General features: G+C 47.0%; 1 protein-coding gene across 3 annotated transcripts; it reads left to right on the top strand.

Annotated features, from left to right (window-relative positions):
- Positions 1-21,460: 21,460 nt before the first annotated feature.
- Positions 21,461-67,877, top strand: PPP2R2D (protein phosphatase 2 regulatory subunit Bdelta). 3 transcript variants are annotated; one of them, XM_036735734.1, is made up of 10 exons: positions 21,461-21,493; positions 21,677-21,787; positions 43,474-43,571; positions 49,393-49,558; positions 49,935-50,047; positions 55,807-55,984; positions 62,800-62,964; positions 65,057-65,226; positions 65,305-65,396; positions 66,048-67,877. In XM_036735734.1, exons 1-10 carry the CDS (start codon positions 21,487-21,489, stop codon positions 66,325-66,327), a joined length of 1,380 nt encoding a protein of 459 aa, XP_036591629.1. In that variant the 5' UTR covers positions 21,461-21,486; the 3' UTR covers positions 66,328-67,877. The 3 variants fall into 3 exon arrangements, with proteins under 3 accessions (XP_036591629.1, XP_036591630.1, XP_036591628.1); XM_036735735.1 differs by lacking the exon at positions 21,461-21,493 and adding an exon at positions 44,938-45,010 and having other exon boundaries at positions 21,769-21,787; positions 66,048-66,910; XM_036735733.1 differs by lacking the exons at positions 21,461-21,493; positions 21,677-21,787 and adding exons at positions 22,037-22,253; positions 44,938-45,010 and having other exon boundaries at positions 66,048-66,910.
- The last annotated feature ends 3,158 nt before the right edge of the window (positions 67,878-71,035 follow it).

Here is a 71,035-nt window from a genome sequence, read left to right as displayed (position 1 = left end):
CCTTCCCTGTCTTCCCTTCCCCTCTCCTCTCCTCCCTCCCTCTCTGTCTCTCTCTCTGTGTCTCTGTCTCTATCTCTGTCTCTGTCTCTCTCTCTCTCTGTCTCTCTCTCTCTCTGTCTCTCTCTGTCTCTGTCTCTCTCTCTCTCTCACACACACACACACACACACACACACACACACACACACACACACAGTTATTTCAGAGGCAGTATCAAATGATTCAGTCTTCTGAACTCAAGCTTTCTCTGATATATCTTCTGACAAACTTTGCGAGGCCATGGTGGTCAGTCCCAGGAGCATCAATTCATCAGTCCATCTCCCTCTCTGTCACCCTCGATTTTTCTACTTGCTATCCATCTGTGCCTAGTTAACTCTCTACATATCCACGTTTATCACCACCTATCCATCCACCTAAGTCAACTCTTTATCAATGGATCTCCTGTTCTTTCTCTACCCACCACTCTATCCACCCACGCTTAGTTAGCACTGGAATTACGTGTCTCTGTGTTAGAAACATACTTACATTGTCTAGGAATAAACAAGACTCTTTGGGAAGCCGGGAACATTTTAATTATAATTTACACTTATTCCCCCTGAATAAATGGGTACCTCCCCTGAACAGAGTACAGGAGAAAGTACCAAGGACTCAGATGGTTGCCAGCCCTTTAATAGACCCTCACCTCAAATCTCCCACCAGGCTCTTCATTGGTCAGATACAACCCCCTGACTACCTAAATCATGTCCTCCTCAAATGGTTTATTTAAGCATGCGTACAAGCCTCTGACCTTTCACCCGACAGACCTGAGGCCTGGTTTCTGCAAAAGTTAGGGTGGGGGAGCAAGAAAGGTACACCTTCAATTCTGTGGAAACAGAACTCCTCCTCCCATTTCTTACATCTGCCTCTACTTCTCTGGGTCCATTCATCTCTATCTGCATATCAATCCATACCTGCCTGAGAGACAGCATGGAGTCATGAACAGAGAGCTGGCATCAGAATTAGAAAGATGCAGGCTGACTGTGTGACATTGGACAAGTCATCTATCTTCTCAGTTCCCTAAGTACCTCTCTTCAACTATAAATTGCAGAGCAGATGCTGATCTGCTTTGGGAACGGGTGTTTTCTTTCCAAGAGTTCCCTATGCTAATGAAATGCTAGATCCAGTCCCAAAATATCTATCTCTTCCTCTGAAGCATCCCCACCAGTTCCATTGGCCCATTCCCCATCTTTCTGGTCTGGGGTTGGGATGGGGAAAACAGCAAGGAAGTGACCTGGAAGCTGCAGCAGGAAGATGATACAATCAAGGGCAGAAAGAGGGAGAGGCCAAGGTGCTATTGCTAGTGTGAGGCTTCTCCTTGCCAAGGTCTGCTGTGGAGCCACATGCTTTCCTCTGTGACAGCCAGATGAGGTTGGAGTCCCCTGCCACCCACCAGAGACCTGTGAGCCTCATGTCCAGAGCTCCCCCAGAATTTCTGCCTCTTCCTCTGATGATCAGCGGCCCAACCCAGTTGGCAGCAGGAGTGGAGCCTTCTATAGTAGCTGCAGGGTTTGTATACTTCATTGCTTCCTCCAAGGGTGCAACTGAGAGAGCCAAACAAAGTCACAGTTTTAGATTCAAGGAGGAACTTGTGACCTTCTAGTCAAACCCACATTCACTGGGGCTACTTGTGCAAGCCCTTCTGGACAGAAACCAGCTCAAACTGTGAACTCGCTAGGATTCCCATATCTTGTGAGGGCCTTCTGGGACAATCCCACCTCTAGGCTGGTTGGTACAAGGATATGCTTTACTTGCTAATTATTGTCACCTTTCATTTGTTTATCAAATCTATGCTAAGAATAAAACAACTCTATGCAGTATCGAGGCCCTGGGGTAGAGCTAAGGAGAGCAAGTGACTCAAACTTAGCAGGAACCCCACCTCCGTAAGAAGACAAGCCTCAGGACACCACTTGGACCACACAACTTGAGGAATAGGCAGGACCAGAGACTCACCATTTACCCTGCTGGCCATAGGTGGGCTCCTAGCACTCCACCCCCTTTTCTGCACCTTCCTCGATGATTAGTAATTAAATCAATACCCACGTTGCTATCACTATGATACGGTCCACTCCACTCCACAGGCTACCCAGAGCAAAGCTTAGTTCCCTGACTGCCCCTCCCTGTTCCTTCATATCTATCCGTGTCAAGCCCCTCCCTCCTGGGTTCCACTCTACCCTATCCTTTCATTGTGCCAGTTGGAACCCCTTCTATTTGTTAACAAGCTGCCTTTCCATCTGTACCCTCCTTCTGGAAATCACTTTGCACATATTTTGCATTTAATTATATGTATGTGTGTGCAGTTTCCACTCAATAGAATATAATCATGTCCTTAAGGGCAGAGGCTATAATGATTCTGTATTTGTATTCTCAGAGCCTTGTGTAGTGCCTGACACATAGTAGGCACTATACTTAATATAATACATGCTAGTTGAGTTGAATTGACCTAGGGCTCATTAGGACATGAGAAGTATAACCTTTATTAAAGCTTTTACAATAAAACAATGAGAAGAGAAACAGACCATACTTCTCATAGCTATGGGTGGGAGATGGATTCTCAACCAAATAAGATATAGAAGCCATCACAAAAGATAAAATAAGGAACTTTTATAACTTGAAACTGAAAAGTTTGTGCCTAGACAATATGAATGCATAGAGGATGAGAAAGGAAGTGGTCAAATGGGAGGGGGGAATCTTTGTACCAAATTTCTCTAATAACGGTTTGGTATCCAAATAAATAGTTCTCAAAAGAGAGGCTGCAAAGTATTCACAATCACATTAAAAAATGTTCCAGATCACTAATAGTAAGAGAAAGGCAAATTAAAACAACCCTGAGATTTGCAAATTGGCAGAAAGGACCAAAAATGGCAACAGTTGATGGTGGAGGGATTGGGGAAAGAGAGGCACACTAAAAATACATTGTTGGTGGTGTTAGAAACATACTCACATTGTCTGGGAATAAACAAGACTCGTTGGGAAGTCAGGAGCGTTTTAATCATAATTTATATTTATTCCCCCTGAATAAATGGGACCTCCCCTGAACAGAGTACAGGAGAAAGTACAAAGGACTCAGATGGACACCAGTCCTTTAATAGACCCTCACCTTGAATCTCCCGCCAGCCTCTTCATTGGCCAGATACAACCCCCTAACTGCGGACATCATGCCCTCCTCGAATGGCTCGTTTAAGCATGCATACGAGCCTCTGACCTTTCACCTGACCGACCTGAGGCCTGGTTTCTGCTAAAGCTAGGGTGTGGGAGGGGGAAAGGTACACCTTCAATTCTGTGGAAAGAAAACTCTTCCTCCCATTTCTTACAGTGGGGCAGCGAAATGGTAAAACCATTCTGCAAAGTAATTTTGAATTATGCAAAATAAGTAACAAAATTGTCCATACCCTAAAACAAAAACTCTATTACTGGGCTTATACCCCAAAGGAGCCATTGATTAGAAAAATGTCCTTATATACTCCAAAATGCATACAGCATTGTTTTTGTGATAACTAAGAAATTGAACCAAAGTAAGTAACACTAATTGGGAAATGGTATATGAATGTAATGGCATACCACTGCACTGTAAGAAATGATGTATGTGAGGAATACAGAGAAGCCTAGAAACTGATGCAAAGGGAAGCAAGCAGAACCAAGAAAACAAGCTACACAGTGACCGTAACGATGTAGATGGAAAGAACACCCAGACACCCCCAAATCAAAAGTGAATGTAACCAAACTATAAGGATCAAGAATAAGAGGAATGAGGAGATACCAGCCCTTTGTGGAGGTGGCAAGTCCACAGGTGTCACACATTGCACATGTTTTCAGACTTTTTCAATGTATCTGTCAGTTGTTCGGATTTTTTTCCTCTCTAAAAAAATACTATTTGTCATATGTGATGGTTCTTTGGGAGGGGGAGGGGGACGATACATGGGATACTAAGGTGATATAAGAAAATATCAATAAAAACTTATTTTTTTGAAAAAATGGAAAATAGAGTTTACTTGTGGATGGGGGCTCAGAGCTGATCCAATTGGGTAAATCTATAGATTTGCACACACTCTTATATGATGACTTGGTTCTTCCTCGTATTAGAAGCAGACATGAGGTATAGAATGTGGATAACTCTCAGAGCACCAGGGACAGCAGAGTACTTCCATGTCTGCCCAGGAGGACATGCATAAACTGCCAGGGTTAGCACAGGACTCCCCAGGATCCAATGCTTCACACTCAACAGGCTTAGATGAGTAGCTATCAAATACACCTGGCAGTTGGACATTTCCCAGGAGCTCCCCTTCTGCCTCTTTCATCTCCAAGTGCCTTCTGCCAATCTCTCCTCCTTCACCTGGGTCTCTCATAATGCCAAGGCAAACTTCTCTATGTGCACAGATGATCCCATTCCATCCTATTTTCTACAACAAATTGCTCCCACTCTAATAAGTACTCTCTCACAAATTAATGTCAGCATCTCTGTCTGTCTGTCTGTAAATCATTTTGCTGAGAAGTACAATGTTTTTTGACAGGTATAACAAAACCAAACAGAATGGAGTTCTTGCTCCATTTCTGAATTCCAGCAGTTAGGAAAATGAAGCATTGTCAAAAGACTTGGGAAAGCCACTATAGCTGCCATTGGCTGACCCAGACAGCACTGTGTGTGTGTGTGTGTGTGTGTCCATGATATCACAGGCCATTGATGAAGGGGTCATGGGACCAAGAGGCACTGAGGACACTGTGGTAGCCTTCCTTTGTGATACAGGCCAAGGGCATGCTGAGATGAGATTTCTGACTATTTTCAAAATTGACTCAACATTCCTATAAATGTTATAAACAAGACCATGGGATGCTTATTTTCCAGTCTGCACTTTCTAAGAAATCATCCTCACTGGACATTGTGTGTGATGCCTGGCAGCTAAAACCCAGATGAGACTGAAGGCAAACAAGCTGCCAGAGTCCCTCCAGTGAAGAGAACCTTCCCCAGAAACTGCCTTGTCTAAGTTTCATTACCCACCACAAGGGCTTTGTCTTTTTTTCAGCCTTCAGATAGGAAAGGCTGCTCTCCAGGTTGATAAGGCATACAAAGTACCTAAGGTTAGATTTCAATATAGACTCTCTATTACCACTCAGAGATGGTCACACCCTTGATCTTGCATCACCCACAAGAGTTCTCCTTCTCTGTCCATGTACTCTAAACTCTTTGTCTGATCATACTCTTTGATCATTCCATTGGTCTGTTTGCCTTACAACACCTAACTCTGTTCTTTGGCCTCAGCATGACTCCCAAACTCCCTAGCCCTCAGGGCTAGGCTCTATCTTCTCTCTTCCATATCTCAAACTCAGATCCCTCCCACCATCCACAAGTGAGTTCCTATTCACTGGCTTCTGAATGGAGCTAACTGAATAGCTTTCAGACATCTGCCACCTGATCTCACTTGGTGATCTTATCAGCTCCCATGGATTGCATTATCATCTATGGAGAGGATTCCTAGATCACTGTAGACAATTATAACCTGTCTCCTGAACTCCAGACTGCCATAACCAAATTCTTTTGGAACTTCTCAAACTGGGAGGCCCATAAGCAATACATCCAAATCAGAACTCACTTTCTTTCACCTAGGGCTTAACCCTTCCCTTCTTCCCAGTTTCCTAATGACTGAGGATGCCGTCATCTTCCCAGACATCCATATCCAGAACCTCAGCCACCCATCTTGCAATCAATCTACAGATCCAACTTGTTGCCCCAGGTGGTTGTTTCCACCTCTACAATACCTTTCATCTCTGTCCCTTCCTGTGCACTCATAGCAACCACATCATGGTACAGGCCCTTGTCACCTCACGCCTGGAGGACTGTAGTAGACTCAAGTCTCTTCCCACTCCATCCGTTCTCTCCTCAGCTGTCCAAAGAATCTCCCCGAAGCCCAGGTCAGACCATATCACTGACATACTTAAGCCCAGTGGCAGCTTCTTCCCTCTAGAATCAACTGCAGAAACCTTTGTTTGACACCCAGTCCTCTTCTGCCCCATTCTGTCAACAGTCCACATGACCAATGACCCATCCTGGCCTCCTTGCTGCTCCTTAGACACAAAGTTGGGCCCCCAGACTCCATGCCTTAACCCGGCACCTGGAGTGATCTCTTTTCCCAGCATCTTGGCTAGCTTGGCTTCCTTGAAGACTCTGCTGAGATCCTACATTTATAGAATCAGTCTTTCCTGGTTCACTCCCCATGCCTACTACTCACACCTTCCCTTTGAGGTTGTCTTGTATGTCTTTCTTAGTGGCCTGTTTTATCCCCCATTCATTCCTTGAAGGCAGGGACCATATTTTGGCTTTTCTTTGTGTCCTCAGAGCTTAGCACGGTGTCTGGAACATAGTAAGTGCTTAATAAATGCTTGCTCAGTGACTGACACTCAAGTTACCACAAGTCCAAATGCCAGGAATTAGGGTAATTGCCTTGTAAAATCCAGGAAGTTATCACAACCTTGGATTTAGAATAAGGAAACTCACAAAAGATATTTTAAAGTACTTGACATCATAAAAGGGGAAGCAAAAATACAAAACCTTTTTTTATCTTTCCAGTCTACAGAGACACAGTAGGACACAAAGGATGGAGCTTCTGCACTTTGAAGACCTAAGGTGTCTTTTGTGGACCACGTTCCTCACAGTCTGCCTTTGTTAGTCTCAATTCTCTCAATCTTCCATATTTGTCTGGAAACGCTTCTACTTGTGCTTTCTCCCATCCCCTCCAGGCTGCTCCAGAAATGGTCCCTTTGGTGTTCCCTTCTTCTCTCCCATTTCCATCCCTCCTTCTTCACTGGCGCCTTCCTTGCTTCCCATAAACATACCCAGGTCTCCCATCCTTAATAACAAAACAAAAAACTGAACCCCACCCTTCCTTCATGATATCTTCCTTTCTTTTTAAAAATTATTTATTCGTTTGGTTTCAGTTTTCAACATTCACTTCTATAAGATTTTGAGTTCTAAATTTTCTCCCCCTTCCTCTGCTCCCTCCTCCCCAAGAATGCATGCAATCTGACATTGGTTCTACATGTACAATCATATTAAGCATATTTTCACATTAGTCATGTTGTAAAGAAAAATTAGAACAAAAGGGGAAAACCTCAAGAAAGAAGAAACAAAAGAGAGAGAGCTAATAGTATGCTTCAGTCTACCTTCAGACTCCATGGTTCTTTCCCTGGATGTGGGTGGCATCTTCTATCATGAGTCTTTTGGAGTTGACTTAGATCATTGCATTGCTGAGAAGAGTTAAGTCGATCAAAGTTGACCATTGCACAATATTGCTGTTACTGTGTCCAATGTTCTCCTGGTTCTGCTCCCTTCACTCAGTATCAGTTTGTGTAAGTCTTTCCAGGTTTTTCTGAAGTCCCTCTGCTCATCATTTCTTATAGCACAGTAGTATTCCATTACCTTCATATACCACAACTTGCTCAGCCATTCCCCAATTGATGGGCATCTCCTCCATTTCCAATTCTTGACCACCACAAAAAGAGCTGCTATAAATATTTGTGTACATGTAGATCTTTTTTCCCATTTTAGCAGTGACATTGCTGGATCAAGTGTAAGCACAGATTTATAGCCCTTTGGGCATAGTTCCAAATTGCTCTCCAGAATGGTTGGATCAGTTCAGAATTCCACCAACAATGCATTAGTGTCCCACATCTTCACCAACATTTATCATTTTCCTGTTTTGTCATGTCATCTTCCTTTCTCCCTTTCATAGTAAAATGCCTAGAACTGATTGTCCACACTTGTTGCCTCCACCACCTCCTCTTCTCTTTTTGACCCTTTGGAATTGGCTTCAGGACCTACTCTACTGAACCTGCTCTCTCTACAGTCACCGATGATCAGGCTGCTAGAGCCAATGACCTTCTCACCCCACCCTTACCCCTCCTGATTTTTCTTGACCCCTCTAAAGCTTCAGACACTGCCAGACACCCCTCCTCCCATCAATGGTGCTCTTCTCTCTTCCTACCTGCCTGAGTTCTCTGCCTCATTTTACTGAAGCATCATTGTCTCCTTCCCCTGAGTGTGGCAATCCCTCCAGGCTTTGTCCTGGGCTCTCTTCACACTTCCATGCTTGGTTATCTCAATCAATTCCTCTCTCCAAAGGCATTTATTGTCTATCATGTATCAAGCAATGTGCTAGGATACAAAGACAAATATCAAACAGCCCCTTCCCTCATTTTATAAGAGGAGACAATATGCATGTATAAAGGTAACTATGAAAAATAAATACATAGTAGTTCTATGTAAGAGGTGGAAGTAGAGAAGGTGGGAGGGAGGGAGGGAGAGATGGAAGGTGGGAGAGAGTGAAGAAGAGAGAGGGAACGAGGGAAGAGACTAGCAGTTGAGGGAACTGCAGTCTTCTGGTAGAAGGTGTTGTTTGAGCTGCATCTGAAAGGAAGTTAGAGATTTTGTGACATGGAGGTGAGGAGGGAGGGCATTCCAAGTGCAAGGAAGGAGTCAGGGTGGTTGGGCAAACAAAGGGCTGGGAGATGGGGGTAGATTTGGCTGGATTGCAGACAATGGAAGAAGAGATAATGTGGAACGAAGCCAACCTAAAGCCAGAATGGGTGATTTTGTCCTAGTCATTAGGGAGCTGACAAGGCTCCTGAGTAGGGGAATGACAAAATCTGATCTGTACTTAAGAGAAATCACCCAGCCTCCTCAGCTCCCATGTGCTGAATGATCAGCTCTGCCTAGATGACCCTCAGGTTTTGCTATCCATCCTCAGTGCTTTCCTGACCATTGCTCCTTCCATTGCCTGCTGAATATCACCCCACCCACCCACCCACCCACCCAAGGATCACTGACTCACAGAGCCAGAGGGTCTAATTCAGCCTGGATATGAAAGAGAATCCCCTCCATATCTCTACGATACACCCCATATTCTTCTTTTGCCTGAAGACCTGGCACATGAGGGAAGCCATAACCTCTTGAAGATATCTCTGTTGAGAAGGGTGGCTTTTTACCTAATATCTAAGCTCATCTCCTTGAAACTTCCACCCACCGTTCCAGGATCTGCCCCCAGGGAAGAAAACAGAAAAAGCCTGATCACTCTTCCACTTAGCAATCCTTCAGTTACTGGGAGGTGGCTCTCATTTCTCTGGAGTCTTCTTTCATCTAAGCTAAACATCCCAAAGTCCTGCATTCAAGGTACAACCTCGAGGTGGTTCTGATGGTCCTGAACATCCTCCTCTGCAACCTCTTCAGCTAATCCATGTCCTTCCTCAATGCACAGCCTTCAAGATGGGGGACTATTGTCCCCTCTGTGGACCTGCACACCACAAGCTGAGCAGACTCTCAAATTGCCTCAATATTCCTGGTAGCCATGAAGACCAGTGACTCATTTGGATGAGCCATTCCTCCCCAGCTTGTATCTGTGACCCCAATGTACTATTTCTTCCTATCTAATGCAATCTGATTGGATATAGCCCAATATTTTAGACTTCAAAATTCTTTGGGATTCTGCAGCATCCAGCTTGTTAGCAATCCATCCCAGCTTTATGCCAGCCAGGTATTTGCTAAGCATGCCAGCTAGTCGATCTACCCCTGCATAAACATAAAGAGGGCACAGCACTGGGGTGCTCCACAAGAGACCACCTTCCAAACAGCCATCATTAACTACCACTGGTTCTAACCATTCACATAAGCGTTCATCTAGCCCACATCCCTCAATCTCTTCTCCAAGAAAAGCATCAACAATGTTTTCGAACACTGAAATCTAGGGCAACTGCATCTACAACATTACCCTGCTTGATGAGTTTAGTAACCTTGTCAAAGAAGAGAATGAGCTTAGTCTGGCATGAGCAGCTTTTGCTGAAGCAGCCATATTAGTGAGTCTTTGTGGTTCCTGCTTCCTTTTCAAGATGTTCACTAACCACCTCTCTAATGATATGCTTTAGAATTTCTTAAGGTACTGAAGTCGACTCCACCAGCCTCATGATACCAGGCTTTCCCTTCTTTCAAGGTGGTGGACAAAAAGCCCCCAAAGGAACCAAAGGAAAAGAAGGTCAGAAAGGAAAAAAAGGAGAACAAAAAAGATGTGGCTGAAAAGATGGTGAAAAAGCCTTGAAAGCATTGCTGTCAGAACCCAGTCCTAGCCCAAGGGATTGTTAGATACTCCAGATCTGCAATGTACTCCCTGTGAGCCATGTACAAGTAGAAATATGGGGCACCAAAAACTGGGATTGAAAAGAAAAAGAAAGAGAAGGTGCCTGCTATTATCTCAAAGCCAGTTGGTGGTGATAAGAATGGAGGAACCCGTATGGTAAAGATTTGAAAAATGCCTAGGTATTACCCTACTGAGGATGTGCCCAGAAAGCTGCTAAGTCATGGCAAAAAGTCCTTCAACCAGCATGTGAGCAGACTTTGAGCTAGCATCACCCCAAGCACCATTCTGATCATGCTCACTGGCCCCAACAGGGGCAAGGGGGTGGTTTTTCTGAAGCAGCTGGCTAGTGGCCTGCTACTGGTGACTAGACCTCAGACCATCAACTGTGTTCCTCTGAGAGGGACCCATTAGAAATTTGTCATTGTCACCTCTACCAGGGTTAACCTTTCAGGTGTAAAAATTCCAAATCATCTTACTGATGCTTATTTCAAGAAGCTCCATAAACCTAGACACCAAAAAGGAGAGATTTGTGACACAGAAAAAGAAAAATATGAGATTACAGAGCAGCATAAGGCTTATCAGAAAACAGTGGACTCTCAGGTCCTGCCCCAAATCAATAAAATTTCTCAGCTCTGAGGCTACTTGTGTTCTGTATTCTCTCTCTCCAATGGAATTTATCCTCACAAACTGGTGTTTTAAATATCTTGCAGAGATCTCTTATTAAAATATTTGGAATACCTAGAAAAAAATAGGCCATTTGTCTTTCTACAATCCTATGGTCCATCTCCCTGCCTGTATTATGAAGGCAGAATTTATGATTTCAAAGAGAATCATATATATGTCTGAATGGCTCAGAACCACAGGATATGAGGAATTCTCTAAGTAGAAAGCAGAAGAATTAAAGCATTTATTCAAGTTCCAAAGTGACAGACCGACGAACCAGCGTCCCCATTTTGATATTTTGATCAAAAGCTTCCAGGCCCAATAAGTCCGCCTCACAAGAGTAACCAGGAGGCCACAGAGAAGCATGATGGTATTAAACAAAGTCACATACATGCTTCCCCTCTCTGGTAAGAAGATTACCCACTGGCCTCAAGTCCTTGCTCAGCACTCCTTGGTCCACACGAGGGTCGGCTCTGCTACTGGCAGCTCCTGCTTCAGCTTTGTCTTCAGCTTCAGTTGTAGCTGTGTTTCAACAATCCAGCTAGCAGCTTCTGTGGGGGTGTAAGATCCACCCACAGCCAGCACCCAGAAAGCTGCCAACAAGCACAGGTTCTTTTGATCTGCTTAACTAAGGAAAGCAAGGTGAAGGGGTTGACAAGCTTACTTTTAATTCAGCATACAAACAGCATTCACTTAGTTCATGGGAAAAACCCAGCACCCTGAACTTCAGAACAAAATACAATCAAATTACAAATATCAGCAGACAGACCCAATACAATTCATAGTTACCAACATCTAGGTTCAGCCTGGGAGCTCAGAACAAGGGCTGGCTCAGAGTCACCCACCACCACTGCTGTGGTGGCGGCAAAGAACTCCAAAGAACAGACAGCCAACCCCTGGTTTGTATATCTTTTTCAGCATCAGGGGTGAGTCACACATGCGACTCACCCATGTGATCTAGAATTGTCACAAAAAGGTGGACTTAAACCCACGTGGTCTAAAAGCCTCTGCTCTCCCAGACATGTAAACTAGGCCCTCCCTGGAATTAGTCCCACCTTGGGCCCCACCTTAGTCGCCAATCCACACCCACTAAGGTTTTACACCTAATAGGGGTCTGGGCCTGGGGCTTAGCACCTAGTAAGGATTACTCAAAGAAAACAAAGGCCATTTTGCTTACCAACACACTGCCCCCCTCCCCCCAATCTCCAGGATCCTTCAATGATCGATGACTTTGGCTCAGCAATCACATCTGCCAGTTTTTTCAGGACCCAAGGACATAAAGTTCATCTAAACCAAGTGCCTCTTCATCATCAAGGACATTCTTAGTCTCTTCCTTCCTACTTTAGGTATCCCCTTAACCAATACTGCCCTTATCTACCATACCTTTACACTTGGCACGGAAATCATCATTGTTAAACTTTTACAGGAAGTGGTGATGTCTGTATTCATGTCTGTTCTTTTATCCATTTCCCACTTTTCAACAACAATGGCCGGTTGAATAGGTCAGCATGCATCTGACAACCTCTAAGATGTCCTCTAGTGAACTTATGACCCTATTAACTACTTAGCCATGCTTTTGTTGTGTTTTTTGCTATCCTAACATTTTTATCCTTCCAAATAAAATAGAAGGAAAAACACAACAGAAGCAGCTCTGTCTTCAGTTTTCAGTCTCCTCCCCCAGACTCTGGATAGTAAGCCAATCTCTTGGCATCCTCATCTTCCCTCAATGCAACCAAACAATGCCCTTGTCTTCCTGGGCTTTCCTTGACAGTTTCGGCTTTGCCTGAGCCTGTGCACTCAGCTCATGCCCTGATAATGATGTGACTGGGTATTAGCTCAGCTCAGTGTCCTTGCTTCCTTCTTTTAGAATTTCAGTTGCTTGTTGCATCCTCTGAGGACCAAAATTCATCTTTGTTAGAAAACTTTCCTTTTTCATCCTCTTTGGATGGAATTGTTGCTCTTTGGAACTGGAGAACTTCTCATCCCTTCTGAGCCTCTACGAGGCTTCTATCTTTTCAGGGACACTTTGAAGTCTGCCCTTCTGAAATACAACTCAGTTCCTGCCTGGATTTCCTCTCCTCTTCCATAAACTCTAACATGAAATGGTTATGTCTTTCCAAGTTGCTCATCATTTCTACCTCAGCAACATGGAAGCCTTCCTTGTGCATAAGAATCGAATATGGAATAGAATTTCCCCTTGTTGGTATTTCATTGTTTGAACCATGTTCCAGGTATCTCAAACTCCAAGTGTCCAAAATGGAATTCCTATTTCCCATTACACCCAGCCAAACTTCCAGCTTTCCTTCATCTGTTGGGGTCACTCCTCTGCTTACAATCATCCAGGACCATGGCCTCAGAGTCATCCTGGTCTCCTTCTCCTACCCCCACAGCCCATCAGTTACCAGGCTTTTACATTCCATCCCCACAGCATGACTCACATCTGTTCCCTTCTAAGGGACAGATCTCTTTTTGAAGGCACCTGGTAGTACAGTGGGTAGAGAGCTGGGCCTGGAGTCGGGAAGACCTAAGCTCAAGTGTGGCTTCAGACACTTACTAGCTGGGTAGCCCTGGCCAAGTCACCACCTCTGCTTGCCTCAGTTTCCTCAACTGTAGAATAGGGAAAATCTGCCTCACAGGGCTGTTGTGAGGATCAGATGAGATCATATTTGTAAGAGTGCTTAGCACAGCTTCTGGCACATAGTAGGTGCTTAATACATGTTTATTGGTTATTGAATGATTACTATAAAACCTTACTCCTTTCACTTCACTTTTTCTCTATCCACACAGCCAGCAGCCTTGTTCCAATCCTTATCCATCCAAGGCTGGACCTTTGGAAGGGTCTCCTAATTGGTCTCCCATTCCTAGGGTCTCCCCTCATCAATCCATCCTTCGCACAACTGGAAGAGTCCTATTTTGAGGACATCTCTCTGCCTTGGTCCCTTCTCTGTTCTACTAGATCTTTGGGTGACTCCCCACTATCTCCAGGACAATACAGATACACTCTTCAGCCTGGCTTTCTGAGATTCTTCCCCCTTTTCAAACTCACTCCATCTCATTCCCTTTCATGTCCTGTCCAGGTTGGCAGAATGGAGAGGCCTGTTTACATAATTCCCTGAATGTAGAACCTCCCCCAATGCCACTCCTTGGGACACACTATCTAGTCTCCCTCAAGACCTGTGAGAATCCTTGACTTCCTTAGGGCTCAGATCCAGAGTTGCCAGGCCCTCCTTGCTACCTTTACTTATCTCCCAGGCCTCAAATGATACTGTATTTACTTATTTGTGTTAACTTAGTATCAATCAATCCATAAACATTTATTAAGAGCCTACTAAATGCCAGGCAAAATGCTAAGTGCTGGGGATACAAAAAGAGGCAAAAGACAGCCCTTACCCTCAAGCAGCTTACAATCTAAAGGGTATATCATGTGTCCCTTCCAGTACCCCCCAGTAAAATGCATGTTTCTGGAGAACAGGGACTATTTCATCTTTGTCTTTGTCTATCTGTACCTACCTAATAGGGGTTTAACAAACACCTGAATTGAACTGAATTTTTATTGTAAACAAATAAAAGCTCAGCATCATTGAAAATCATAGTGTAAGAGTGTATCAACAATCCAGCTAGCAGCTTCTGTGGGGGTGTAAGATCCACCAACAACCAGCACCCAGAAAGCTGCCAACATAGGTCCTTTTGATCTGCTTTACTTAAGAAAAGCAACGTTAAAGGGCTAACAATCTTACTTTAATCCAGCATACAAATAACATCCATCTAGTTCAAGGGAAAAAACCAGCACCCTGAATTACAGATCAAATACAATTCGTAGTTTTCAACATCTGAGTGTACAGCCGGGGAGCTCATTAGAACAGCTGGCCCAGAGTCACACACCACTCCTGCTGTGGCTCAGTGCTCCCAGAGAGAATGCTAACTTCCGCACTTACATATCCTGTTCAGGGCCCTCCAGGCCCTGACCTCACCCAGGCTGCATGTGGAGAAGTTCCCCACCCCCAATATCACATCAGATACAAATCAATGGCTCCCAATTGTCTCAGTGCTGAGAAATACAAAAACATCCCACTTTATCTGCCCCATACAAACAAAGGCCAGAATCATTAAAGGTCAACAGCAAAAAGTCCTACCTTAATTACTATTACAAAGAGCTGAATGTGGTTAGGGTTCAACCTTTATACTTATGAGGAAAAGGTAGTCTGAAGAGGGAACAGGACATGGCAAAGGTCCTACAGTCACCTCCAAGACTCATCTCCAGGCCTACTGAATCCAAGAGCCAGCTTTTTCCAATGCCTTGGAAAACTAAAGGAAATTCTCTAAGCTAAATTAATTACCTTCTCACAACTTTGAAAGTGTTTGTTTTTCCAGATACTAACCAGTAGTTCAAAGATGGCCCTGTGTTTACCTAATGCTCTCCTATCCATTGTCTGCGTACCAGCAGCCACCTCAGCTTCTTCACAGCAGAAGCTGGCCCTTGGTATTCTCTTGGAGTTGGGGGCAGAGCTACCGCTGAGGCTTCTGTCTTTTCCAGTGAGGCTGCTTCTAGGGAGGCTCTGGAAGGGAAATTGTGATGTCATGAGGCGGGGTGGATTCCAGGTAACTGTGGCTGAGCTAGCCTGTTCTTGGACTGGGAAAGCCAGGGCCCCCACGCAGAAAACAGGCTAAGCATGGGTCCATACCACAGCTTCTTAAATTTTTTCCACTGGAGACCCCTCTTCACCTGAGAAATTTTTACACAACCCCATGTATAGAAGTATATAAAAGTCATACAAATCAAACATTTACTGATAATAAATCATAAAGAAACTTATTTTAAAACAATTCTTTGATACACATATAATTTTACCATTTATTAAAGATGAAAGCAAATTTTCATACTAAAGAGATGGATGTGCTTGTTTATTTTTACATAAAGATTAAATCTTGGCAGAATATTTGATCCTGCCGGAAGTGGTTCAGAATTGTCAATGCTGAGAACGCCACTTCGCGTAAATATGTAGTACAAAATGGCAGAAGTCTGTTTAGAGCCATTTCAGAAATTTTTGTAAATTCTGTCCTAATGCCAAGCCAAAATTCATTTAATGATTGTTGAGGAAAGTCATGTTTCAAACCTGTGTTGCTTGATAACTCAGCAAATTCTTCTTGAAATTTTAATGGCAGATGACTGATGTTTTTGAGTTCAGTTGAATATGGTTTATGAACCGAATTTAGTTTTTTAGAATCAAAATTTGAAGGGAAGTATTGCTGAAACTGTGTCTCTAGGCACTTCAGATGATCAATTATAACTCTCATAATTAAATCTTTGAGAAGGTTGTTTTCAATTATAAAATCATCTGTAGCTGTAAACATTTCTAAAGGATCATTTTCCACCCTATTCTTCCTATGTTAACTTTTTTAGTAAAACTTTCAATTTCATCTTTTAACATAAATGTTACAATTTTTTTTTCCTTGGAATGATGTGTTTAAATCATTGAGTTTTTCGAAAATATCCGACAAATAACACAGTTTTGAAAGTCATAAGTCATTATGAAAAAAATGAACAAAATTGTATTTCTGCTTAGTCAAAAATATAACAACTTCATCTTTCAATTTCAATAATCTGTTTAAATTTCACCCTCTTGAAAGCCACCTTACCTCTGCATGTAGTCAATAAGCTTTTGCAATCAGACTCCCTGTCTGTCCAAAGGTTTGAAAATAAAAGACTGTTAAGGGCACAGTTTTTAATGAAGTTAATGATTTTGATAGTATCAGCAACATCTAACTCTGGTGATAATTTTTTGGCTACCAGTACTTCATGATGGATCACAAAAGGAATAGAAGTGATATGTTCATTGCCAGCAGCTTTAACTTTTGCTACAAAGCCAACATCCTCACCCATCATTGCTCCAGCATTGTCTGTACAGATTCCAAAACAATTTTTCCACTGTAAATCTTCATTTGTGAAAAATTCTTCCATTTTAAGATATATATCTTCCCCTCTTGTGTGCCTTTCCAAAGGGTGACAAAACTATAATTCCTCATGTATACATCCTTCATAAACATATCTTACATAAAGTAACAACTGTGCCATGTTAGAAATATCAGTTGTATCCTCCAACTGAATAGCAAACTTTGGACTGCCCTTAAGCTTGGTAATAAGCTGCTGGAATTGGTCATGACTAACTTCAGAAGTTCTTTTGGAAACAGTATCATTACGAATTTCATCCCCATACTTTTCCCCATGTACTATTTCTGACATTTTAATAGGAGAGGGTAACACAAGATCTCCTTTCCAAATAGGGCTTTTCAGTTTTTGCAATTAAATAAGAAGTTTCAGAAGATACAAGGAAATACTTCTCATTAACAGCAACAAATTTCTGAAAACATTCTTTTTCTTTGTTGGGAAGATTTTAAAAGCTGTTCAAAATATTCCTTTGGTTTATTGCAGTATGCTACATGCTTAGTATTAAGATGTCATTTTAGTTTGGCTGTTTTCATGCTCTCTGCAGGCAAAACTTCACTACGAATTAAGCAAAGAGGTTTTTGCACAGCATTCTCATTAGAAGCAGATCCATATTGCAAAATGATTTGAAATATTTTCTTTTTCTTGTCAACCTAGGTTATTACAGACTGGTAGTGAAGACTCTGCTGCATTGTCATCAATATTTTTACCTCTTCCATCTAAACTTGTCCACTTATCCATAACCGAAAAATATTTTTGTCCTAAAATATAAATATCGTTGATAATTTTGCAAGTAAATATTAGCTTTAGTTTATGAAATTACATGTGTTTGTGTTTAATTTTAAAAATCGATGTTCACACTTACATATACATGCAGCCATGATGGTGGAGAAGTATTAGTAAAGGGTTTTTGTCTTTACTGGCTACAATGAAACACATATAAAAGAAGCAGGTAACAGCAATTTTTAAAATCAAACATTCTACCAATCTAATTTGATACTTACACGCTAAGGAATGATGGTAGGAAAATATTAAAACTCTTTATTTTCCATAATTAAACTATTATGTTTCTGTACGAGCAGAAAACTTTGTCTGTACAGTAAAAACACTGCAATTCCTAACCTACAATAGTTTCAAATCTGAGCCGATGTTTCTGGCAGCGTTCATTGTCGTTGCATGGTGTGAAGACAGGCACAATGCAAAGTACCCATGTTGTGTGTTCAGAACCAAGGCTGCAGTGAAGTTGTGTGATGCAGCTCGGATTCATGACGCATTTGATTTTGAATTAATTTTTGGTCATTGCGTGTTCAGAAACCTTTTACAGCTGCCAAATGGGTCGCCACTCCCACCTTCACTTATACCTGCCCATATGGGGTCTTGAACCCACAGTTTAATAGGCATGTTGTCAGGAACCTGGCTGGATACCTTAGGGCTGAACTAAGACCTTTGCCAAACAGGGACTTTGCAAAGGGAACGGAGGATTTTCCTTTGTGTATTTTCATTGACTCTAACTCATACTAGGGGCGGAACAGGGATCCAAGTTCTCTGAGCCTCAGGTCCCTCTCTCAGAAAATGGGGACGATAAAATTTGCGTGCCCTCTCAAGAACATCTGAGAGATTGCACACAGAGGTATCGAATGACCTTCATCTCCAGCGCCATGTTGAGCCCCTTCGAAGTCCTGCACCCAAGGCTTCCATCAAGTCTCCGGTCACTTCTTTCAGTAATGATAAGAATGAACATTCCCATGAGTTATCTCCTTTGATCCTCACCCCAACCCTGACAAGTAGGTGCTCCTGGGCTGAGGAGAGCGAAGGGAAGTGTGTGCCAGGCAGGTGCACTGCGACGCTCTTTATGAACAGTATCTCATTTGACCCTTAATTGTTGTTGGTCCTTTGTTCTCAAAGAAGACCAAAGACATCGTCATCTTTCCAGGTAGATGCTACTCCCATTTTACAGTGGAGGAAACTGAGGCGAAGTTTAAGTGACTTGCCCAGAGTCACACAGCTAATAAGTGTCTGAATCAGCATTTGAACCTGGGTCCTTCTGACAGTGCTCTATCCATTAAGCTAGGAGGAAGCTATCTCAGATGGACTGAGATGGCCTGGCCAAGGTTCAAAGCCCAGCATAAAGGAAATGAATGGCATTTCCCTGCTTCTTCTGGGAGTTAGAATATTGCTTCATGTGACTCCAGACCTAGAACTAACAGTTCTGAGCCAGCCCAGACTTGGGAAATGTTATCAGGGGGTCAAGGAGGTCAGTCGCTCTGCAGAAAGCTCCTGGGTACGTTTCCTCGCTCCATACCAACTGCTTTCAATGTATAGGTCCATTCAGATTTTGATAAAATTTTATTTTCTATTTTACCAAGAGCAGGTGGCAGGATGCCCCGATCACATCAAAGTCTTTTCGATTAAACCCAGAGTGTTTTGGTCCAGGCCAATTCAAGAAACATCCATCAAAGGCCCCATCTGTGCCAATGGTGACCACATGATGCCCTGGGGATACCTCCACCTCTACAGAGCTGCCAGCATCCTGGCAGAGCCAGCGTACCCTCCACTAAGTCTGTAAAGTGCACACAGGATGATAGAAGAAAGGTAAAGGTGCATGCAGAAATCTTGTCATCCTGATAACACAAACATTGGATGGGAAGGTCACTGGGCAGGTCCATTGCTTCGAGTGGCTTGGAGGCTTGGGCCAGGAGAGCTGTCAGCAAAGATCTCAAGGGTGGTCCTGGGCAGTAGGGGTTAGCTTGCTTCTGCCTGGCCCAGAGGGGAGGGTCAGGAGCAGTCCAGGGAAGTGACAGAGAGATCAATTTCAACTTGATGTCAGGAAAACCTCCTTCCTAAACAAGCAGTCCATAGGAGGACCAGGTTTCGGGTGGAGGGAGGTTTGGGGAGGCTCCAGTAAAGGCTAGATGGTTGACTACTCACAAGATGAGTTGGAGTGGGGAATTCAGGCTGTGTTCAGGTGCAGGTGAGACCACATGACACTGGGGTTCCTTCCAAGTAAGAGATTTGGCTGTGTCTTAGATACCATATATGGACAAGGGGTTCCTTGAGCTTTGGGCAAGCAGCTCGTTTTGTCTTTGGGAAACTGTGAAGCCAGCCTCAGACACTAACTAGCTGTGTGACCCTGGGCAAGTCACTTAACCCTGTTTGCCTCAGTTTCCTCATCTGTAAAATGAACTGGAGAAGGAAATGGCAGACCACCATAGTACCTTTGCCAAGAAAATTCCAAATGGGGTCCCAAAACGTCAGACAAGACTGAAAGGCCACACAAGGACAAAATACCTTCCAAAATAGCAACCTTGACATTTATGTAGGGGTGTTAAAGTTTTCAACGGCCTCACATATGTGACGAATAGAGGGGACCTTGAAGCCAAGAAGGGCTCCGGGTTCAAGTTCTGCCTTTAAAACGCAAAGTCTACCTCGGACAAATCACCTCATCTTTGTGTGGTCTTGGCAACTCTAAGTTATCGATCAGCATCGGGGGAGAGAGTTTCCATAAGAAAGTTCCCCATAGGGATGAAATTATAGGTCATGAATATCCAGCTTTGAGATTCTGGGATTCTCCTGTATTCAGAGGGAGACCCCTTGTTTCCCACGTTCCTCTAGGGTCCTGCTCCCAGTCGGAGACCCTCAGTCCAGAGGGGGAGAGGGGAAGGGAGGGAGCAGAAGAGAGCTGCGAGAGCCCCCAGCACAGACTCCATCTGCAGGACAAGAATCCTACCTCAGCCCTGAGCTTCCCCCCACAGCCTCAGTTTCCCCATCTGTGAAATGGATTCGAAGACCTCCAAGATCCTTTGCATCTCTTTGCCTGCGGAGGTGCCGCAGCTGCGCTGCCCTCTCCTCTCTTCTCCTTCCCCCTCCTCTGCCCTCCCCTCACCCCATCTCTGTCCCTTCCCTCCTCCTCCCTCACACCCCCTCCCCTAACCGCTTCCTCCCCTTCCCTCCTCCTCCCCCACACCTCCTCCCCCACACCTCCTCCCCCTCCCCTTACCTCTTCCTGCTCCCCCTCCTCTGCCCCTTCCCTCCCCCTCCCACTCCCTCCTCCCACACGCCCCCTCCCCGCCCCTCCTCATCTCTCTCCTCCTCTCCGCCCCTCCCTGAGCCGAGGCTCCTCCCCCTTCAACCAGGGCAGGCGGGGCCCAGGGCGGGAAGGGGAGGGGGACTCGGAGGTGGGGTCTGGAAAGGAAGCCTTGATTTGGGGTGGGGGGAGCGCGCGGCCCCCGCCGCTGTTGCGGCCTGGGGAGGAGACCGGGGCTGGGCCTCGGGGGCGGGGGCGGGGGCGGAGGGGAGCGGAGGCTTCCGAGCAGGTGTCAGGGGCGGGGTCTGGAGGGGGCGTGGCCACGGGCCGCTGGCGCCGTAGGGAGCGGAGCATCGGGAGGCGGGCTCGGGGGCGGGGCCTCGAGACAGCGTATAGGGAGAGGCCTCGGAGCCGGCGTCGGGGCGTGGCCTCTGGTTAGCGTATGGAGCGCAGCCTCTGGAGGAGGGCTCGGGGGCGGGGCCTCTCGGGGGCGGGGCCTCGGGCGGAGGGCGGTGACGCCATCGATCCGGGCGCCGGCTCGGGGCGCCATTTTGCTGGGGGAGGCGGCGCTCGGTCCGCGGCGGCGGCAGAGGCGCGGGCGGAGCTGCAGGAGCCCAGCCAGGGCCCCGCCGCCGCCGCCCACCCCGGCCCGCCCCGGCCCCGGCCCCGACTCGCCGCGCACTCCGGGCCCGGCCCGGCAGCCATGGCAGGTGAGGCGCCGTCCGCCCCCCGCCCCCGCCCCCGCCCGGCGTCCTCCCCACCCTCCCCGCCTCCCCGGGCCTTCCCCCTCCCCATCCCCCCCGCCCCCACCGTGACCCCCGCCCGTGACCCTCGCGCAACCCCGCTCCCAGTCCCCCGGGGCCGCGCTGACCCGACCCGTGCGCTCGTTGCAGGAGCCGGCGGCGGCGGCGGCGTGGGCGGCGGCCCGGCAGCGATGGGCGGCAGCGACGTGCAGTGGTGCTTCTCGCAGGTGAAGGGCGCCATCGACGAGGACGTGGCCGAAGGTAAGGGCGTCCCCGGGGCGGTGCCTCCGACCCCGCACCCCGGGCCGCGCCCCGGGGTCAGCGCGCCCGGACACAGCGCTGCGGTCGCCCTCCCCGGGATTGGAGCCCCCCCAGAGGCCGGGCCGGGAGGATCCGGACCGGACCAGCGCGCGGCCGGCTCTCCCCGCCCGGCCCCAGCCCCCACGCCGACCGAGGGGCTGCGGTGGGTGCTTCGGCTCTTAGGGGGCGGGGGCGTGCGGTTTCAGCCGCGATCGCTCACGAGCCTCTTTAAGTGCTCACCGCTCGCGCCTCGGGGGCTCCCATGGACTGTGGCTGGGGTGGGGGCAGGGGAGCGCAGCACGGAGGCCGGGACACCCCCAGGGCGAGGTCATTGGGAGAAAAGCAGTGGGCTCCCCTGGTCAGCGGCCGCAGGTGGCAGAGGTCAGCGGGGGTGAAGGCTGCGGACAGCCTCCGCGCCGGTCACTCGGTGAGCTGGCCTTAGGGCCGTAGAGAGAAGTAGACGCTGAGAGCCGAGGCCCCGGGGTGTTAGAGGCAGGGGCAGAACCGGCGGGATCCAGGAGCTGGGGATGGAGGGGCAGAGTCTGGAGAAGAGCCCGACGCGGGCTGGGGCCGGGGGAGAAGTGCGAGGCCCCGGCGGGGCAGGAGGGTCTCCTGATGGGGGAGAGGCTGTCCCCTGCAGCGAGGCCCTAGAGGTGGAGGGGGCTCAGGGGTCCGGATTGGGAATGGAGGAGGAGGTCTGGGCAAAAACCATGCGTTTCGTGAAGATCGCGGCAGTATTCTTTAAAAGCACGGAGGAGCGGGCGGATGGATGACCGCAGGTGCCATGCTGCCACGCTCAGTGGAAAAGGAAAAGATTCTTCTTTGTTTTCCCCTCTTCTGCCAGCGGAGCTCCGCAAGGGTGAAGGGCTAGTGGGAATTCCTTTGGTGCCACCGTCATCCATGATGTGGCATGGACTTGGCTCTGTTGGAAAGCAGAGAAGGGGGAGGGAGCATCCAGGTTCATGGAAGGCACATCGGGCTTCCAGGCCCATGGCCGTGAAATGCCCAGATCGACCCTCAGCCATCAGTGACCCTAACCTGGGACTGGCCTCCGTCTCTGGAACTGTATCCCATGGCACTCCTACCCCTCTCTCCCTTTCCCTCTCTTTCCCTCTCCCTTCCTCTCCCGGCTGTCTGTGTCTCTCTGTTCCCTCCCCTTTCTGAAACTTTGGCTCCTACACTCGGATTCCCATTGAGCCCTGTGGGATACTGACTGTGCAGCCAAAGACAAGAACTTGCTTGGTCTTTTCTGCCACTCCTAGTTCCCTCCCGTCTGCCCCCTAGGAAGGTGTGCTCCAGCCAGTGTAGCCGCCCGGGGTGAGGGAGATCTGTGGTCTCCGATTCAGATTGAACGTTGGCTCAGTTTTTGTCACTGATTTCATGGTCTCACGAAAACTTGCTAGGAGTGACATTCATTTGGACAACAGGCTGCCTACCGTGACTGGAGGAAGGTTGGCTCCAGCCCCAAAGCTCCCTTGATCAACATCACAGTTTCAGGGTGATAGAGAATGTGTTCCATGTAGTGGAAGGATGAAAAGCCCTTGTTACGTAATGTGGCCTTCCAAGGTCATTAAAGCACACAGGTATTCTGGTGCCAGGTAGTCCCCACTGCAGCCTCTGAGGGTGCTTGGTTCTGAGCTCATACGATTTCACTTTTAGGGGTGAGAAGGTATTTTTCTAGAGGCTTTCAATCCATATAAAGAGTATGTCTTCACTTTTGAAGTGCTTCTCAAAATGACAGTCTATTAATAATAATTGGGAAGTTCCCCCATTTCAATCTAAGTTTGATTAAGGAAGCATCTCCATCTCAGATCAGTATTCACAGTACTTGAAGAATCAGTCGGAAGAGAAAGGACTGAACATTCATTCACATAGATACAGACGCCAGAAGGTGAAACCAGACTGGAAAGGGCCCCAGAAGGTGAATCACACTTGTCCTGCTTGGGCCTTGTAACCTCCGTGGCCACATTGGACTTCCAGATTGACTGGCTTTGGGGAAATGCTGTTCCCTAGTTTTGCATCTCTTTAAAAAGCTGAGAGTATGTGGGCTATTTTATCTTGTGACATGTGGAATTTTGAATCTTTTTCCCCAATTATCCACCTGCATTTAGTAAACTTTCTTGGGAAAACTTTGGTTTCAAGCCAGTAAGACATTAAATGATAGGAGAGCCCCATCTTTAGACCCAATTTGGATGAAAGCCATAACAAGTACCGCTGGCCCAGAGTACCTGCACATTTGTGGCATATTTTCAGTAATTCCCTCTTGAGCTAAACTGCCTGATTTTCCAGGTGGTGATCTTAGTATATTGAGAGAAACCTTAGGAAAGGGGTGGGAGGAGATAGGAAGTCAACACCTCTTGGCAGAGAACTTGGGGATCAACGTTGCTAGTCCATTTCAGGGGGCTAGAAACGTTTGCAAGTTCATTTATTGCTGAATTGTCTTAAAAAAACAAAACTTGTTGGTACTTTTCAACTAATGAAAGTTTGGCATTTCATGATATCATAACCTCACTTTACTAATTTTGTTGGACACGGAAGAGGTTCTGATTCTTTGAAAGATTTCCATTTGGGTTCTTATCTTTAACTTGAATTTCACAATTTAATTGTCAGAGATATTTAATACAAACCATCATTGGAGAAAGCCAGCCTGTCTGCAGACTTTCTAGTAAATTTAGTCACCCTTCTATCTAGCAGGCCCATGTATTTTGAGTTTAGAAGGAAACTTCTTAGTAAGAATCAGCTTCAGGATACTGTTTATAGGCCTCGTTATTACTAATAACTGCATTAATTTGTTGGCATATGTTGAACATAGACTATTTGAGGCTAGGGATTAGACCTCAAGTGAAGAATCCTGGGCTTCGAGCATGGAGAGGGTCCTTTGCCCTGCCAGGATGTGGTGGAGGTGGCCAGAGGAGAAGTTGGCTTCTTGTCGTTTGGGGAGACATGTTGGTTTCTTCTCTGTGGGGTTTGTATTTCTTCATTCAGAAATCTAGGGGGCTGCTCTTAGTCAGGCAATTGAATATTCATTATTTAACTGTTTTTGCTGTTACTCAGTTGTTTCAATTGTGTCCTACTCTTGTGATTCCTCTTGACGTTTTCTTGGCAAAGATGCTGGAGAGGTTTGCCTTTTCCTTCTCCAGCTCATCTTATAGGTGAGGAAACTGAGGCAAACAGAGCTAAGTGACTTGCCCAGGGTCACACAGCTAATAAATGCCTCAGGTCAGAGTTGAGCTCAGGAAAATGAGTCCTCTTGTTCCAGGCCTGGGGCTCTAACCATTTTGCCACCTAACTGCTCCTATGTTTTAGCGTTCATTTTAGCTACTACTGTAGGCAGCTGTCCTCAGAGAAGGTGCTGTGTTGGCAGAGGGAGCTACCTCGCCTGGAGTTCCCTAGCACTAAGAAATGGGGTCTAGGATCTCTCCTTTTGTTGAGTCCATCGGTGACAGTTTCTCATGGAGTGGGCACCTTGACACACTATGTTCAGTTTTTGTAGGTTCAGGTTTAGGTCTTGGGCTCTCTTAGATGCTTCAGCTGCAGACTCTTCGGAAGGCATCTTCAAAGATTCTGGCAGTGATTTGTTGTTTCCCCTTCTCCTGCCCCCTTCTTTTCCGTTTTTGTACAAATTTTATTTGTCCACACTTGGAAGGGAGATTTTAGGCTCCCCAGGAATGGCAAAGCCCCTCGTCTTTTCCTCCTCCCTTGGAAAGAACCAGGCTCAGTGAAGGCTGGACCTGGAACATAGTAGGTGCTGAAGAAATGTTTTTGAATGGTTGATATGTGTTCTTTGGAAAGAGTTCTAGGAGGAAGCTAGTGACTGATCTGGGCATGGGTCAGGCCTGAACACTGCCAGGCTCTGGCCTCTGTATTCCACTGAATCTCACCCTAGTCACGCTGACCCCCCCCCGACTGGTCTCTTCCATGGCACAGAGCAATTTCTTAGTTCTCTTTACCCCCTTCACAATAACTCACATTCACGTGGTTATAGTTAAAAAGTACTTTCTTCCTGACAAACTTGTGATGTCAGTTGCTATGCATAGCTCCATTTTACAGATGGAGAAATGGACAGTTTAGTGTTCTGCCTAGGGTACTATAATTGAAAACATTGTCAGAGTCCAAACCCGAGTCCAGGTCTTTTGACTCCCAGATCGGGCCTTGTGGTTCCCACCCACCAAGGCCGGCGACCCTGATGCCCAGATAAGCCTGTTTGCTGGTCTCCAATTATTAGTGGGTGCTGTCCGTCTTCTCCAGCCAGTTAGAAGGAAGGAAGGAGGGAGAGCGGGAGTGTTGTTGACAAGAGGAAGGCAGGAAGAAGACGGAAAGATCTAGTGGCTGGTTTCCAATCCTCTAGTATGTGGGGAACCCCCAGGGGGAGGGATGTTATTCTCTCTTCCCAGAAACAGAATGACATTCAATGGATGGAGTTAGAGGGCAGGAGATTGATTTTCCAAGGACTAGCCTAGGAATTCCGGGGGAGGGGGGGCAAAGGTTGTACCCCCATTACCTGGCACGGTGCTGTCACAGCAGGCACTAGATCCGTGCTGCGTGCTGCCTCTGAAGGGTCTTCAAGCAACTATAGAAAACTTGGGATGGGGAGAGCTGCTGGGTTTGGGGATTTATCATCCAACCAGGGGAGCTTGCAGGTTCATCTGTCAGTGACCCAAGAAAATTGGACTTCATGTGAGACCCCCCTGCCCCCACAAGGCCCTAAAGGCTCCTGGAAACTTCAGGCTCCCTGAGGGCAGGGCCCCATCTTTTATGCCCATTTTGTGTTTGCCCGAATTCCTTGCGTAATTGTAGGCATAGGTGAGGCATTTAATAAGATTGGTTCGTGGGGTCGTTCTGTGCCCCAGGAGATGGGAGGGATAATAATGGCAGATACCTAGACCCCACATTAAGATGTTCAGATTCCTTTCCATACATGCTGTCATGTGTGATCCTTCCAGTATTCCAGTAAGGTGGGGCTACAGGGGTTAGCCTCACTTTACATAGGAGGAAACTGAGGAAACAGCCACCTGCCCAGGGTCTGGAGTCCAGTGGGTTCACCCCATTCCAGTCACAGATAACACCAAATTGGCTGTTTATGTGTTTCTCTTTGGGCTTTTTTGTTTGTTTGGCTTGGTTTTGACTCCACCAAAAACCTTAAAGAATAGAGAAACATTTCTGTAGCAAATTAAGTAGAGTTAGTTCTGCCCAAATAGGTGGTTATTAGTGGTTTAAGAGGAACTTTTGCTGCTGCTTTCTGATCACTTGGTATATTTTTATCAGATACTTTGCAAAGTGCTGTATTTGCTATACAGAGAAATAGAGGCTTTTCAGTAGGCAAATGGCTTTCAAGGTTTCCTTACTACTGTAACACTCTGTGACTTTATTCTTTTTTTTCTGTTCTTTGGAACAGAGTCAACACATCTCCAGAAAATCTGGTCTTTATCAAAACCCTAGTCTTATACCTGAACTACATTATGTGGAACTTATTAGCTATATTTGTAATTGAATTTTCAGTCTAGAGATACGTCGTCACTTCCTTGACCGCCATCTATTGGTTGGTCAGCTTCCTAGACACTAGATCAGCTGCATTTATTAAATCTTTACAAATTGATCATTTGTTTACTCTAAGCTGCCTTTTTGAGTTGCCAATTCTCTCTCCACCCGCTGAGAAGGCAAGCAGAATGATACCGATTGTGCAGGTGTATCTCATTTTATTGTGCTTCGCAGACAACATGGCTTTTACACATCGGAGGTTTGGCAGCAGCCACAAGCAAGTCTATCGGACCCATCTTTCCAGCAGCGCTCTCGTGCTGTGTGTGTGTGCCACATTTGGGTAATTCTCTAAATATTCCGAAGTTTTCATTGTTATTATATCAGACAGGATAATCTGGGATCAGTGATCTTTGATGTTTCTGTTGTAATTATTCTGGAGCACCCTGAACTGGGCCCATGTAAGATAGTGTGGGACCTTAATTGATAAATGTTGTGTTTGTTCTGACTGCTAAACCAGCAGGCCGTTCCCCATATCTCTCCCTCTCCCAGGCCTCTATTCCCTGAACACAATATTTAAATTTTGTTGTTTAGTCATTTGTCAGTTATGTCCCACTCTTCGTGACCACTTTGTGGGGTTTTCTTGGCAAAGACACTTGCAGGGGTTCGCCATTTCCTTCTCCAGCTCATTTCACTGATGAGGAAATCGAGGGAAACAGGGTGAATGCCCAGCGTCGTGCCGCTGGTAAGTGTCTGAGGCTGGTTTTGAAGTCTGGAAGGAGGAGTCTAGCGATCTGTGTATTGAAATTAGGCCAATTAATAACTCTGCCGTGGCCTCTAAGTGTTCAAGTGAAAGGAAGCTTAAATCAAATGTGGCAAACTGCATTGTTCTTACTACAAGAAATTGCCACGGCAAGCCCCACCCTGGTCAGTCAGCAGCCATGGACGTTGAGGCAAGACCCTCTGCCAGCTTAAAGATTTCAGCTTGCTGGAGGCACAGGTGATGGTTAGCAATTTTTTTTTTTTGGCAACAAAGCATTTTTTGATTAAGGTATGTACATTTTTTTTGACATAATACTGTTATACACTTAGTAAACTACAGTATAGTGTAAACATAACTTCATATGCACTGGGAAACCAAAAAATTGGTGCTTTATTATGATAATGACTTTATTGAGGTGGTCTGGAACTGAACCCACAACATCTATGAGATATGCCTGTACATGTGAAATCATGCAAAACACATTTTCGTATTAGCCACATCATGAAAAAAGTGAGAAAATGACACCTCCATTTGCACTCAGAGCTCCTCAGCTCTCGCTCTCCCTCTCTGGAAGTGGATTGAGTGATTTCTCTTTGCATCTGTTGAGACAGAGCTTGCCTTATTTTTTCTGAAACCACCCGCTTTGTGGTTTCTTATAGCCAGTAATATTCTCTCATAATCACATAGCACAACTTGTTCAGCTGTTCCCCAATTGATGAGCATCCTCTCAGTTTCCAATTCTTGGCCACAACAGAAAGAGCTTTCAGTATCTTTGTACATATGGGTCCTCTTTACTTTGATCTCTTTGGGATTCAGACCTAGTAGTGTTGCTGCATCAGTGGGTATGCAGGTTTGGTAGCCCTTTGAGCACAGTTCCTCACTGTTCTCCAGAATAGTTGGGCCAGTTCACAACTCCACCAGAAGTTCACTAGTGTCTCGATTTTCCCTCACCCCCCTCCAGCATTTGTCATTTCTGACAGATGTGAAGTGGTGCCTCAGACTTGTTTGCATTTGCATTTCTTTAATCACCAATGACTGAGAGCATCTTTTCATGAACATAGATAGCTTTGATTTCTCTTTCAGAAAACTGCCTGTTCGTATCCTTTGACCATTTATCAATTGCTTTGATTCTTATAAATTTGACCCAGTTCTCTACGTCTGAGGTGGGGCCTTTATCAGACAAGGCTGCCCATAACATTTTCTCATATTCATTGTCTGTGGTTTCTTTTAGCAAAATGTCATTTCCCTGATTATGTTATTTAATTAGGTCTGGTTTTGCTTTTACTTTGAGCCCAAGATCAGTACCTCTGCCTTTTTTGCTTCCGCTGAAGCCCTTTATTTTAACTCCATGTGTCTTTCTGATTCAAGTGTGTCTCAGAAACAACATGTTGGATTCTGGTTTCTAATCCGTTTTTGTTTTTGCTTCTTTTTATGGGTGAGCTCGTCCCATTCACGCTCGTAGTTATCGTTATTATTCTCTTTCTTCTTCTCTTTTTATCCTGTCTGTCCTCAGAAGAATCCTTTGCCTCTGCCCACTGCCTCCCCTTGATCCACCTTCCCTTTTATCCTCCCCCTCTCTTGTCCCTTTCCCCTCCTATTTTGTTGTTGAGTAAGATAGATTTCTGTACCTGAGTCTGTGTGTGTGTGTGTGTGTGTGTGTGTGTGTGTGTGTGTGCATGTGTGTATCCTTTCCTCTTTGAACCAGTTCCTATGAGTGAGGTTCAAGCGCTGCCACCCTCCCCATTTCCCCCTCCATTATAAAAGTTCTTCCTTGTCTACCCCTTTTATGTGAGAAATTTTCCCCATTCTCCCTCTCCCTTCCCCCTTCTGCCGGTGCATTCCTTTTTCTCACCTCCCTCCATTTTTTGAGATCATCCCAACATAATCAATTCACATCTGTGCCTTCCGTCTATGTATACTCCTTCTAACTGCCTTACTAATGTTAAAGTTGTTCGGAGTTACGTGCCTCATCTTTCCATATAGGAATGTAAACAGTTTAGCTTTGAGAGCCTTCTGATTACTCTTTCATGTTTACCTTTTTATATTTTTCTTCAGTCTTGTGTTTGAATATGAAATTTTCTATTCAGCTCTGGTCTTCTCATCAGGAATGCTATTTCATTAAATGTCCTTTTTTTTCCCCCCTAAAGGATTATACTCAGTTTTGCTGGGTAGGTTATTCTTGGTTGTAATCCTAGCTCCTTTGCCTTCTGGAATTTCATATTCCAAGCCCTCTGCTCCTTTAATGTGAAAGCTGCAAAATCTTGAGTAGTCTTGACTGTGGCTCCACAATATTTGAATTGCTTCTTTCTAACTATTTGAAATATTTTCTCCCTGTTCCGGGAGTTCTGGAATTTGGCTATAATACTCCTGGGGAGTTTTCATTTTGGGATCCCTTTCAGAAGGTGATGGTGGATTCTTTTAATTTTTATTTTACCTAATAGAGCTAAGATATTGGGGCAATATGGCTTGATAATTTCTTGAAATAGGATGCCTAGGCTCCTTCTTTCATCTTGGATTTTAGCTAGTACAAAAATCCTTAAGTAATCTCTCCTTGTTTTTTTTTCCAGGTCAGTTCTTCTGATAAGATAATTCACATTTTCCTTTATTTTTTTATTCTTTTGACTTTGTTTTGGAGTCATGAATTCCCAGTTGTCCAATTTTAATTTTTAAGGAGTTATTTTCTTCAGTGAATTTTTATCCCTCTTTTACCATTAGGCCAATTCTCTTTTTTAAGGTGGTATTTTCTTCAGTATACTTTTGTGCCTGTTCTAACAAGCTGTTAATCCTCTCTTCGTAATTTTCTTGAATTGCTCTCATTTCTTTTCCCAGTTTTTCCTTCTGTCACTCTTATCTCTTTATTTAACTCTTCCAGGAATTTTTATTGGGCTTGGGACCAATTAGCATTTTTCTTTGAGGCTTTGCTTGTGGCTGTTTTCACTTTGTTGTCATCTAAGTTTAAGTCTTGGGCATCTTTGCCACCATGGTAGCCTTTTACGGTCAGATTCTTTTTTGGTTGTTTGCTCATTTTCCAGCCTGTCTTGACTTTGAACTTTATGTTAAAGTTGGGTTCTGTTCACCTTGGGATAGGGAGGCATTGCCCCAAGTTTCAAGCTTTTTTGTGCTGCTATTTTCAGAGCTAGTTCTGGGATCTAAAAGCTTTTGGTGCTTCCTAGGTGGTGAGATCTGGGGAGGAGCGTGGTCACTGCTTTCCTGGTCTGTGCTGTGGTCTTTATCCCCTGACCTTTTGTTGGCTCTGCCATCCCTAAAGTTGTTTGGAGAGAGATGTTGGGAGCATTCACCTGGGTTGCTGCCTGTATCTTGCTATCTTGGCTCGACCTCTGGTTCATCTGCACTTAGATGTCCGTGAATGACACCCACAGAGGGAAGCCTCTTGAGCCCTGATTGGTGGTTGTTATAATTAGTAAGTACATAAATCCTCAGTGTGGTGCTTAGAACTTGGTAACAATCATACGTCATATTTTGGGTGATGTAAATCAGTATTTCGTATCTCATGAGTGAGTATTTCATGTTACTCTTCTGAGAAGCCTGCAGGTTAGGGCAGAGCTAATGCGTTTAAATGAATACCAGAAGTCACTTCCCTTAGTGATGACTGTGATTGTTTTGTGGCGTGTTCCTGGTGCCAGTGATGGTACATTGAGGCTGTTAAAGTGAGCATTGTAACACAGTAGCCATTGGTCCAGAAGTACAAAAGGCAGTGATGGTGGAGATTTTACTTATGCTGGTCTCTGCTGGTGCTTGCCGTCAGCTAGAAGGAGAACAACTAACAAATTACCTACTCCAGTGATGTTGTCACTTTCCAAAGGGCGCAGATGACCTGCTCTCTGAGCCTGGCTCTGTCCATTAAAGAAGCCCATCAATGCTGAGCTAGAACATGTGTGGGAGGGCACCTTGAGCGAAAGAGACCACTCTGGACACAGTTCCAAATAGATGCATATCTCATCAGCCCAGCCTGTCCTAGGTCAATGCTACCAGGGAAGCTCCTAAGAAAAAACTTGTAATAAAACAAAGACAAACATTTCCACAGGAAGAAAAGGGGGACTTCGGTAGACAGATGGACGTGCACAGGAAATCTGAATGTTTCAGAGATGTAGAAGATGAAAGCAAAGGCCTCTGTGGTGCAGGCCCTCATCACCTCAGGCCTGGCCTATGGGTCTGCCTCCATTCAGCCAGCAAAGGGATCTTCCTAAAAAGCTGGTCTTACCACATTGTTCCCCTGCTCAGCAAACTCCCTCTCAGCCCCAGAAGCAAATACAAAATGCCCTGTTTGATGTTCAGAGCTCTTCCCAGCCCAGCCTCCTATGCCTTACTCCCAGCTAGCACCCTTTGATCTACTGTTGCCGAACTCCTGGGGTCTCCTGGCTGTGTCAGGCCCTAGGCTCTGGGCATTTTCTCCAAATACTCTCCCTCCTCTGCTCTGACTGAGGACCTGCCTGGCTTCCTTTGAGTCCCAACTAAAATCCCAGCTTCTGCAGGAAGCCTTCCCCAACCCGCTGTTTGTTATTTCTTATTTATCCCAGATATTACTTGTTTGTACATGTTTGTTTCCTTGTCTCCCCCATTTGATTGGGAGCGCCTCCAGGGCAGGGACTGTCTTCTGCCTCTTTTTGTATCCTCGGTGCTTAGCATGGTTCCTGGCACACAGTCAGCACTTGATAAATGTTTATTGGTTGTTTGGTAAAATTTTACAATTATAAACAGTGGTAAACTTCAGAGCCCTGAGTCTGGAGCATAACCAGAGTCCTTCTACCCCCACCCCCCCCAACTGTATTAAGGAATGGGAGAGGAAAGAAGAGAGACAGCCAAGTGTGGTTGCTGACCTGGTAGAGATGGGAACGGTGGAAAGAGAAAACAGGGTCAGCATCAGCCCTCGCTGCTCCCCTGTTTTCTTGGCTGAGGACAAAGATCTGAAAGGAAAACAGAAGTGAAACACCTTGAATAAGAGAGTAATAGCTTCCAGACTCTTGAGGAGTCCAGATTACAAGACCCAGAATCTCGGACTTGGGAAGGGCCTTCTGTCCCCTCCCAGAATCCTTCTTAGAACCCGCCCTTGGCCCCCCACCCCACAGTGGTCTAGGCCACTTGCGGCCAGCTCTTCACCATGGAGCCTAAAGTGGTGTCTTTGCAGCATCCACCAGTGGTCTTTGTTCTTCCCTTTTGGTCTAAATGGAACAAATTGAATCCCTCTTTGACGTGGAAGCCCTTGAGAAATGTGAAAACAGCTCTCATCCCCCTGGTTTTTTACTTCCCCGGGTTCTTCCAATTGATTCTCATATAAGATGGACCTAAGCCTAAGCCAGGTGGTGGGCTGGATAGAATGTCTGCCACAGTTGAAAAATGAATATTAGGAGTGAAATGAAATGGGTGAAAGCATTCTTAGGACAGCTGGGTGGTGCAGTGGCTAGAGCATGAGGCCTAGAGTCAGGAAAACTCTTCCTGAGTTCAAATCTGGCCTCAGACACTTACCAGAGGGGTGACCTTGGGCAAGTCACTTCACCCTATTTGCCTCAGTTTCCTCATCTGTGAAATGAGCTGGAGAAGGAAATGGCCAACCACCAAGAAAACCCCAAAAGGGGGTTAAAGTCGGACAGGACTGAAAACGACTGAACAAGAAGCCTGATGCCCTCCAGACTTTGGCTCTCCTAAACAGGATGTCCTATCCGGACCTCAGTAGAGACCTCCAGGTGTGCTTCAATCTGAGAGCAGAGGCTCATGTCCCAATCCCTTTCAACCCTGCCTAGGCAGACCATAGGCTAGGACCTGGGCCGGTTTGCTTTCCTTTAGGAAACCTGGGGTCTCTCCATCAGTCTGCTTCAGCTGGATCATGGCTCCGATCTTGGGGTTCCCCCAGCCCCATGAAGCTTGGCCTTTTTTAGGGAAGCCCAAGTTTGGATTCACTTTGGGAGCACGCATTGATTGATTGCATGTCCATGACAAAGGATTCCACCATTTTCTGCCTATCTATCCAAAGGGGATGGGCATGCCTCTGGTACAAGGCACAAGGCCCAAACAATTTCCAGACTTTAAAGTGCTCTGTAAGAACACCCCCTGCCGGCAGCACCTTCACCTTCATTTGTTGTCCTCGCTGTGTTCAGATTTGGCCCAAACAGTTTCTGTCATCTTGGGCAGCCTTAGCAGTGCCCTGATGGAAAGGATGGCATGGCCATATGTACTACATTCTGTCCTAGTGAAACCACATCTGGAGCATTGTGGCCTTTCCCTAAAAGAAAGAGCATGGTCCTCGGGAATGTGATTAAGATTTTCGAAGGGTTTGAGAGTCTGCTGTGGAATGGAGCTGGGGTGGGGTGAGGACACATGCTGCAATGGCCCCAGAGAGTTAAAGGTCTGCCGTGTGTACTTCTGGGCTCCAGAGAACAGTAGGAGCCATGGGCTGAAGAGGCAAGCCATGGTTTGGGCCTGGCATGAGAAAACTTCCTGACGTTAGAACAGGAGGGGAAGGAGGCGGCCTTTCATAGGGGTCTTTAAGAAAGCTTAGACCGCTGTTTTCAGGGGATGTTGTGGAAGGGGTTGATGCCTGGAATATGGATTGGGCTGGGGAGCCTCAGGACCCCTCCAGCCTTCTGATTCTGCAACATGGGGTTAGCCAGAGCAAGGGCTAATTTCCTGTGCCCTGGAACCTGGTTTATTTCCTTTAGTGATGTGGTAGGATTGAATCTTAAAATTGAGGAATAGGAAAAATTGTACTCTTGAGTTAACAACTTTGAGGATATTCATCATTTTTACTGAGCAGCAGACATGTTGTTCTATAAGGACTTGTAATTAATTTGAATTATGAAAGTACCATGAACTTAATGTATTACTGAGCGAGAGTGAATAAGGTCTTCGGTAGTGATTCTGTGGGTAAGACTGTTCATTAATCTGATCACGAATCACTGTATTTATCATTTGGATTTTGTCTCGATGCTTCTTTCTGGTCTCTCCTAAATGACTCTAGGTATATTCCAAGATCATTCCCTTGTTTTGCCTCTGTTTAACATTTGTACCAGAGCGCAGAGGAGGAAGAAGAAAAGACTTGGCGCTGGTCTTGATTCTTACATTTTATGTTCAACTAAATCGTGGGATGGGGTTTTGGATGCTGGCTTGGAGATAGTGACTAGGCAGTAGACAGTCTCCCAGGCTGGAGGGAGGGAAGTCCAAGGCTCTTCCTTGAAGGAATGAGTGGAGTGGGTTCCTTCTGAGCTTTAGTTCCTTTTGCTCGAAGGGGCACAGCTCAGGTGGTGCTGGTGTGGCCAGGTGTGCATGCCTGTAGACCGGCCGTAAGAAAACACAGATGCTTGTGTCCCACTTGTAACCTCAGAGCTCTGAGCCCCCGAGCTGAGCCGGCTTGCAGAGGCCCTCTGGGCCTGGGGACTGGATGTTTGTCCAGCTCTTTTCATTTTTTAAGGCTCTTTACAAATTCTACCTCATTTTATTGTCACAACAAGTCTGGGAGGTGCGAGCTAGAATTCTCCCCAGTTTGTAGATAAGAGCACCACTACTACTAATACTGTTCTCTCATTTGAGCCCCTAACAGCCCTGGGAGGTGGGTACTATCTTTAACTCCATTTTACAGTTGAGGAAACTGAGGCAATGACTTGCCCAAGGTCTCAGTGTCTGAAGCTGAATTTGAACTCAAGTCACTGTGACTCCAGGCCTAATGCTGTGTCCACTGAGACTGCACCAACTAGCTGCCCCTATAAAATGAAGATCATGAACCATTTATGAAGCCTTTGATGTACCAGGTTCTGTGCTAACAGCAGAGGACACAGAACGGAAAAGGAGAGCTGGTCCCTGCCCTCAGGGAGCTTACAATCTAATGGGGGAAGACCCCACCCAAGGGGAGGCCCAGGGCTTGGGGACACTCGGCCCTTGGGGCAGTAGCCCGGCAGGATAGTTTGAGCTGCTGCTGCTGCCTGGAATGTCCCTATCCCAGCCCTTTTTAAAGGAAGCTTGGGAAGGAGTAGGGGGGCAGAGGAGAAAGATCTGAGAGACTTAGTGGTCTCAGAATCCCTCAACTTATCCTCAGTGGGGCAGGATGATCTCTGGAGTGAAACCTGGCAGAGTGCTATGGGAACTGAGGTTGACAGCTGGGAAGTGCAGGATTTGAATTCAGGGCTTCCTGCCTCCAGGTCCAGCACTCTTCTCCACTGAGACCCCTAGCCTCCCCGGATAAGGTTCTTTAAAAACTGCATCTAGATTAAATCACTTCCATTGCAGTATGAATATTTCCTTACAGGCATCACATTGTAAGGGGTCTTTCTGAATGGTTAGGTGGGCCACCTTCAGCTCTCATACCTACTCCAGCAAAACTCAGTTTTACTTTAGACTCTATAATGATCAAGACATCTAATGAGAGGTTACAGTAACAACTTCTACCACAGAATTCCACAGGTCAGCAGCCTGCAGGTAAAAAGGCCAGTCCATCCTAGCCAGAGCTGGGGGCTTCTCTGTGAAAACCCCCATGGGGACCTTGGAAACTACTGGGATAGCACAGGATCAGGGCTTTGGAGGGCCCTGAAGGTCCAACATTTTGCACCTCCAAGATCCAGAGAGGCTGAGCTTCCATGAGACAGCAAGAAATATCAGAATAAAATCAGAAGATTGAAGGGAAAAAATAGAATAAAATGTAAGATATCTAATCTCATAAACTGAGGTGTAAAATAAGTCAAGGGGAGAGAGAATTTAAGAATCATGGGACTCCCTGAAAAACCATGGTAGTTTTTAAAAAAACGAAAATCTGGACACTGTAATTCAAGAAATCGTAAATGAGAACTACCCAGATCTCTTAGAACCAGAGCATAAAGTAAAGCTAGAAAGAATCCACCCAGCTTGTCCCCAGCCAAAGTTCTAGGAATGTCAGAGAACCAGAAGGAAGCAGTTCAAGTGCCAAGGAACTGGTGTTAGGCTCACAGGCCTAGAAGTATCTACAAAAAATCTGGAGAGAGTAGAATACAGTATTCCGGAGGCTAAAGATGGAGGCTTACAACTAAGAAGAGCTTACCCAGCAAAGCTGAATATAATCATACAGAAGTGAACCTTTTGATGGGATAGAGAAATGGTGTCCAATTCAAATAGAGATGGATCCCTGAGGGCCACATATTGACTTCAGAAACCACAAATTAATGTTATCTATGTTGTACTGCATTTTAATTTAAACATTTCCCAGTGACATTTTAATCTGGTGAGGGCCCCACTAAGTCGGTGATGGTTTGTTTGACACCTGGAATTGAGAACGTTGAAGTGTTTCTGATGAAAAGATCAGAGATGAGCAGCAGCCTTGAAATACAAACAAAGAGTCCAGAGAAGCCTACATTTATTTGATCTGTTGGAAGTACCTGTAGGATGATGTAGTACTAACATTTCAATAAAGGGTGAAGATACCAGTCTTCCTTCAGAGCCTTAAATATCTTCAGAGGATATTGGAGGAGTCCAGCAAGAAAGCCAGAGGTCCTCAGGTGGGTTAATTCTGTTCTGAGGGAGAGGAAAACACTAGTGTTGGAATGGAAGAAGAAGGGAGGGGGGCAGCTAGCTGTTTCTTATCATTGGGAGGGTGAGCATCTGATGAGTGAATAAACGGGGTGGATCACACAGACACAAAGCCATCTCCACCAGAAGACAAAGAGGGTGAATGGATCCTAGGTGTAATCTCCTCTGTCCCCTAATATATTGTGGCTAAAACTTTGCATTTAATTCTCTTGCATTCTTCCTCTTCCCCCACCCCCAACCATTTTACTTATTTGAAATTACCTTGGGAAGACTTAGACTTCCCTTCCTGTTGCCTTTACCCCTTTGTTTGGTTTCTACTGATGGTCAGGATTTCACTCCATCTGTAGAAATGTGTCATACTAATAGTGCAGTTCGAAAAGATCAGTCATCCTCATTTTGTCTTGGTGTAGTATATAAAAATGCTAATCATCATTAAAAGCTAATTGCATTAAAGCAGATAGGTATCAATTGCCTCCCGTGTGCCTAGCACTGTGTTAGGCAACATGTGAGCTTCAAAGAGTAACCCCTGGGCCTTGCAAAGCTAGTTGGGATTTTGCTGGGGAAGTGACTCAAACACTCCTGCCCTTTGACACAGAAATTTCCATGGAGATTAAAGTTGGATCTAGTGGGCTTTCCCTTGTCATCAGTTTGGTCCTCCCAACAAGCCTGTGAGATAAGATGCCCCCTAGTCATTGACAGCTTGTGGGTGGTGAATGCAGTGGCATTTAGTGTGATGTAAGAAATGGTGGGGAGGATGCCAGAGACATGGAGGCCTGCCGGGCAGCTAGAGAGCTTTGCCCTTCTGAAGTCATCTTTTCTGGGACCCGACAGGATCTCCTTCCAAACGACAGCCCTTTACCTGTGAGTTAAGGCCACCCACTGCCATCCGAAGAAAGGCTTGAGGAGCTCTTGCTTCCATCCTTTACAACGCCTGAGTTTGGCAGCAAAAGCCTTTTCACATTGATTCTCTGGTAACAACATCCTCCCCAGGGAAAGGAAAAAGGAAAAAAAACACCCACAGACTTACACATCCAAATGAGATTTATTAAAGGCTCTTTGGGAGAACCATCTGGAGATCGGAACGGGCTGCCTCCCGAGGGGGGCAATAGCAAAAAGATTGCTTCCTGGCCAGCCCTTTTTGTGTAGGAAATGTGGCAGGCTCCCTCCTTTCAGGGACTTGCAGGATGGCAATTGGTGAGGAGGCAGGAGGCTGTTGGTCACCTCCATTGCTGAGCTGTGGCATCTGTGAGCACAGGACTTGGCTGAGGAGGGTGGAGTGTGAAATTGAAACATTGCCCAGCTTACTTGGCTAACTCAGGAGGGGGGCCTAGGTAAACCAATCATGTCACAATTTGTGGGGGGCACAGAGGCCTTCCTCCAGCTTTTAGAGGAAAAGCAAAAGAAGATGAGACGTGCCTTAAATGACAGGGGGTGTGGTTGCAGCTGGCCAAAAGATACCGGACTTCATAGGGAGCTCTTCCTTGGCTAGCCTTAGCATTCACCCAAGTGATGGCAGAGTTTAGAGCTTTTCCACTTGAGATTGACATGCTTTCCTGTTTCTCTAACGTGTAATTCAGTGCTTTGTCCATGTAGGGGCTCAATGTTGCAGCGACTTATAGAATCCCTAGGAAGGGAGTTAAAAATCCTAAGAAGCAAATGCAAACTTGGATACAATTGCAGGAAAAGTCATTGAAACCACAGACCAGAAGCTGTGAAAGTATTGTGGTCGTTTTAACAAATAGCTGGAGTCTTCTGCCAGACTTGTGAGCTCCGCTGCCAGGACCGAAGCCTGCCCTTGTGTGTGACCAAGGGTGCCAGAGAGAAGGTGCCAGGTGTCTCCCTCTGTCTGGTTCTTAACCGTGTGTGTGTGTGGGAGGGGGCTCTCCTGCTTGTATACTTCGAGTGTTCATTCCGAGCCTCAGGCCACGTGGTCTTCCTCACATTCAGGGCACTGCTGATGCTGTTAGAGCATGAACTTGGCCCCGTGATTGAAATGTCCCACTGTACCTACAGAATCTGAGTTGGGACAGGAATCCCAGGGGTCATCATCCAGCCATTCCTTGACAGACCCCAGAGGGGAGGTGGGGGCCAAGTTTTAGGAAGCTCTTTGTTGTTTTTGGTCAGCAAGTGTTTCTCAAGCATCTCCTATGGGCCCAGCACAGGGCAAAATGCTGGGGCTGCAAAGAAAGGCGAAAGACAGTGCAGGGCAATGAGGCACCCCCAGTCTAACAGACCACAAAATGCACATGCTTTGAACATGCAAGCTGTGCCCAGGACACATTGGCTTCATGTTAGCAGGAAGGGGGATCTTGAAAGGCTTCTTGCAAAAGGTGGAATTTTAGCTGAGACATATAAGAAACCAGGAGGCAAAGATGAGGGAGGGCATTCCCAGCACTCCCGATAGCCACAGAAAATGCCCAGTGGCTAGGGATGTGCTTTCTGGGCAAGACACAGCCAGGAGGCCCGAGGCACTGGATGGCAGAGTATGACGAAGTGAATCAAGTAGAAAGTTTGGAAGGAGCTAGATTTGAAACACACCAAATGCCCAGCAGATGTGACAGGAAGGAAGCCTCTGGAGTTTGTGACCTGAGCTTGATTGAAAATCACTTCAGTTTCTGAATAGAGACTGGACTGGCATAAGCCCTGCTGCCATAGTCCAGACCTGTGGTGATGAGCTCTGCACCTGCATGGTGGCAGAGGCTGCAAAGGTGTTGGAGACAGAGTGCCAAGGGGGCCCAGCAGGCTTTGGTAATGGCTGGGATGTGGAGAGGTGTTGAGGATGCTCCTAGACTGGGAGTCTGAGGCACTGGCTGGGACTGAGGAGGTCTGTTCTGAACATGGTGACTTTGGGCCTCTGTGTCCTTTGATGCCAGTCAGACTAAATCTCTTCCCTCCTATGTAATCTTCTACATGCTGGAAGATCTTTAAGCCTTGCCTCCAGACAAAACATGGCTGCTTCCTTCGTGACTGTCATATTGTACGATCTCCAGGCCACTTCACTTCTTAGTGTCCTTCCAAAGCACACCCTCCTAGCTGACTGATTAGTGGCCAGAATCAAGCATGATCTAATAAGGGCAGAAAGGAGGCCTGAATTTTCCCTAGTACTTAATGTGACCTTGAAGACAAGAACAGGATTGGGTTGGATTGCCTTTCACGTCCCTTCTAGCTCAGCAGCTGGGATCCTGGGATCTGTTGTCCTTAGGCTTGGACCCTGTGCCTCTCTCCACATCCCCCAAGATGGTTCCCTTCCTTGCTGACTGCCCTGGGAGGGCATCAGTTGTCACAGGAATAGCTTTTCAGCCACACCTTTCTCCTTTGTGCTTGCGAAGCTAAATTTTAAACCTGTTTTGGACTTTGGGTTTTGCATCCTTGAAGTGAGAGATTTCAGCTAGATTAGCTAACCTGGTCATTCTTTTCTTTGAAGCTGTGACCACCACAGCTAGACTTTATATGGTGATTACTGCTGGGCACTTGACAGTTATCTTACCTGATCATCACAACAACCTTGGCGGGGAGGGGCTCTTGTTATCCCCATTTCACAGTTGAGGAAATCGCAGCGAATGGAGTTGAAGTGATTGTCCAGGGTCTTGTAGCCGGTGCGTATCTGAGGCTGTATTTGAACTCTGGTCTTCCTGACTCCAGGCCTGGCACTGTGTCCCTGTTATCTTGTGAGTATTCCTTACAAGACTAATCTCTACTATCAGCACTTGAGGACTTTATATTTGTTTCTGTTAAATTTCATGTTGTTGAGTTGTCCTGACATTTGAGTCTATTAAAAAGAAATGATTCGAATCCATTTATCTTGTGTGTCAGCTCCCCCTCCCAACTTGGGGTCATCTGCTGAGCTGGGCCCACTGGCTGTGCCTTGTTTGTCATTGATAACATTGTGAAAGAGCACAGGGCCAACCCCAGATCCCCAGAGCCTTTCACCAGATTGGATATCTGACCATTAATGAAGGCCTGGTTCCAGCCACTCCACCAGTTTGAAAACCTCCTCCTTGTGGTACAGCTGTCCAGCCCCTATCTCTCCATCTTCTCCAAGAAGCCATTCCCAATCCTGTTCCCTCCCAAACTACTTTGCATTTATCAACATTTATTCCATCTTGAAAATCGGTACATTTGCTGTTCTTCAATCCTATGGCCCTCTCAAAGATCCAGCTCAGAAGAACTGGCTGTTTCCTCCCGTGTTGTTGACTGGGCCCGGTGGACTTCTCCAGGGCCATGCTATGCTCTTCTCCTGTTTCTTTAACTCCTGTTGAACCATTTTTAAAACCTCTGCCCTTTAGAGCTCCCCTTTGGCAGAAAAGAGAGCTTGAACAGCTATCAGAAGTCACCATCCCATCCCCCCCCCCCCCCAGGGTTCCAACCCTGGCCTGTGTTGGCTTCACATGTTCCTTTGGATCAGCCTCCACTTTTCCTCACTCCACCTGAGTGTGTTAGGAACTGGGGTGTTTTTAGTGCTGCCCCCTCTCTCTCTTAAATAAAATTCCTTTCAACTGGCAAAAAAGAAAAACAAATTTTCAGATTGGCCACATGGAGCTCCTTCCCTCTGTCAGGAGTGGGCAGGCAGCTGATTCAGCTGTTGGTCATTGTATTGTGAGAGTTTCTGAAGCTTTTTGTGGTGGTTTGCCTTTAATGTTGTTGTATCCGTTGTCCCCCAAGTTCTGCCTTCTCTCTGCATCAGTTCATACAAGTTTCCCTAGGTTTCTCTGAAGCTGTGCCCTTCCCCTTTCTTCCAGCGTAATTCTTAATTTGTTCAGTAGTACCGTGCCAGTCTTTCCATCCCACACAGACTGTGGTACTTTTGTTCAGCGAATCTGATAATTATTAGTAGCCTAAAATTGGATTATGGCGGTTCTGGGGAGACTTGTTATCTTTGGCTCAGGTCCTGATAGTATAATGTCAGCAAGCAAAGCCAGAATTAATGGACTCCTTCCCTGTATTTGTAAAACCTTTAAAAAGTAGCTAAGTTGTATCCATTTAGGATATCCTTTGTTTTAAAGATCTGCATGAAAATCTGATGATAGGGGTTCTTAAACTTGTTTGTAATCTCTTAGTTTAAAAAAAGAGACCTTTTAAGATGCAATAATGGTGTATCTGTCCTTCCTTTCCCATTAGTTACATGTGTAATCTGAGTTGTTAATCAGGGCTGCAGGCCTGGTGGTCCGTCAGAAATCTCTCACCTAGCCTCCATCATCTCCTGTGACTTTAGAGGTGGGGGCGGGCAGAAACACACGTAGCATGTGTGTTTGGAGCAGAGTGTAGCTGACTGGCTCAGCAGGGAATGGGACCCAGGGCTTTGGCCTCAGTTCCTTGGAGAAACATAGAAACCAAGGGGATGTATATTTAATTTGAGAGCTGAATTCTTAATCCAGGAGATTTCCTACAAAATCATCTTGTATTGGGTATGAAGCAATAAAGTACATTTCATCGACATGTCAGTGGGTTTCCTTCTTTGTAAAATCCAAGAGCCTTGGAGTAGATTATTTCCAAAGGCCCTTTTGGCTCTTAAAGTGCTGGGGGTTTGTTTGCCCATTGTCCTTTCCCACAATGAGGTGGATTCCGAACATCTTTGGGCGAGGGTTTGAGGTAGAAAACTTGCCCCACTTCTTTTCAGCCATTTCTCAGTGATGACTTGTGTCAGCTCTGGGCCTTTGGTTCCAGACGGCAGACATTGTTCCAGTGCTGGTGGGGCAAAGGGCAAGATGTCTCCTGGGATGCCAGGGGGGCCAGTCAAGTTCATGTTAATATTTAAAATATTTTCAATTTAAGACACAAGGAGATTCTGATTTTTTCATTAAGAGTTTAGTTTCTGTTTACTACTGTTTGGGGCCTTCGTTTATTTGGTTTGATTTTCTTTTCTCCAAAATAAATTGTGTGATTTGTACTTGTGTTTTGTTAACAGCTGATATCATTTCAACTGTCGAATTTAATTACTCTGGAGACCTTCTTGCAACTGGAGACAAGGGTGGCAGAGTGGTCATATTTCAGAAGGAACAAGAGGTTAGTGACTTAAGAAGCTACATGTGGTACTTCACATAGTGCCAACGTTACATGGAAGCGCATGTCTCTGTACAATCGAAATGTTAAAAGAACCCTTAGAGAGACTTTCAGAGAATTCATTTATTTGTACTCATTCTGCAATAAAAATCACCCACTCGAAACAACCGTTTCCTTACTCTAGATGGTTAAATTTAGCATTTTTCTACAGCAAAATATCAAGGACACCATTACTTAATACTTTTAACTTCGAAAAAGAAAGTTACAGTTGTGAGTCATCACTGGGTACTGGACCTGAGCGGGAGGGGAGAACAAGGCCTTGGCCATCCCACATTTACAGACTCATTTGGGAGACAAAACAGGCTATTAGGCTGTTAATGTCCTCGTGGTAATTCATATCTTTAGCACCAAAATAAATACAACTTTCTCCTGTGGAATGCAGGCTCTGTTAAGCAGCTACGTAAAGGAGGGCCGTTAATATTCCAGCATATCCTCTATCCAGATTAAAAATAGGATCTCTTTGCGGTAACTAAATGCTTGAATTGTCTTTAGATTCTCCGTGTCCATAAAACGTGGGCATCATCAGTGTTGCCATATGTAGGGGCTGTGAACATCTTTTTACAGCCACCAAAATTCCCTCTTTACAGTGTCTACAGCACCAGGCCTGGAGTCAGGGAGATCAGAATTCGAATCTGGCCTGAGACACTAGTTGTGTGACCCTGAACGAGTCACTTCACCCTGTTTGCCTTGGTTTCCTCATTTGTAAAATGAGCTGGAGGAGGAAATGGTAAACCCCTCCAGTGTCTCTGCCAAGAAAACCCCAAATGGGGTCACAGAGTCAAACACGACTGAAATGATTGAACCACAGGTTTACTCTGTGTGTGTGTGTGTGTGTCTGTGTGTGTGTGTGTGTCTGTGTGTGTGTCCTTAGGAGGAGTGAGAATGACTGGGCATGGTTGGGTGTCCCTGCCTGGCTGAACCTTATTTTTTAAAATAGCCGTGGTGATGCTCATGCACCCCATTCCGTGGGACCGTTGCGTGGACAAGTGCTTTGTGCACCTTAAAGTGTGTAGAGATGTTCACTGAGCCCCAGGCCCTGGCTGGGCCTCGCTGGCACCTGCTGGGGACAGTGTCCTCACGTCAGACATGCTCTGTCCCTGCCTCGACAACCAGAAGGTTCTTGCCAGCTCTCAGATTCCATACTGTGTGTTTCTCACATTCCCTCCAAGAGGTGTCTCCTTTAGCACTTTGTGGGGAGCCTCATCCCAACCTTTGAAGGGGATGGCGGTCTGGGCCTGGCCCTCCGCCCGCCTTCCAGTTTGGCTCTCCCCGCAGGCCCCTCACAGTAACTGTTTTCTCTTCTGCCTAGCTCATGCATGGCGATGCTGGTCTTGAAGCTGCTTGGCCTGGGATATCAGAGGAGGCTCAGTCTGCAGTTTCCTGTAAGTGGCTCTTGAAGCCGACCCTCCATGCTACCAGGGCTGGTGCAGCACTTCCTGCAGAAAAAGGACTCTGCAGCTAAAAGACGGGGAGTGGGGGGTGAGATGGCCCGGCCCTGCCTCTCCCCAGAGCCGAGGTCAGCTGCCGCCGGCCGGCCCCTGCTTCCTCGGGGGAAGGGCCGAGATGCTAGATGGTTTCCAGGGATGCATCTGACCTCGCTAAACCCCATTCCCTGGACCCATTTCGTCTCTTGGTAGCTCCTCGTATATCCCACACAAGCAGGGGGTGGGCTATGAGTATGTGTGGCCAGCTTTCTTGAAACTCTGGCTTTTCGAGCCAAGTTCAGGAGGGAGGGTCTTCTCCAGATGGTAGCAGCCAAGAAAAGCATGGCAACGGGAGGCGGGGCTGGCATCAGGCCTGGCACCAAGGGTGAAATTGGGATGCCCCTTATCTGCTCTAATTACAAATGTGGGAGCAGCGGCCAGAGGGTCCGGGTTCCCCTTGAGTCTTGAAAGGAGTCTTCTAACTGCAGAAGAAGGTGGTGTGTCTGTGTTCTGCAGCCAATGCTGGCGCCCCTGCTAGCAGTGAGGATTCACTTACGGGAAGCTGTAGGGGGCATTCTTTGATGTCACCAGTGGGGGGAGGAGGGGGGACACGGGCTGGGCAATGCAAGATCCGCAAGCTCCCCAGTTCATTCCTGGCCTCGTGGCCAAGGCATGTTTCTGTGCTTTTGAAAACAACTGCTCGGGGACGGTGATATCTTGTAGATGGACGGCACTGTTGGAAAATCTTACTTGGTATCTCCAGGTCATTGACATGTGGTGCCCATCCCCGACTTTAACCTTGGTCACTGAAATTGGAGTTTTTGTTGTTTTATGGAGAACACTTGACTGCTTTGTCAGTTGTAGGGACAGCCACTCACACGTCCTCACAGCCACACACGTGCACATCCATACATTTTCTGTTAGGGGCCATTCTACTGCTGTAGGAAGAGCCTGTCTCACGTGCGTGCGTGCGTGCGTGTGTGTGTGTGTGTGTGTGTGTCCCCATCCGTGTCCACCCCTCGAATTCTAAAGTCGTTTTTTTTTAATTATTCAAAACATTTTCCCCCCAAAGAATTTAAGAACTGGCATAACCTGGTAGCACGAGTGCCCTAGGAATCCCTGCTGCCTGGGCTGTTGAGGCTGGTTGCAGTGCTGGCCTGTGTTCCCATTAAATCAGATGTGATTGCCTGCTGGCCTCTTCCTTTTGTCTCTGCTTTCTCAAGGTGGCCCCAGCTCAGCAAAAGAGTCTTCTCCCTTGCAAGGGCTTACCCTGGTGACTGTGTACACATGTGTTCACTGAGTAAAAAATGAAATGTTCATTTTTGCTTTGTTAATCACATCACTTGAACATCCAGAAGAACCATTGCAGCTGAAAATTCTAGATATTTTCAAGATCTACCAGTGACAGAGTCATCCTCTGCAGTGTCTGCCAGCAGGACTCTTGTCTCCGTAGGATCCTACCACCAGAGCTGGCGGGTCCCCAGGGCATCTCTGCTTCTGCCCCTCCTTTTACAGATCCAGACACTCAGGCCCACATCACTAGTTGCTAACAGAAAACACCCACATCACACTTTAGAAAACAAAGTACTAGGCAGTGTCAGGAACAGAATACTTGTCTGTCCCCACAAATGAAGTTCAGCACGGATAAGCTTCATGTGATGTAGAAATGGCTTTGTCTTGGGGGGATTTCCTTAGCAAACATGCGTGCTGATGCTCTGGAGGACATGACTGTTGGCTTCTCTGCATGTCATCAGCAGCAAAGAAGGGAGTTGGAGGGCTTTGGTGCAATAACTGGTGGAGGCCTCTGCTTCCCATTGCACCCACCTGGATCTCAAGCCAAGGCTCATGGCAGCTGGGATAAGAGCACCTCGCACTCAGAAGATCATAGATGAAAAGCCTCAAATGAGGAAAGAGGAGGAGTGTGCCGGGGAGGTTTGATGGAGGGATGGATGAGGAGGACAGGAGGGATGCCGATGGCCTGGGAGGAGCTGGGCAGAGTCACAGCAAAAAGGGGAAAGAAAGTGTGCCCAGAAATGGGCCAGACTACTTGGGCTGCCATGGATAGTGGGGCTAAGAGAGTGGAGGGTACAGCCAGGTCGGGAGGGCCTTGACTGCGAGCCTGCTGTGTGCAGGCACTGCATGCTGGGGATTCCAGGATGGGCTAGAGACCCATCCTGATTGTGCAGGAACTCAGCCCAGGGTGGAAGGCAGCTGGAAAAGGCATGTGGATGACATTTATGGAGTAAATTGGCGGCAGGGATATGACCTGGGGCTTTGTGCTCCCTCAGATCCCCACAGCTCTCTCCAGGAGGCAGCCCCAGCTTACTGATGAAGAAAAGGGAAGAATCTAGAGAAGGTCTGGGGGCCATGCTACCACAGGGAGGAAATGGGTGCCATGACCAGGTCCTGTGTTTCCTAGGGCATCTCCTTTGCAGTCATACCTATTGGGGAACCTTTGGGGTTTCCTTTTTTTAAACACCTGCAGGATCCAACAGACAGAGACCCATTGGTGAGGAAGCAAGCCAGGGTGGGCTAAGACACAGCTGCCTTAGCCATGCCTGTGCCTCACTTGGTTATATTTGCTGCAGCCTTGATTTCCTTGGCTCGGGTAACTTCTCAGAAGCCTAGCGGGATAGTGAAGCCTTCCTGACTTGAGATGCCCTCCCCTACCCCCTCCACTGAGGACACTGTGGGGAGGGTCTCTGGCCACTCCCTTCACCTCTCACTACCCCAGCATCCCAGTGCCCTGCTACATTTTAGTCATTTCCAAAGAGAAGTTGATGCCTTATGGTAGGTGGCAGGTAACACAGTGCCTGGATCATCGTAAGACATTTGGTAAATGGTTGTGGGTTGATTGGTAGGGCCAGACTATAACCACAGTGTTCTCTGTGATCACTGAGGTGGGCAAGTAATGAATGAATACTGCTTTCTCTCCTCATCCATGGTGAGGGCTGCTGGTAATGTTGACATTTACACATTTTGGGCAACAAATAGTACACCAAAGTTCCCCAAGTTCTGCTGGTGGTTTCACTAATTCCCAAGATTACTTTGGACAATTCCCTGAAGTTTTTAATTATTAGTTTTTAATCAGTAGTCAGAAACTTTAAAAGCATCTTCTATGTGTTTGTTTTTATCTATTCTTCAAGTTTTACATTATATTATGTTTGAGAAGTAATGAAAAAGTCTAACTTTATACTCAGATATCCTCAGTTTCTCAGATCTGCCCTTCCTGTGCCAGTCTCTGCCATCCTCCAGTCTTGCATCTCCAGCTGCCTTTCAGATATCTCAAACCTAACATGACCAAAACAGTGCTCCTTCTCTTTTCCCCTATATCCACCTTCCCTCTTACTGTTGAGGGCACCACTGTCCTTTCAGTCCTCAGTCTCCCAGTCTAGGAGTCAGCCTAGCCTCCTCACTCTCTCTCACCACCCAGAACCAATGTGTTGCCAAGGCTTGTTGATTTCACCTGTGCAGCATCTCTCCCAGCTGCCCCGGTTTCTAGGGGAAATGCTCTGCTGCAGGCCCTGTTCAGGAAACCCTCGTGGCTCCCTGCTGCCTCCAGGAGCAAAGACAAAATGCTCCGCTTAGCATTCAAAGCCTGCCATAATCAGGCCCCTCCTTCCTTTCGTGGATCCCAAGACCCCGGCCTCCATCTCTGGCTGCCACCAGGTCTGAATGTTCTCCTTGCTCTTCTTCCTCTTATCACTGACTCCAGCCTTCTACAGAAAGTCTTCCCAGCTGTTCCTCATTGTAGGGCCTTCCCTCTATTAATTATCTGTTTATCCTTTATATGGTTTGCTTTGTATAGATATTTGATTGCATGCTGTCTCTCCCATTAGATTATAAGCTCCTTGAGGGCAGAGACTGTCTTTTGCCTCTTTGAATCCCCAGTGCTTAGCACAATGCCGGGCACATAGTCAGAACTTAATAAGTATCGATGGACTGATTGACATTTCCTGATTAAGAGCAAGTAGTAATTAGGACCAAATAATTTCCGGTGTTATATTTAGAAAGTTAGGTGATCTTGCATGTAAGCGGTTTGGATTTTTTTCCTAACCTGATCATCCCTCTCCAGAGTCAAAAAGCCCCACTCCAGGCAGGAAGACCAACACTGTCTGGAAGACCCTGGACTAGTCATTCTAGGCAGCTCGGCCCACCTGCATTGCTGGAGGGAGCTCTCGCACCTGGGAGTTCCCTTTAACCAATGAAATCACAGGTCACTCAGCTCTTTAATTTCCTTTTTATGTGGGGAAGTTTGACCTCATAGATTATATAGTAAATGTTTCCTCCCTCCAGACATGTGTTCATTCATTAAAACAACTGTCATGTTTTCCTTTCAGAATAAAAGCCGTCCTCATTCTAGGGGCGAATATAATGTTTACAGTACCTTTCAAAGTCACGAACCTGAATTTGACTATCTGAAAAGTCTAGAGATTGAGGAAAAAATTAATAAGATTAGGTGGTTGCCGCAACAGAATGCTGCTCACTTCCTGCTGTCTACTAACGGTAAGGCTCCAAGCCCACATGGGAGCTTCCTTTGGCTTCGCTTCTCATTTGATCCCATCCTGCTACTCGTTTCTGAGTTAAACCTACAGAAAATCATTAGATAAGTGGGAGGTGATAATGGAATTAGTCACAGTATAAAAATATTGGAATAGCACTGGGTGTCCTAGATATATTTATTAATGGTTCCTCATATGCAGAAATTGCAAACTGCCTAGCCTGAAAGGGCAGGTTCATATTCTCCAAGCCCTCTTGTAGCCCAAATACGGACACTCCCTGCTGGCATTTGGGTTTGTGATTGAAGGAGCCTATTCATAGTCCTGTGTGATCAGTGTGAGTTTCTCGTCTGCATGTAAAGACTAAGACCTTTTGTTTCCAGATAAAACTATTAAATTATGGAAAATAAGTGAACGGGATAAGAAAGCAGAAGGTTATAACCTGAAAGATGAAGATGGGAGACTCCGAGATCCTTTCAGAATCACAGCCCTACGGGTATGTTTCCTTACTGACTGTGTTTCTAATGCTATTTGCCTTCCATGTGTCAATATGGCATTTATCCCACTTAGAAGGAGAAGGCTGACTTCAAACTCAAGGCTGATGAGCTGAACTTGGTAGATGATTTGTGAGTGTTGGGAAGGAGAAGTAGGGAATCCCAAGGTGGGCTGACAACACCAGGCTACCAAGCTGTTGGCGAGATAGGGGGCTGGAGACCTACAGATGAGACCTTGTTTTGCATGTTCTCTGTACTTATCTGTGCAAATGACATCTGAGTCTAGGAGTGGCCCCTTGACCCCACAAAACCTTAAACCAAGTTCACTCTGAAGCCCATAGATTGGACCACAATAGGTCCCTGCCCAAGCTCCACTTAATGGCTGTATTTTGGGCCCTCCTGGCTTAGAGCGAATGCCAGTGGTAACTGTTTCTCTTTGGAACAGCAACCCTAAGGGTCTTCCCCTCCCAGCTTGATTTTTTTTTTCTTTAATTAGAAAAAATTAAAGGGGCCATCCCTTGACTCACTTCCTAAAGAGGCCTGTTCACTGAATGGGCATTACTTTACTCTTAAGTGAGTACCTGAAAAGGCCTTAGCCTAAAAGGGCCAGGGTTTCCCAGTGCATCCTGGGCCATCTCCAGTCATCCTGATGAATATTTAGTCACTAGACTCAGATGGCTCTGGAAGAGAAAGTGAGGCTGGTGACCTTGCACAACCCTCCCTCACTCAAACCAAAGTCAACTGCAAGTCATGTCATCATGCAAAAAACACAACAAAGACATCTATCCACAGAGGACTCAGAGCCCCTGGGGGCCGGAGGGCAGGGGATGGGACTGGTTCATTCTTGTTTTTTACCCCCAGTGCCTGGTGCTTAGTAAGAGCTTGCTGATTGACAGGGTGGTATTGGGTTGACCCAGCGGTTTTGGCATCCCTTCGTACTCAGAGTGCTGTAAGCGAATTGAGCCCTGGGAGGTGATTTAGGAAGTGGGTAGTCGATGGGATTGCTGTAGGGCTCTGCCCTCCACTTTGGACTCTTTCCCAGGTTTGACCCTTTCTTGTCATTGAACTCCTAGAGGACATTCTGATCCCAGTCACAGACAACAGAAGGCAGGAAGAGAAAGCGAATACTTTTGGGACAGCACAAGAGATCACAAAGGGTCTCCATGGGAGGAGATGGGCAGAGTACGTGAAAGGGGACTGCCCCAGAAAGTAGGGAGGCTTCTGTCGACAGAGGTTTTCTGCTCTAGGTTAGAGGGTCACTGTTGGGCCTGGTGTGAGTTGTTCCTAAGTGTAAGAAACCCAGGGTGGGGGAAGCAGTTTTGTTTCCACAGAGTTGAAAGTATCCCTCCCCGCCCCAGTTTTAGCAGAATGTAAGTCAGGTGATGGTCGGGTGAAAGGTCAGAGGCTTGCATGCATGCTTAAACAAGCCATTTGAGGAGGGCATGAGGTAGGCAGTCAGGGGGTTGCATCTAGCCAGTGAAGAGTCTGGCGGGAGATTCAAAGAGGGGGTCAATAAAAGGACTGGGGTCCATCTGAGTCCTTTGTACTCTCCTGCGCTCTGTTCAGGGCACATGCCCATTTATTCAGACCGAATAAACTTAAAATATAATTAAAACGTTCCTGGCTTCGCAACAAGTGTTGTTTATTCCTAGACGATGTAAGTATATTTCTAACATAAGGATCTGCAATAGATTTCTGGGTGGATTAATGTAAACTTTTAAAGAATTTTTTTTTCAAGACTTATACAGTGACTTAACTGCTTGTAGAGGTAGGTCCTTTGAGACTGAGTAGACGTCATCTGTAACTGTGTCAAAATCACTTCTACGTGGAATGAGTTACTGATGCTACGAAAGCGCACGCATCGCACGAGCAGATTTCGACGGTTTGTCTCCTGAATGTTTTAAAAGTTGGGAAGAAACTCCAGGCTGTTCAGGCCTGCTCTTCCTTGTCTTCTCTTCAGTGAGGCTGCTGGGAAGGCAGGAGGAGCCCTGTACCGGGTAGCCTAGAGGAAGGCCTGCAGCATTCCCACTAGTATGTCTTGCTTCTAAGGCATTAACCTACCAGCTGACCAGAACAGAGACGCAGGTGGCAGGAAGGTCCAGACAAAACTTAAGGCCTTTCCTTCAGTGAAGAAGCCCTGGAGAGATCTCAGGATTCCAGGGTGGAAGCTTCCCCTAGAGGCCGTCCAGCCCCACCCCACCCAAATAAGAGTCTTGTTCCACCTTTGCTTAAAGACTTTTAGTGTGAGAAGAGCCCCCCTTGGTCCTGAAGCAGCCCTGGGTGACCCTTGCTGGCCAACAGCTCACAGCTCCAGGGCTCAGAAAGACAGGCCTTTTACTCCTGGCATCTTGTCCTTAGTTTTTCCTAGTTTTGTCTTCTGGGGCCAAGCATACTTCACATCTCCCTACCACAGGCCAGTTCTCCAGATAGTTCTCATAGCATCCGAAGGGCAACTGGAAAGAATCAGGATGCGGTCTTTGCTACCCCTACCTCCTGCCCCAGGTGGCTCAGGTGGGCCAAGTGTATTCCAGACTTCAGTGAGCATCTGCATGCTCTAGTGAGCAGACTTGTCTTGGACTTGGTAGGGAAATCCATCTCTTCATGTCTCCTTCCTCCATTTTTTAAAGGGATGAGGGATTGATCTGGACCATGGCCACTAAGTATGGTCATTAAACAAGACATCTTGAATGGGGCATGGGGCGCCCCAGAAATTTGTGATTTGGTAGGTGCTGCCTTCACCCAAGGATATCTGTTAGGTGGTAGCATTTCCTGCGGATAGGCTTTTTGTTCCACATTTTGAGTTTAATTAGCACAGTTTTTGTGCTCAAAAAATTTCTTTCTCATCAGGTTACATATCCCTTTTGACATCTTGTTGACACCACTGTTTACTTTAGAAAGCCTTTTGAAGTAGCTGGGGCAGCTTCAGGCCAGACCCTGATGAATTAATGCACATTCCACTCCAGTCACACAGTGAGGGCTTAATAAATGCTCCTTTGCTTCCTTCCTCGAAGGCAGGGGCTGGCTTCCTTTTCTGTTTGGTTGCTCAGCACATGGCCATATCAAGTGCTCAACAGAGGCTTTTTCCTTTTTTTGGACAATTTTCTTGTTTTTATTTTGAAATGGGCTTTGCGCCTTTTTTCTTCTGTTCAAGCCAACAGAATAGTGAATGGAATGTCGTGTTCACTGTCTGTCCTGGAGTCTTGCTTTTTGAGCTGGGACCACAGGGTCATGGAAGGATGAAGAGACTCACTCGGGGTCATAGCAGCAGTATGTGGCTGTCCTGGAACCTGCAGCTTAGGGAAAACACTGTCCAATGTTTAGCAGGAGATGACTCTCGAATCCTGGGGTTCATGCTCTAATTCAGTTGGACAAGCATTCCTTAAGTGCTGGGGAAGCATCCGAGAAACCAGGGACGTGGGCAGATGCAGCTGAGCCCACCTGCCCAAAACTGTAACTGGTGTTTCAAGGTTCTGGGTGTTTTGGTATATAATAAGTGACTAGGAGAAGACAGCATGGACCTTCATATCTTTCCAGCTAATGAGCCCAAATTCCTTTGTTTATATTAAGAAACCATCTCATTTTTACTAGTTTTGTTTATGAGGGTAGAGGAGGAAGGAAGTGGTGATTACCATGCTAAGAGAAGGTAGAAGGAAGCTTGGAGTGTTTCTTATGGTTTGGGGGGGAGGGGCATCTGGCACGTTTCCTCCCATTTTAGTGTTGGGCAGGACCTGGGGACAAGTGGTCTCCACCCCTCTGATTGTCTGGATGCAGAAAATGAGAGGGCAGGTACTGACCTTCTTTATAAATAATTCATAGCAGGCCCTGCTTTGCACTTCCTTCTCCCCCAGGGTCTGTCCTATAGATGGATTTAGATGAAAGAAAACCACTTGAGGGAAGTAGAGAAATCAGCGGTGAAGCCATGGGGTGAGGATGACCCCTCAACCTGAAAGAGTTGGTTCATGCAGGGAGTTCTCTCCAGATCATAATGGATCAGAGTTTTGCCGTCCTAAGGCTGTGTGAGAGTCAACACTCTTAGACCCATCAAAGGGCAGAATTTCCAGTGAAGCAGGAAGATAAGGGACCTGACAGTGTGGCTGTTAAAGGTATTCAGCCTGGATTTTCTTCAAGAAAGAGACTCAAATGGATCTTCCTCACCAATGATTTTGGTTGGTTTAACCTCTTCAGACTCTGCTGTGCTCCGGTAGATTCAGAGCACAGAGCTTTGCCCCGATATGGCCTAGAGCACGCGTCCTCCATCCATAGCATACTGTGTGCCACATATAGAGGATTCTCTGTCACTCAGCCCTGCCTTCTTACTGTCCTTCCAGGCCATGCATGTCCACCTGCGTGCGCTCATGCGCGGGCGCACACGCATACTTCGACCTGTTGATGTTTGTATTTAGGGAACTGGAGGAGGGAGAAGGGCTTTATTATCATTTAGCTTGATAATCATCTTTTAACCCTCGTTTTCCTTAACTAAGGCAGAAAGAAATTTAAAGAAACAAGTTGTTACATTTGCAGCCTATGCTTCTCAAGATAACTAGAAAACTACAAGTGTGCCTTTTAGAAACCTCCAGTTTAGTGTTCGCTTCTGTTTGTGCTAATAATCCAAGCATCACCGTACTCAAACGAGACCAGGAGGGTCCTGAACGTTACCTGAAGATTTGGTGAGCTCCTTAGTTCCTTGTGTGCTGTTCTTGGCCCCTAACCACCCATCCTGTGGGCCTGATTTAGTCTCTCTTCTCTCCGTCGTATAAGACACTCATAGCCTCTCTGCCTGCTTATTATTAATGTTGTATAAATAACATCTGGCACGCAGTAAGCACTTCATCCATGGCTCTTGATTTGACTTAGGTCAAAGACTTGATTCTAAGATGCTTGGTTTAATCAGTGAAAGTAACTTAAAGATACAGTATTTATAAATACTGATGATGCAGCTGGCTGCTGGAGAAGAAGCGGCGTCCCTTACTTTGTAATGGCTCTACCGGCATCCCTGCCTCACTGACTCCTGTATGCTTGCCTTTGGTTGAATCCTTCTAGAAGAAAAACCTGGGCATTGCAAACCTGCTCAGTGCGTCTTTGGACAGTGCCCATGGCTAGGCCATCCTTCTGCCTTTAGTTCATTGGTGCCCTGCCCAGGAACAATTGGAGATTTTCACAAAGAAGCCCTTGCTGCTTCTTGCCCTGCTGATGCCGCCTTCTTCTTCTTTTTAAATGTGCATTTGGACTTGATTGGTTTTGATACTACTTTAGACTCTTCACCTTGGGTTCTGTCTCTTTTATCCTGAGGTAAAGCTGATGATGATGAAGGGTAACAGGATGGAGATCCTTGTACTTCCTCTCCTTCCTCCAGGCTGTGCCAGCAAGCTTGGAAATGCAAGGGTCATCTCCTGGATAGGACAGTAGAGATGGCTCTTCAATTGGTACCCCATTAGCCCCTTCCTTCAGCAAGAGGTTGAGACATTGAGTCAGGAGACAGATCCATGGGGTCAGTTAAGTTACAGGGCTAAACTGGGGCCTCGTTCATGGGCCTGTTTCCTCCCCATCCCCAACAGTCCTGTATCATTGTTTGCAGACTAGAAACAAGATGCCAGATGGCACTCTATAGGTACCATTTCTGGGAATATCTTGAGCCTCAGCTCTCTGCCACAGTCTGTTGCCTGTTTTGTGCATGCGGATGTTTTCTCGGCCATTTTCGTACATTTCTGCACGCTGCCTTGTTTCACACCTCTGATGACTGGGCTTTGTCTTTGTATTGTAGGTTCCCATATTGAAGCCCATGGACCTGATGGTAGAAGCAAGTCCTCGAAGGATATTTGCCAATGCCCACACCTATCACATCAACTCCATCTCTGTCAACAGTGACCATGAAACATACCTCTCTGCTGATGACCTGAGGATCAACCTGTGGCATCTAGAAATCACAGATAGAAGCTTTAGTATCCTTCTTGTGTGCTCTGCTAATAGTAGAGTTGAACCCTTTTGCTGCTGGAGGGTCGGCAGTTAGCAAGTAGCATAGTCCTTGGCACATAGGAATCACTCAACAGATGTTTGAATTGGACTTGGGGCCTAAGAGCTGTAGGTGGATAGAAGGTTTAAACTCCATTAAGGAGAGGAAAAAACCGATGAATCTTGACTCATACAGGAATTCCTTAGTTATTTTGTGCCCTGCCCCCCCCCCCAATAAAAAAGTTCTGTACATATCCAGGCCTTCCCAGCTGTGTCCAGATTGGACCAGTGCAGCAGTGTTTAGTCTGGCTGGCTCTGGCTCCCCAGTACTTAGTGCCAGGCCAGGAAGGTGAGTGCTCATGTTATCGCCCAGCAGCGATGGTTCGTGGTAACATCCTGTTGCTCTGAGTGCCCCTGTTAGCTCAATGACAGCAGTAACTGGGTTCAGATCCAGCCTGTGGCCTAGGGCAGATCATTTGATTTCAGACCATTCTAAGATTCTGGGTCAGAAAAGGTGCCAGCCTGTTTTGGTAGAGGGATTTCCCTCATCTGGGAGTTCTCTTGCCCGTGGAGTCACCAGAGCTAGTCCATATCCCTAAGCACACAAAATCCTTTAAAGAGAACTGCGACCCTTGTACTTTCTAAAATTTAGTAATGGTGCTAGCATTTACAATTTCATTTTGTTTGTGTTTTGACAGTCTTAGAGTAGGTAATCTCTGACAGAATACTTTTGTTACATTCATCAGTAAGCATGTGTTTAACCCTTATCGTGTGCTGGGCTAAATGCTAGGGGTACAGATGATAATGAGATAGTCCTGCCGTCTAGGAGCTTCCACCCTGTATCAAGGCAGGCTGTTTGTATACAAAGAGGCAACACCTCCAGAGTGGGGAAGGCTGCTGGCCTAAGGGGGCCCTTGGGCAGCATCTGCAAGGGGATCAGAAATTCTGAGGGGACCCCCCCCCCCCCCCGAGATAGAGAAGAGCATCATAAGCGTGGGGCTATCCAGGGCTAGGCAGGGAAAGGGAGCACTATGGGAGAACAGACAAGGCCCATTTGGCCCAAACACACAGCAGCCTGAAAGGATGGTTTGGGCCCGGTAGGAGCTATCAGTGCCATGCCACATGGAGGAGTTTGTATTTGACCCTGGAATTTCCTGAATAGTGGGGCGACCTGATGAGCCACACTTTAGGAAAAGGGCTCAGTCAGCGTGTGGGGAGGACTGGGGAGTGCCCAGAGGTGGTAAGGCCCAATAGGAGAGTATTGCCATAGCAAGGAAAGGAGAAAGCACTTAGAGTGCTTGCTTTGTGCCCGGAAGGCCCTGGACTAATGGAGCCCTTTAGAGGCCATCCCAGTGGATCCTCCCAACAACGCTGGGAGGAAGGGGTAGATGAGTAAACAGGCCGGCTTACCCAACTCACACATGTGGAGTCAGACTTGACGTCAGCTCTTCCCCAGCTGCCTAATGCAGAATGTGCCTAGAACAGATACTATGTATAAAACTGCCATCTGCCTGAGGTTACATGGAGCATCTGCCCTTGGTGACATAGTTGCCAAGCTCAGTGAGTAATTACTGCTCCTGCTGGCCCCTGGTGTCCTCTTTCCTTTTCCTCTTTCATCTACCTGCTTCAGTGAGAAGTCTGGCCTGGACATGACCCAGTGGAGACAGTGAAGAGCTTGGCTCGGGCAGACTTGAGGCCCGATTCTGAGCCAGACACTAGGAGCTGGGTGACCCTGGGCAGCCCCTTGCTATCTAGATTGCCCAGCACCCAGTAGGTGCTTACTAAATGCTCGGGGCAGCTAGCGGTCAGCCAGAGGAAGGAAGCACTGTCTCTCTGATACTTCACTAGCTATGTGACAAAGATCTAGTTGTGTGGAGTCTCTGCAGGCCTCAGTTTCCTCATCTGTACCTCCCTCCTGCTGACATTCCCTAGGAATTGGCTTCAGGGAGATATATGCAGGGCAGTGGAAGGTTGCCAGCGACCTCTGGCCCTGCCCCCGTCACTAGTGCTGATCTGTCTCCATCAGGGTCTCTCCCAGGTTCTGTCCCTGGAGTTGTTCCCTGCTCATCTTCTGCCCCTCAAAGATACCCTCTGATCCCCCACTTTGTCAGGTAGGATAGTACCTGACTTTCATCCCAAGCTTCCATCCTTTTTCTCTGGCTTGTGTGCCCCATGCAGGAGGCAGCAGCATCAGGGCCCACACTCCAGGTAGGCCTCTACAGTTGCGCCAGCCATGTGGGTCTGCTCTGCCTACTTGCACAGGCTGAGTGTTTTCTGCCTCCCTTCCCTTCCCCTCCAACTATCCCATCCTAGTCTTCTGGTCCTGCTTCAAATACTGGAGATATTGTCCTCCCCCTGACCTCAGGAGCAAAATATGTGCAGTCAAGGGTTGGTCACCCTGAAGAGTGAAGGGAGGCCCTCCCATGGGCTCAGAGATGGTCAGCCCCAGAGCCAGCCATGACATCCATGCGCTGGTTCTCCTCTCCCTCCCCTGCCCTCTGTGGGCACTTGTGGCCTTAGCTGGTGGTGGACTTCTTAATTCTTTGTGCTCTTTGGCTGCCCCTCCATCTCAAGCACAGGCTTTCCCCACGGTGGGTCCTAAATCCACATTGGGAATGTGTTATCTTAGCGTTGTTCCCACTGCCAAAGGACAAGGAGAACGGTGTGCCATTGGCTTCAGCCAGTCAGCCCAATCAGGAGGCTCTCCACTACAGAGACTGCGGTTGGAAAATTTGCCCCTACCCCAGCACTCAAGGACCCCTCCTCAGAGAGAACCCGCTGCCCAGCTGTCCTGCCTGGATCAGGCAAGAAGAAAGGTTAGGGACTGTTGAGTAATGGACACACCCAGGGCATCAATTGTCCTCAGAGAAGAAGCTTTCATCAGCCCAGGGCTAGATCTCTCAGCACCAAGCTTAACAGTTCGGCAATGAGGAGGGCCAGGTTTTAGTTCTGACCGTGCTTGGTGCATGAGCGGGATTATGAGTGAACTCTGTGAGTCCCTCAGGACCAGTCTGGCCATATCTGTGATCATCGTACCCCGGGAGGAGATGGTGGAAACTTCCTTTGGAGTCCAAGGGCATCCCTGCAGTTTATCCCCTCACTAATTGGTCTTGAGCGTGAGCAGTATCGTTACGGGCTGGCTGCAGAGTTGTTCTGGCCACAGCCATGCATAGTTTGTCTGGGCATCTCATGGGATCCTAGATAGAGAGGGATGACCATGGGGGCCGTGGAGTCCAGCCTCTGCCTGTTACGGATGATGAGCCTGATTGAGGCCCAGAGAGGCATCAAACCCAGTGCAGCTCTGTTCGCTTTGGTGACTATCTCATTTGTCAGCCACGACCTGATACTCTCAGAACTCACCAGAAGCCCTTAGGACAACTGGAGTAACAAAGACTTGGTTTCAAATCTTACCTGTCCCTAGGCAAATGACTTGCTCAGAGACCTCCTCTCTAAAATGGGTGGTAAAAAGACATTCTTCCCGTAATTCTTTTGGGAAATAGAATGAGGTGCCAGCCAATAAGTGCTGTATAAACTTTGCATTGTTAGCCTTGTCAGATGCTGACAATTCTGGTGACCTTGGGTGTCTTTCCCTGCTCATTGGCAATCTTTTTCTGTTCTGGGCTTTGGAGCGTTCAGAGGAGGCCCCAGCACTGCCACACGAGGGTCAGTAGAAGGAGCCAGGCACCTTTCACTTGTAGAAGAGAGGACTGAGGCAGGAAGTCACAGGCCTGGCCTGCGGAAGAAAGGTCCATCTTGGCTCTCTTCGGCCCCAGAGGGCAGAGCAATAGCCACGGGAAGGAGCTGCCCCATGGAGTGGACCATCCTGAGGCTGGATGACCCCTTGTTAGGTGTGTGATAACTGCAGGGAATCTTTCGGAGTATAGTTTGGACAAGAGGCTGGAGTGGTCCCTTCTAGCCCTTGGGCTCTGACCTGCTGCTCTACAGCAATTGGAGGCAAAGACCAGTGTCAGGATGGGTGTGGAGCCCCCAAATGTCCCCTTGCCTCACCTTCATTTCCCACTCCTGGGGCTCTCCCAACTGGATCCTGCAATTTCTTGCCTTCCCTCTTTTCCTTCAGCCTCAGTCAATGAGCCTAATTTTCCAGATGTACCTTTAGCCATGTGACCATGGGCAGGGCTTCTTCCTTCTTTGGTATTTGGTTTCATCATGCATAAAATGGTGAGACTGGCCCAGTAACCTCCATACACAGTCTCTGCCAACTCCTAAGTGTTCTTTTGAAACCAAGCTCTTGAGAGCAGGGATCCCCAGCTCACAGGACCTGGCCTCTCCTTCCACATTCCAGGTACACAGCTGAAGCCTGTCTGCATGAATCTGGGTGTCCCTCGGCATGGGATTTCTGCCTTCCCAGCCCCATGCTCAGGTCTCCAGTAGGTTCTGTCTCCCCTTTCCCCGTATACCTACCTCTGGCCAAGTTCTCTGCCTCCAAAGCCTCCCCCTTCCCACCACCCATGCTCTTCTTGGCCTCTTCCCAGTCACTTGGCTTCTGCCCTCACAAATGGTGTCCAGCAGCTTTCTTTTCAGGCCTCCTCGACCTCTTGGCAACATCTCCTTCCTTGGAATCTTCTTTTCTCTGACTTTTGAAATTTCCCTCCCCTCCCTCCCCAGATTTTCTCTGGCCTTCTACCGCTTTCCTGATCTGAGGAATTTGGAATTTCCTCCAAAATTCTGTCTTTGCCACCTGGCCTTGGCACTCAGCGATTCTCCCAGCTTGCCACACTCACCCCCAAGTAGACCTTCACCTCTTCCCTAGACTCCAGCCCTGCAGTCTGGCTGACTGTCTCTGCCTTGGTGTCCCATGAGCCAAACCTGAATTAACCACAAAGTGGGACTCCAACATTTTATGGGTTAGGACGGACACACATCCATGCACATGCACACAGATGCACACACACATTCATGCACACACACACGTGCTCCCCTCCCTGACTTCCCTGTTTATCTGTGGCTCCAACAAGAGTTTATTCTTCCACTTCTGTTCACCTCTCACCTGGAAACCACATCTTCTTGTTCTTGCCTCCACAACATTAATTGTGATACCAGTACTAATAACAGCAGGGGTGTGGAGTTTTAATGTTTGCAAAACCCTGCAGATGTCACTTGGTCTTTACAGTAACTCTGGGCAGGTAGGGGCCGGCCCCATAACAGGCTGACAGGTTGTGTGGCTTCCTTGGTCACCCATCTGGTATTTGAGGCAGAATCCAAACTCACGCATTCCTGCCTCTGTTCCACCCAGCTGTTCAGTGACTTAAGCCCATCATCTCTCCGATTGCCACTTCACCTTGCCCCTCCTTAGCTCTGACTCCTCTTGGGGCTCCCCTGGGCATTCTGAGTCAAATTCAATCCCCTTTAAAGGGTTAAGGCTGTTCTCCATCTGTAGCTTGCCTGCTCCTTCCTTCACGGGTGTCCCCTGTGACCCAGGCACTAGACTGTTGGTGAGGAGGGTCTGACCTAAGATAGGAGTGAAGACAGGAATTATCCGCTCTGGCAGCTGCTGGGATCTGGGGAGCATGAGCGACTGGCGGGGGGCGGGGGGCGCAGGTCCAGGATAATGTCCAGATGGCAAAGCTGAAAAACCAGAAGGAAACAAATGACTTAGAAGCAGGGAATTTGAAAGAGGGGAATGTAGAGGAAAGATTGTCCAGTTTGCTGGGGTGCTGAAGCTCTGAGGGGACTAAGGCTACATCGGTAGCTTGGACAGTCTTCTTAGAGACTGCTTTTCCTTCTGTTGACACCGCAGGGCTCTGCTGCCATCATATCCAGCTGACAGCCTGGGCATGTCGTCCCTGTTGATGAATTCCTGCACCTCCTTTAAAGCCAAATTCAACTGGCAGTTCCATGCAGCTTTCCCTGGTTTGTCTCTTACTGTCAGTGGTGCCCCTTGCACCCCTGGGGCCTCACCTAACACTGTGCCGATCTCAGCCCCTTGGTATCTTTGTTTTATTGTAGCTGTTTTTGTGGGAGCTGTATTCCTATATCTGATAATCCACTCTGTGGGGACAGGAAAGGGGCCTATCTGTCTTCAGCATCTTCTTTCTGTGCCCCCGCTCCTAGGGCATCAAGAGGCTTAGGGACTCGGCCGAGGCCCCAGAGCCAGGAGATACAAAGAAAAGGCTGGAGCCCAATTCTGGCTGGTTCATGAGGGCCTGGGCCATCAGCCTAGTGTTAGGACTCTTGGAAGTTGACAGTTCCTTTTTGGAGCAGAAAGTGTATTTTGAAGGAATTCCGTTACCAGCTTACTTTGTGCCAGAAGCCCTTTGTCTAGCCATCCTCACTCCATCTACATCTAGAGTCACTGACTTTGCCTTTTGTTGGGTCCTGTTTCTTACTTGGCAAACCCTTCCCCTCCACCACCATTCTTGCTTGGCCGCGTGCCATGTGAAAAACTGCCAGGCTGCCAGCTCCTAGCCCTGAGGCTTCCTTCCTAGTTGTCACCTGGTAAGGCCGTAGCTATTTCTCCCTCTCTCAGCTTGCATCTGATGAGGCTGAAAGGAGTCAAGACAAATGGGCTGTTCATTTTCCTGGGATCAGAAACTCTGTACGGCAAGAGGGAAGCTTTGCCTCTGTGCGGGTGTGTGCCTTCTCTGCGTCCAAGCTCTTCCAGATGAGACTTGTGGTAGCGCCCTGAGGAGGGCAAGGGCTGGCAAGCGGCTGCTTGTAGAAGGATGGGCGTGGTGGGCTTTTGCGATGGCTGCCTCATGCGTAGCAGTGATTTCTAGTTGAATGATTGATTACCTAATGACCATCCAAAACATGACTGCTGTTTGCCTTAACCACACACTTGCAGACATTGTAGATATTAAGCCCATGAACATGGAGGAATTGACCGAAGTGATCACTGCTGCAGAATTCCACCCCCATCAGTGCAATGTGTTGGTGTACAGCAGCAGCAAAGGAACCATCAGACTGTGTGATATGCGCTCCTCAGCCTTGTGTGATAGGCATTCCAAGTGTAAGTTGCCACCTTTTTCCTTCCTAGATTCAGAGATCGGGAGTACTCTCTTTTGTTAGCATGATAGGCTGAATGCAGGGAAGGCCCCACTTACTCACAGAGCTAGTGTGGCTGGGAGGGGGCTGGTCATTTAGCTGAGATTATGGTTCATTGTTGAGTTCTGGGCCACTTGTCCTCACAAATACAGCATGAGCCACTGACTTTTGGGTCATCTCTGTCCTTAATACATATGAATTGGTGGGGTGAAGGCTTTGAGCATGACTGAGCCTAGACTTCTGCCCAGAATCTTGTGCTTAATCAGAGATGTCTGAGAACTGGGGCCAGGTTAAGGTCATTTGTTGACCTCTACCTTAATATCTTAGGAAGTGGGGTCAAGTTGCCAGAATTCTTTCATGTGTGACCATTTTAAGCTACCAAATTGAGTTCTGTTCATTTTGATATTTAAATGAACCACTGATGTGTTGAGCCATTGAATTAGATGAAGCCCTGGCTGGAAAAATCAAGATTGGTTTTTAGCTATAAATAATGAGGCCCTCTTTTTTAGGAAACCAAAAGAAATATATGCAACAAAACTGTATTCTTGGCACCTTATTGGTATTGGTGGGCTAAAATACCTTTGTTAAATGAGCTATTAAGGGAGAATCATTTGATTTCTAAAACTAGTGACGCATGAGGAAATGGCCTCCATTTTCTATGGAATGTATTACATATATGGGGACAGAATTAGATGTGATTATTGCCAGGTTCCCAAATGTCATCTGTCAGTGACCCCTTTTTGGCCCCCAATTTTTGTCTTTCGGGGTCATAATTGAACCTAAGATGTAATAATTCAGTAATGACTAAACGACTATTAGTCTCTGTCTACAAGAGAAAATACCATTTGTAAATGAATTGTGAGTGTCACCTCCCAGAAGCGCTGTTGTCCACCCAAATGGGCACCCAGCTAGGACAATCTTGGCTCAAACTGTTTGGAAAGTAAATGAGGCCTTGGAGTGCTTAAATGTATCTGGATTTGTTTTTGAAACTTAAGAACTAACTTAGAATTCAGGGTGGGGCGAAGGGGGTAGAGTCCTAAATGAGGCTGCTGAAATCATCAGCCCGAGCAGTCAGTGTATTGAGCATCCAAGGAGAGACCCATTTCAGATTTGCATTCTTTTGTGTTCACTACTGTGCAGCATTCTGTGGGTGGTGGGCAGCCAGGCTAAGGTTCTTCCCACCTGAAAGAAACTTTAGAATTTTGGGGAAGAACATGATTTCATGATCTCAACAAGTCATTAGTGACAGGAAAACTACAGAATCTTTCTCACAGCCTTTGGCTTGAGCACATCTGCAATCGGCAGGTGTCCAAATGCCCTCTGACACCCCAGTCAAACGTCTGCCAATAGATGAGGTCAAAGAAGTATTTGGAGGCATGTGGGGAAAGGCCAGTGGCCCTGGTTTTGAATCGCAGTTTTTCATTGGCCTTTTGTACTGAGGCCATATATGCAGAGCAGCCCAGGGTTTAGAATGCCAGACATACAGTCCAGATAGGCCAGGCTCACATTCAGCCTTGGACGTTTATCTTGGCCCTCTGATTCTGGGCAGTTGAGTGAGTCTGTATGTCTTCACCCCCTTCCTCAGACTTCCCTACTAAGTCTTAACCAGGTTCCCTAAGTGAAGAATCATAGATTCTTTGCTAATCTTGCCCAGTGCTCAGACGCATTCACCAAGGACCACAGACTCTTCATCGAGGGATCTGCTCGTCCATCTTCGGGGGGGGGGTGGAGGGGGGAAGAGGGGCGGGGAATTACGAGTCTGATGTTCTAGTAATTCTCTGTGTTTGGATGTGAAAGGGGCAGTAGGGGCCTGGATGCCCCCTAGAGGAGCCGAAGAGTTTTAAATTCCAACATTTTTATTTACTCGTGTGACAGCTGCCTAAAGTAAATAGTAGAAAGCAAACAAACCCACCAGTTGACCTTGACCACACAACTCTAGCCCAGATGCTCGCCGATGGCATCCCCTGAAGGGGTCCTTGGGAAAGAGCTGGCCTTCTGCAGCCTCTCCTGATTGCACAGAGTGGGCACTAAAAGCTCTTTGCTGTTTCCATTTCCAGTTTTTGAGGAGCCTGAAGATCCCAGCAGTAGGTCGTTCTTTTCAGAAATCATTTCATCAATATCTGACGTAAAGTTTAGCCACAGTGGCCGATACATGATGACAAGAGACTATCTTTCAGTTAAAGTGTGGGATCTCAACATGGAAACCAGGCCTGTGGAGACGTATCAGGTAAGCAGTAGGGTTTATGCAGGCTTCCCCTTCTGTAAGAGTCCGGTGTTGTCACATGGGACGTGCTCTCGTTTTCAGGTTCATGAATATCTCCGGAGCAAGCTTTGTTCTCTCTATGAGAATGACTGCATCTTTGACAAGTTTGAGTGCTGCTGGAATGGCTCTGATGGGTAAGTTGGGCAGAGCATCCAGGGGGAAGCCGGCAAACATGGGGATCTTTGACCTCTCTAGGAGGTCGCCTGCTTCGACTCAGTTCTGCTGGATCTTCTTGGCCCTGTTGCGGGGCTGGGGCTGGCTAGGCCCAGGTGGGGACGGTCCCTTTAGAAGGATACCCTTGGAGAGGGTACAGACAGCCTACAAAGCACCTGCACCTTGTGGTTCGTCCCCCTCTCCTCTCCGTGGGGCAGGGCCCTGACTGGGTCTGGTTGGGATGGGACTGCCAGAAGAGGAAAGCCCCTGGTCTGGGAGAAGCCCCAAGAGCAGTGAGGGGAAGGTGACCTTGTTGGGGTCCCCCCACCGGGATGGGTCGGGGGTCAATCTCAGGTCCTGTTTCCTCCCCTGTGCTGCCTCCCAAGGACTTAATCATCGTACATGTTAACAGCATTGCCTGACTAGTCACTGAAGAGGTCAAATACTATATACAAAGTAGTCTGTGGTGCTAATGTCCCCCATGCCCCTCAATAGGATTTTAGGATAGGATTTCCTGAAGGGGCCCCTTTGGGGACTCTGTGTGCATCAGGGCATGGCTCAGAGGCCTGGGGAGTCTCTGCTAGGCTGTTTGATGACTTAGAAGAATCTCCCTTTCTTTTGCCCAAACACAGTGCCCTTATGACCGGGTCGTACAACAACTTCTTCAGAATGTTTGACAGAAGCACGCGGAGGGACGTGACTTTGGAAGCATCAAGAGAAAGCAGCAAACCACGCGCCATCTTAAAGCCCCGGAAAGTGTGCACTGGGGGCAAGAGGAAGAAAGACGAGATCAGCGTGGACAGTCTGGACTTTAACAAAAAGATCTTGCACACAGCGTGGCACCCCCTGGAGAACATCATTGCTGTTGCAGCCACCAACAACTTGTACATATTCCAGGACAAAGTCAACTAGAGACACTCGGCTCCTCTGGGGACATTGACTCACTCCTGCCTTGGGAAACCCGATTGCTTTTCTGTTCAAAGAAAAGACATTCCCGTCCTTTCCATGAAGAACACTGATGCACTCATGTCCCTCGACAGGTAAAGGAAAGAAGCTGGCCTGGTTTGGGTTCAGGGGGTTGGGAAGAACACGAGAAGCAAGGCTGGTGGACGGTGCTCAATAAAGGCCTTTATTCAGAACAAATGTCTTTATTTCAGTCTGAGCCTTTCTTTCCAGTTTATAGACCAAAAATCCAGCACTCAAGAGGAAAGTTGTCAAAGCTCTTTCTTTTTCTCTTGCTCTCTCTTCTTTCTCTCTGCTGTAATATTTGGGCCTTTCAGAACATATGTTGTGCTTTATGACGATACGAGCATTCCTTCTCTGGCGTTCGTCCGGGTCTAGGTGGTTTTACCATTGGATGCTTAGGTAGGGCTTGAGTTGGGTCCGGCAGCAGGTTTTTCATGTGTATTTACTCTCCCACTGTATTTAACCACACCTTCTGGTGTAACCACTTAATAAAAATAAGAACCTATAAAAAGTGTTTTTAAATCTGGAAGTATGAATCAGTCTTTTTATTTTCTTGTATTGCACTATTTGAAATTGTGCAAAGCTATCCTGATGGGAAGCTATGACCGGTTTTTGTCCTGAATCATTGACAGAACAGTGCTGTGTGCAGTGCTCTCCCCATCACCGTGAGGCCATGGGTTTGTGTTGTTGTGATTGGATGGCATCGCGCTAGGGTGTGGTAGGTTGTCTGGCAGCAAGGAGCTGAGGAGGAGAGAGCCGCTGTCGGCCGATGATGACCAGAGTTGCTGCTGCACTAATACGAATAATATTAGCTGGTTTTCAATCTGCCTCAGATTTGCCGCAGTTGGGATACCTGATGTTCACTGGGTTTTGGTTTTTTTTTTTTTTTTTTTCAATTTTTAAACTTTTTTTAGTATGTGGGGGTGGGAGGGGAGGGATATACTGTTTAAAATATTGGTAAAGTTACTGCATGCTGAATTTCATATTGCAATTCAAGCCAGCATATAGAATTTGTTATGCCAAACTGTCAGTATGAATTCGTAAAGATTTTATTAGCAGAGTAAAATATTTGACATGAGGAATCAGGATATCCCAAGTATAAAAGTCCATGGGTGATGGGCACTATGGAAATACTACTGCCAGGGGATTACAGAATAAACCAGAATCGTGTCTTGGTGCCTCCCCTGTCATGGGCAGGAGCTCCGAATTCTGCTCGTGGTCCAAATGAAAGTGTGTCTCGTGGACCTCATTTTGGGTTGCTAGATCTGTCCATAGAACCCCCCTTAAACTGTGAATGAATCGGGAGTCTAAAAGAAGTACTTCCCACCCAAATCTCCTGGTTGTGACACCATTTGCAAGTCCAAGGGTACAGGGGTAGGGCAAGGAAGCAGCGGCCCACCCTGTTCTAACACTCCAGTGCTAACACAATGGGATTGTATATACTTGTTCAACTATTTTGATCAAAAAGTTTAATAAATTTTAAATGTTTAACTGAATCTTCACTGTGTATTTGGACATTTTTCCATATTTTATTTAAAACAGGAAGGACTTGAACCCAGCTCTTTCTGACCTCGAGGCAGGCTCTTACAAGCTCTGAGAATCCCTTTCCCCATTCCTTTGCTACCATCTTGTGGAAGCAGAGAGGGACATGCATTGAAGTGGGTGGGTCTTTTGTCTGGTTGTTCATTTTGGAGGTCACCAGTTCAAAGCCCAGAGATGACCTTTGTGTGTACTTGTGCATCAGGTCCCTTCCCTCTTGGGAGCCTCTCCAGCTTGGAAGTATTTTCCAGGGTTTCCACTACACTGGTGTAGCCTGGGCCTTTCCACTTCCTGATGCAGATTAGGGTATTGTCATTCTTCCTGAATCATAGTGCCAGAAGTTGTTAAAATTCTAGAGAGCAGAAGTCTTAGAGAAATGACAGACAAGAGTTTTGTCCCCATGGGTGTCTCCCTTTGCTGGCTCCTTCATCCCAGTTCCTGTTCCAAGGATGTTCCAAGGGCAAAAGTTCTTTTCTTTCAACACAAACTTTATATTTTAGTGTACTTGGAAATGATTTGTTCCTTTCCCCTGGAGACTTTTGGGAAAAGATTTATTTTTCCCCTGCGCATGAGTCTTAGTGGTTAGTAATGATTGGTTGGTTTTCCTGTTGAATTAGATGGTCCTTTTGGCCATGTCCTTCATCCACTGCCACCTGGGTGGAATCTGAGTGGCTTCCTCTTTGGCCTTCGAGTGTGCTTGGATGCTCCGATGTGTGCAGAAAACACATTGGAAGGAGAATTGGATCATGCCACCCACTGTTGAAACACTTGACTCTGTCTTTTCAACATGCATTGTACTCAACCAGCCATTATGACCTAGTCCCAGATCATGTTAGAAATGTGAAGTTTAAATTGTGGGGAGCAGGGTTCAAATTCTGCCCCTGACACATTACTGACTGGCACCAGGTAGACAACCTGACCTGTCATTCTGTCTGAGACTACTCTCTATACCCCAACTTTGGCAGAATAAGGAATTTGTTTCCTCAGCTGGAGTTCCTAACACTAATGGACTGCGAGGTCTAGACCGAAAATTAGCATGGCGGGGCAGGCGGGAGAGGAGGGGATATGGAAAAGGCAGCTAAATATAAAATGATGTTAACTTATCTGGAGGACTTAGGTTCTGAGCGCTTTACATGGAAATGTTTGGGGAGAGGTTCATCAAAGTCTGTTGGAGTGAGTGAAGCGCTAACGTCATCTGTGTGACCAGACCTCGCCACTGCAGACACTCTGCTTCCCCAAGGAGCCACTTCAGTGAAGGGTGTTTACCATGCACTACGTAGTAGAGACACAAATGAACAGCACCTGCCCTCACATTGCAGGCTGTGCTACTAGGAGTACGATGCTCACAGTAACTAGATTAAAGTAATAATTTGTGGAGGGAGAATGTAGGACCTGGAGGATGGGGAGAGCTGCCTAGGAGGTGGCTGCTTGGAGCCAAGCCTTGCAGGAAGCTGGGAATAACTAGTGAGCAGGAGAAGGAGTGGGCCCCCCGGGCATCAGGACTGAGGAGAGACCCTCATTGCTCACTGTCTTCCCTGCTCAGCCAGTTGGACTAGAAGGCAATACAAAATGGCTGCAAGTGTGGATGGGAGCCGGAGGACAGATTATGGGGAGCTGAGTCACAACGAGGCCGCTGATGGGCTGTTGCAGAGGAGGAAGAGCCAAGAATGATCTGAATGGTGGTTGGTAGCCTTGACAGAAGCAAGGAAGTCTGGAGCCGGGGCAGGCTAAAGGAACAAACCAGGCAGAGCGATGCAGATTGGAGTCAAGGAGAAGGATCTGAGCTGTGCCTGCAGGCGTGGCAGGGATCATTAAGCCTGGAGACGTGACAGCCCTGGTTAGTTGTGGGGCAAGCACCCAAGACGGATGATGAATGCAGCCAGAGACAAGTACTCTTGGAGTCACCTGTGTCTAAAATCCTCGGACTCATTGCTCAGTCTCTCTTGGCCTTGTCTGTGAAATGTGCAGCCTCCTCATTGGACTTGATGGCCCTGGTCTTCCCTGACCATCTACTGTCCACACAGCAGCCACACTGCTATGCCTCAGACGTGGACCAGACCCTGACCCCTTCTCAGGACAGACTCCTCTGCCAGACCAGAACAATTTCACGTCACTCCCCTTCGAGCTCTCTAGAGATCTCCAACTGAGCATCCCGTCTCTCCTCTCTCCACATCCATAACCACCCTCATTCCCTTGGAAGCTCACCTCACCTGCTGCCTCCTCCAAGTCTCTCCTGATCCCCCTTTCCTTTATTCTTAGCCCTTCCCCACCCCCCCCCATGAAGTTATTTTGTGTAGATTTCTATTTGCTTATCTTTGTACATGAGACAGTCAACTGGCATTAATTAACAAACTATTGATATGTTAATTAGAATGCTTTGCCTGTATCCATTATGTGAATGCGGATATTATAGATTTGTATACAATATGTTCATGTTGTCTTTGTTATGGAATTATATTAATATAATAAGTATCGATACTACTACATTACAGGCACTGTGCCAAGCCTTAGAGATACAAAGAAAGGCAGACAATCCCTGCCTTCAAGGTACTCACTGTCTAATAGGGGAGACAACACAGGACCAGCCATGATCATTCAGTGTGAGGAGGAGATAAACTGTGTGTGATCTCAGAGGAAAGGCACCAGCACTGGGGAGTATCTGGAACAGGAAAGGAGAGGCTTCCAGGGATGGGGGACAGCAGTGATAGTGCCCCTAACTGAGAGGAGCAGTGGTATTGACCTGCAGGAAGAGGCTGGGTGATGAAGGGCTTGGAAAACCAAAATGGATTTTATATTTGGTCCTCATAATGGGTGATAACTGCTGGAGCTTATGGAATAAGGGGGTGATGTAATCATGCCTGCACCTTAGGAAGGTCAGTTTGCTGAAAGGAGGATGGAATGGAGTGGGGAGAGACAGGAGGGCAGGCAAACCCACCCCTGCTCCCCCCACCCCCCAGCAGCTCTTACCATAGTCCGGGTGTGAGGTGACCAGGACCTGCACTGGGTGTAGGGAAGGGGACAGGGTCAGAGGAGGAAACCACAGCTCTTGGATATGGGGGAAGGGATGATACCCAACTCATGGGTTCTTAGGAGAAAGGGGCTGTTTTCATGGATC

Source organism: Trichosurus vulpecula, chromosome 8, assembly GCF_011100635.1.
Source record: "Trichosurus vulpecula isolate mTriVul1 chromosome 8, mTriVul1.pri, whole genome shotgun sequence".
NCBI classification, from domain to species: domain Eukaryota; kingdom Metazoa; phylum Chordata; class Mammalia; order Diprotodontia; family Phalangeridae; genus Trichosurus; species Trichosurus vulpecula.
This window is presented reverse-complemented; position numbering and strand designations above follow the sequence as displayed.

Coding starts and splice junctions, on each gene's coding strand:
- PPP2R2D (XM_036735733.1), top strand. CDS start 22,089: ATGGACTGTGGCTGGGGTGGGGGCAGGGGAGCGCAGCACGGAGGCCGG. Junction 43,572..44,937: donor TATTTCAGAAGGAACAAGAG/GTTAGTGACTTA, acceptor TCTTCTGCCTAG/CTCATGCATGGCGATGCTGG. Junction 55,985..62,799: donor AATCACAGATAGAAGCTTTA/GTATCCTTCTTG, acceptor ACACACTTGCAG/ACATTGTAGATATTAAGCCC.